Source organism: Gossypium hirsutum, chromosome D05 (assembly GCF_007990345.1).
Source record: "Gossypium hirsutum isolate 1008001.06 chromosome D05, Gossypium_hirsutum_v2.1, whole genome shotgun sequence".
Classification (NCBI taxonomy): domain Eukaryota; kingdom Viridiplantae; phylum Streptophyta; class Magnoliopsida; order Malvales; family Malvaceae; genus Gossypium; species Gossypium hirsutum.
In genome coordinates, this window is record NC_053441.1 from 47979167 (window position 1) to 48051255 (window position 72089).

At 34.2% G+C, this 72089-nt stretch overlaps 3 protein-coding genes across 3 annotated transcripts; all 3 read right to left on the reverse strand.

The window, feature by feature from the left end:
* Positions 1-24415: 24415 nt before the first annotated feature.
* Positions 24416-27891, reverse strand: LOC107903693 (uncharacterized). The gene is made up of 7 exons (XM_016829836.2): positions 27250-27891; positions 26653-26793; positions 26201-26566; positions 25481-25723; positions 25231-25323; positions 24850-25050; positions 24416-24763 (listed from the first exon to the last, which is right to left on the reverse strand). Exons 1-7 carry the CDS (start codon positions 27574-27576, stop codon positions 24551-24553), a joined length of 1584 nt encoding a protein of 527 aa, XP_016685325.2. The 5' UTR covers positions 27577-27891; the 3' UTR covers positions 24416-24550.
* A 1132-nt stretch (positions 27892-29023) lies between these two features.
* LOC107903691 (probable galacturonosyltransferase-like 9) lies at positions 29024-31585 on the reverse strand. The gene has a single exon (XM_016829835.2). The coding sequence runs from the start codon at positions 30255-30257 to the stop codon at positions 29160-29162; it is 1098 nt and encodes a 365-aa protein (XP_016685324.1). The 5' UTR covers positions 30258-31585; the 3' UTR covers positions 29024-29159.
* Positions 31586-31882: 297 nt separating this feature from the next.
* LOC107903690 (pyruvate dehydrogenase E1 component subunit alpha, mitochondrial) lies at positions 31883-37676 on the reverse strand. Its single transcript, NM_001326927.1, is given in 8 exon segments — positions 31883-32179; positions 33001-33066; positions 33199-33252; positions 33342-33413; positions 33525-33620; positions 36210-36287; positions 36781-36860; positions 36941-37676. Coding segments are annotated over 8 exon segments (1185 nt in total). The 5' UTR covers positions 37635-37676; the 3' UTR covers positions 31883-32134.
* Between the last annotated feature and the right edge of the window lie 34413 nt (positions 37677-72089).

The window sequence follows — 72089 nt, forward strand, 5'->3', positions numbered from 1 at the left end:
TGCTTCAGCTCCACAAACCACCGTAACTGTGTACGCAAGGTAAGTCGAGCTTAGACTTTAGATAAGCGCTTCTTGGGAGGCAACCCGAGTGTCAACACTGCTAATTATTTTAATTCTATTTCATGTTATTTTAGAACTAATTAATTTTCAAACTAAATTAAAAAAAATGTTTTTTGACCCACACGGCCTAGACACACGGTCATGTCCTAGGCCGTGTGCACAATAAGAGGTTCGACAGTGAGTTACAAGGCCTGGGGACATGGCCATGTGACCCACACAGCCTGGACACATGGGTGTCTCCTTGGCCGTGTGGATCCTAAGACTTAATTTTTAAAAAAAATTTAAAGGTTATACGGTATAAATTAGTCCATACGGCCATGCAACACAGCCGTGTGGCACACACGGCCTGGACACACGGGCATGTCCTACGCCATGTGAACTCTAAAGCTACTCTTTTCGATTTTATTCAAAGTCAAAAAGTTACATGGGCAAGCGACACGGCCATGTGTGAGACACGGTCGAGCCACACGGGCATGTGGGGTCTCACACGGGTGTGAGCAAAGTGAAGGAACATAAACACAGCCTAGACACACGGGCGTGTTTGAGGCTGTGTGAAGACTGGGTTGGTATTTTTTAACACACACGGGCTAAGAAGGAACCACACGAGCGTCTGACAAGGCCGTGTGGCCTAACACGGGCCCTTATATGACCATCTCACCCCTTTTATTCCTCAAACCTTAACTTGTTTTGTTTGTCTTCTTCTCACCCTAAAGTCCCACCTAGCTGTCATTCACCCACAACCAGTCTTCTTTTCAGCCACCGACACCCCACGTCTATCTCTTCACGTTCATCGTCGACCACCCTCCCTTTTATTCCATCGTCGAGCACCCACACACACCCCTCATTCTCTTTCGTTTCCCCCTTCCTTCCCTATTCGCTTAGTCACGCAAATCCTCCCCTTTCTGAGTCACCATCCACAACAGCCCCTCACCCTCACCTTAAGGCCACACACAAACCAGCTCTTCCCCATTTTCCTTTTCCCTCGTTGAGCCAACCACTTTCCCCCTCCCTCGTCGAGCAAACACGCGAAACCACCCCCTATTCCCTCTTTCAAACCGCCCTCACAACTAGCCCCTCACACTACCCTCCCCTCTCCTCTCCCACGCCTCACTATTGCCTACCCCACTGCAAACACCCCATCCAACCGTCGTGCACCACCCCTATCGCGTCACGCTGACTGCCAGTAGCTCCGGTCACCCCCTATTGTTTGCCTTTCTTTATTTTATTTTATTTATTTAGTATTTTATTAATTATTTTATTATTATGCTTCATTTGATTTTTCTTTTATCTAATTTATGATATTTAGTTACTTTATTTAGTCTTATTTTATTCTTATCCGGCTTGTTACACTTGGTTTTCTTATTTCTATTACTATTACTTTTATTTTTAGTTAATATAGTTTGTTTAAAGTACTTCGTTATTTTTATTATTTTTGCACTATCCTTTCTTGTTATGGAATTTATTAATTTCGTTTGATTCTTCCTATCATATTTTTTTATACTGTTTATTTTTGCTTGTTTCATATTACGTCTTGCCTGTTTTGGTATACTTTTAGGATTATTATCTATATTATTTTCGTTATCAATTTTTTTCCTTTCGTCGAGTTGTTGCTAATTGACTTCGATTATTGCATGCGTTATTGGATTGTCTCTATTCTGATTGGTTTGTCTAGTTGCTTCATTTGGTTTTAATATTTGGTCATCTCTTTTGCAGATTCCTCATGATGAACACACGAAGAAAATCAAATGTCATCGTCCCCACTTCGAAAAAGCGGAAGACCCCTGGCACGAGCTCTTCCTTGAGTGCTTTCGCTGAGGCTCGCCACCCATATATCTGATTTTCAGTGGATCCCCAAGAGGACTTATATCAGCTACTTCGACTACGATTACTCGGTTTAGGCTGTTATATTGATTAGGCCACTTTGGAGCAGGTCCAGTTAACTAATCGTGTGCGTGCCATCATTGCCACAGCCCGTTGGGACCAATTCTTCTATATTATCGAGCCCACATACATGGAGCTCAGAAGAGTTTATGAGTGTCGAGAACTTCCTCCGCCTACACCGGCACATCCACTACTCGCCATCTCTTTGTGGGATAAACCTTATGGTGAGTACGACATCTTATGACATGAGTTGCTCGAAGGCGACTTCTCTCCCTTCGGTCTTACGGTATATTCATGCCCTCTTCACTCACACATTGATCGGTAAGAGAGAAAGCACCAGAGTCATCAGTCCCACCGATGTGTATTTTCTATGGAGCATGGCCACGGGGTACATTTTTTATTTAGCCTACATCATCGCTCTCGCCTTCTGCCATCAGACAGACCGCAACAGGAAGGGTCCTATCTGTTTAGGCCCTTATGTGGCTCGCCTCACTCGACACTTCGATCTCCTCGACACATCGGAGTAGTCCTTTTTGCTTAAACTCGTCGGCCAGATGTCCCCATAGGAAATATCGAGCATAACCCATATAAGGGTGATCGAGCGACTTCGTGGAGTGGATCCTCCTCAGTACCAATTATCTCATCTTGACCCTCAGAATGAGCCCGCGGACTTCACTGATGATGTCCCTTTCCATCACAAGTACCCACCTCATCCTCCACAATTCGAGTCACTGTCCTGTTTCCTCTGCTACTACCTTAGAAAACCTCTCCGAGCGGTTCACTCACTTCGAGCAACAATGCTTTCAGAGGTTCAACAGTATTGATGGGACATTGCAGTAGATCTGTCAACATCTCCATATCTCCTGTTCAGCACCGACGACTCACGACACCGACACTTCTGATGATGAGGACCATTAAGTTTATTTGTTTTCTTTTTATTTTTTTATTTTAAGTTTATGTTTATTTTTATTTTTAGTTGTTTTTATTGTTATTTTTGTAGACTTATTTTGTTTATTATCTTTTGAACTATATATTTATCTTTATGGTTATTCCTAATCGAGTTAGTAACCTCTTAACCTTCTTCATTATTTGTGTTTATTTTCTTATTAGTTTGCTCCGAATCATGTACTACATCTAGATTTGTCTACAATTCCGCTTTTCACCATTCTAACAATTTTATCCAATATTCAGGGAGTTTAACCTCTTATGATAGTTTGTTTATACTGTGATTATATATTTTTGTACATTGAGGACAATGTACATCTTAAGTGTGGGGAGGTTATTTATATGATTATTAGAAAATCTTTAAATTATGTCTTGTATATAAGTAATTTTCTCATACTTCCATTAGAATGAATTTTTGTCGATTTGGAATTTTTGTTAATGTGTTTTAGATTAATTTGTCAATAGTTATTTTTCAAAAATTAAAAATTTTAGTTTGTTTCCATAAATTGAAGTATTATCTTTAAGTTTGAGATTTGCAAGTTTGACATCAAAAACCATGATTTTTTGTGAGATTTTGAGCCTTAAGAGCATACATTTTTCTTGCTCATTTTATTATTGGTTTTGAGTATGTCAATTTGATTTTTTATTTTAAAACTTGCTTCAATTATACATGTCGAGACCACACCTTTTGATTTGATATACTGAGATGATAAAAGCACTTAGGTTTTAACCCACTTATCCCATAAAAAGCCTACCTACATCATTAACCCTTAGTGAACCCCGTTGAGCCTAACACACCATTTCTTTATCTACCCATTAATGTTAACCCATAACTCATTCATTTTTTTTGTTGAGGCTTTTTCCTATTTTATTGACTCCATTTTTGTCGAGATTTGGTTTGGTTAATTGCCTAGCTATGCTCTTTTGGTTGATCTACTGAATTATTTCTTATTGTTCTTGTAAAAAAAAGAAAAGAAGAAGAAAATCGAAAAATATATATTGATTATTATTTAGTTCTATGTTGATTGAGTTTGAACAGTTAAATTCATATTTTGAAAAGAACCTCATTTTTATTCTTGAATAGTTCTTCATTTATGCACTTGTTTTTAATTCATCATTTGTTTACTTTTTTTCTAGTTTCGTAATTCAATTTGATCTCGATTATAACCAAGTTTTTTTGGCCTTTCTTCACACCCTTAACCTAAGCCCCATTACAACCTTTTAAAAACCTTTTGATTTGTGTACCATATCATTTTATAGTGGTGGAGACTTGATTTTCATGAAAGCCTATGGTAATGACTTTTCTTATTTGACTATTGAGTGTTTATTCTTGAACCTTAAACACTTTGAGTGATTTGAATGAATCTTTAGTGAGAATGTTCATTCTTTTTTATTTTGAATTAAAGATAATTACTTAGAAAAGAGGAGATACCTATGTTTTCGTGTTTAAAAATGTTAGCTTGGATTGTTTGACTTTAGTGCTCTTTTAGTTGAATTGTCAATGCATGATTATATATGAATTATTTTGAGACATTATTGATTGAATTACAAGTTGAGAAAAATTAATTTTAATGTGAGTTGAGGATTTTGCTTGAGGACAAGCGAACTCTTAAGTGTGGGGATATTTGATAAGCTGTAAAAGTAACATATTTTAATCTCATTCTTAATGCATTTTTGGATGATTAATTATGAAAATTAGTGACTTTGATTCTCCTAATCCTCTAAATTCATGTTTCTATACTTAGGAGAGCATTTGGGAGTGAAAGGAGCAAAAAACTAGATAAAATTGGAGAAATAGAGCTATTTTCATGAGCCACACACCCTTGTGCTAGCTCGTGTCGATTTCGTACCCTGCTTCATAAATACACAGAAAACCCAATTTATAAGCTTTCTGAGCATTCTAAAGTCTATAAATACCAATTAGAAGAAGACCTAAGAGAGCAATCAGAAAAGATCAAAGAAAACACTCGAAGAACACCATTGGAATCAACTTAGAAGCGAATCTCCATCAAGATCGAAGATCTCCTTTTAATTTCTTTTGAAGTTTTATTGAGTTTCTTTATGTCCTGTGTTTATTTTGACCTTGAAATGCTTCTATTCAGGATTATGAACTAAATTCCCTAAATACCTAGGGAAGATGAAACCTATGATGAATCTTTTTATTTAATATCTACTTTTACGCGATAAATACTTGATTCTTGTTCTCAATTACGTATGCTTAATTCTTGTTTTAATATTTATGGGATATTAATTCATGTTTAATGTACTTAATACAATGGAGTAAAAGGTCCTGTTTAAGAGTACATCTAGCATAATTCAGTGGAGTTGCATGCAATCGTAGAAATAGGATGACATAAATCTACCATATTAGAGTTAAATCTAATAGGGGAATCCATAGATCGAGTTAATGCGATGATAGGGTATTTATTTAGAAAGAGATTTCACTTAATCAACCTAGGGTCAGTTTTTCTTACTCTCGAAAGAGATATTAACATAATTTAGTGATTTCTACAGATCAAGACACAAGTAAATAAATCTTTTAATTCAGATTCATAATAATAGGTGAAGTCTAGGTGGATTCTTTCCAGGGTATTGTCTATCTTATCGGTTATTATTCAATTATTTCCTTGACTTATTCTCTGTTGTGCTCTTAGATAAATAAGTTTAGTAATTTTAGATTAAAATACATCACCCTAATTTGTCGGCTAGATAATAAGAAGACGGTAATTACTAGTACTTTTAGTCCTCATGGATACGATATTCCCTACTCACCATAGCTATACTATTGTTCGATAGGTGCGCTTGCCTTTGTCGTATTTATAGTTAGTTTAGTGACCATCACCCTCTGACTCCAATCATGGTAGTCCCTTCTTCTTCCTCCTAAAGATGACCTAAATCGAGACATGATGAGGTTGTCATAAGCTATAGAAGATGAAAAGGATTAAGGAAAAGTCACTTGGAAGGTAGGTAATGCCTTAGAGATGTAAACTTGAGTGAGGAAATTGTAGGAGGCAAGAGGAGGAAGGGAAGAAAGACAGCTAAAGGTTTTAAAGAGGAACTAAATTAACAAGAAGATTCGGGAGAGGAAACCTGAAATATAGTGAAATAAAATTCTTTTTCTCTGTATACCAGAATTTTAAGTGTCCAAACGTTCGTAGGAAGTTCAATTTCAAATTTCAAGAAATGGTTCTGGTCTCCTAACCAGGGGTTGACACCTATTAGTTATCGAGAGGGATTTCTTAAACCCTTCGGCGACCAGAAAGCGAGAATGCTCACCAAATGATGTATGTCAAACTAGGAATCTACCTAAAATAGTTGTGCGAAAATTATTGAGTAATTATTCACCCTATACGGAGAAATAATAACCCCCCATTTCCCATTTGAGCAAAAGTAGTTCAAAATGACACTATAAATGTTAGGAGAATTCACAATAGGTTAATGACAAGACCGTTTGGAATGGTGGGGGTGTCTGCCTCTAGGAATGCAGGAAATTATTTAAGAGAAAAGGAGAGTTAATTTGGATCCCATTTCAAAACATAAGTAGGAGAGGAAATTTTTAAGATGAAATTTTCTTTAATGGAATGGGAGTTATAACACCCGGTTATTTCTACTAACCCAAATTTCAAGGAAGTTAGGGGTAAATTAGAAGGATTAGAAAATCTATGAACTCCACTAGAAGCTTCAAAATAATTCAGAGGCTAAATTGTGAATATTGGATCTTAATTTTGGTTCAGTTAGAATGGAACTAGTTGGTTCTATAGTGGGAGAAAAATGATTAAGAATGAATGGTTGTGGCGATTGATAAAGATCGTACCAAAGGAGCATGAATATATGTGTTTGTGAGTGTGGAGATAGAACTTCTCAATTTTGCCTACACATCTTCCTTCTCGTAGCACCATCTTCTTCAGTTGCTCTAAAGACGGAGAAGATTTAGCTAAAGGCAGCTCTGCATGCCACATCAGTCGTGTGAATTGAAGATTGGTAGTAGAGAAATTGGGGAACTGGTAAGTTTCTTTACCTCTCTGTACTTATGGATTAAAGAAAGATACAGGGTACGAACTCTTAAAAGTTTCCTACAATGATGAATTATGAGTTTTTAAGGTTTGAATACCTTCAAGATAATCGATAAGTGGTTGTTATACTTAGCTGCCAAGATAAAAGAGGCTTTGGCATTTGGGAAAAACTAAGTTGTTAAGCATAAGGAAGCAAGGTGAGTTTATGTACCTTACCTCTAGATGATAGATGATGTTTTGTGATTTACTAGCACCACTTATGTGTATGTACTTGAAGACGTAGTAGGTGTGCATGTGCAATTTCTGTGTGAGCTTGTCGTTTGTTTGTTGATTGCTTAATAATAAAAGGTTGATAATTAGTAGCTGGCATGTCGAACATAGAATGATAATTTTCTTGATATGCTTGGTGTGGGGAAAATGATTGACGAGATTAAATGAAGTTACGACGGAAAAATAAGGTGATTCCATTAAGATTTCGCCATCCGAAATTGTTGGGATCAAACCGTGATGTGTGAAGATCTAGGCCTTGTGTAAGGGACACTTCGGTGTCCGTGTATCAAGGTAGATACGAGATGAATCAATTTCGATAGTTATAAGGTTCCATAGACCAACACCACAACGGTAGTTAACAGGCTCTATGAGGCGACGCTGTGATGGCAGTAAAGTCCTTTTGGGGCGACACCTCCAATAGGTTAAAGTTGTAAAACCATATCTCAGTTATGGCGAACAATAAAGTCTGCCAAAATAATAAACGCGGAGTACTCCGTCAAGATAATAAAAACGGGGTAGACCACCGGGATAAAAAACACGGAGTTACACTAGGAAATTCCACAGATAAGTATACCAATAAAAAATTTGCCAAAGACGATGATAAGAGTGGTTCAAAAATGTCTCAAAGTAAAAACATTAAAAAGAGGAAGTGACTCCTTAGGTAGGGAGGTATACATATTATGTTCAGTCTAAACTACCAAGAGAGATACGGATCCCATGCTGTTTGAGGGGATGTGAAATTGGGCAAAATATTAGGTCAACCACTAAGTAAACATGAGTTTGGGAAAACCTACCAGAGTCTTCTAGGAAGAAAGTGTCAACCCAAGGTTGAATGACTAATGGAGTCCGCCAAGGCTGGTGAAGGGCAAGAGTCCATCAAGACCATGAAAAGTTATAATGATTTTGATTATTTACCCCAAGCTAGAGCTGCAAGTCTAATGAAACCCCCATAAAGAAGGGACTGAAAAAGTGTTGTAGGCATTAGTGTCCCGAGGAGAAGAGAATGTTGAATAGAGATCATGTTTTGGCAAAGACTCATGTTTCAGCAATTATTGAAAAATGTTGAGTATCGCTAGTCTGGAGTAATACATATGAGTATCAAGGATCCTGCCCACCAATAAATGGCTTAGGGTAATGAAGGCACTGGTCTTACTAAATGAGTTGGCAAATTCTCCTATGAAAACTAGGGAGTTTGATTTTAAGCCAGATGCTTTATTTTCTCAAGAACTATGTAGGTATAGACTTACAAGAATAGAAACTAGATGGGAAATAATAAAAGAATAGTATTTTATCTTTTTACAATTGTGATACAATACCTATATATAGGTAATAGCAGCACAACAATCTAGGAGTAATTTAATCATTTCCTAATCTATACAAGTTAAGTATTCAATAATTACAATAATCTTACAATTAGCATATCTTAAATTAATCTACTTTCCTTTTTAACACTCCCCTTCAAACTGGTTTAAAAATATCTTCCATTGCCAGCTTGCCAATTAAGTGATCAAATTGCTTATTGTGCAATCCATTTGTAAGTATGTCTGGAATTTGTTTAGTCATTGATACTTATGACATACAAACCAGTCCCTTTTTAAGTTTTTCTTTGATAAAATGCTTATCAATTTCTACATGTTTCGTTCGATCATGAAGAACAAGGTTGTGAGAAATTAAAATTGCAGCCTTGTTATCATGGTAGACTTTTATGGGAAAAGAACATGAAATTCTTAAATCTTCCATTAGCTTTTTAATCCACAAAACTTCACAAATACCATGGGCAACTGTTCTAAATTCAGCTTCGACACTACTTCTAGCTACCACATTTTGCTTTTTACTTCTCCAAGTGATTAAATTTCCTCTAACGAAAGTACAATAACCTGATATAGACTTTCAATCAATAGTGCTTCAAGCCCAATTTGCATAAGTGTAGACTTCGGCCAAACAATGTTCATGCCTTTTAAACAACAACCCCTTACCAGTAGTCCCCTTTAGATATCTTAGAATTTTGTATACAGCTTCAAAATGATCTTGTCTTGGTGAATGCATGTACTGACTTAATTTACTTACAATAAATGTAATATCTAGACGTGTATGGGATAAGTAAAGTAACCTCACAATGAGTCTTTGAAACTTGTCAACATTCACCACATTTTCACCTTCGGCATGCTCCAATTTTAAGGTGGGTTCAAATAGGGTTTCAGCAGGTTTACATCCAAGCAACCTGTCTCCTTAAGCAAGTTAAGAATATATTTGTGTTGAGAAACAAAAATACCTTCTTTAGATTGAGAGAACTCCATAACAAGGAAATATTTGAGTGCTCTCGGGTCTTTTATCTCAAATTGTTTAGCCAATCCTTTCTTTGCCTTCTTTAGTTTAATATGATCATCGCCTATCAAAATTATGTCATCTAGATACATAGTAAAAATAGATATTTTTCTTATAATTGAATGCTTGTAAAACATCGTATGATCTACTTGACTTCAACAATAAGTAGGCTCTAGGTGACTATTTGAGTCCATATAAAGACTTTCTTAACCGACAAACCTTATTTTCTTCTGACCCTTTATCAAAACCCAGGGGTAAACTCATGTAGACTTCTTCTTCTAAATCCCCATTTAGAAAAGCATTCTTAATATCCAACTAGTTTAAGGGCCAACTTTGATTCACAGCCAACCACAATAAAACTCGAATTGAAATGAGTTTCGCAACGGGAGCAAAAGTTTCTTGATAATCAAGGCCAAAGATTTGGGTGAACCCTTTAGCAATGAGCCTTTCCTTATACCTTTCTATATTTCCATCAGCATTGCATTTCACGTTGAATACTCATTTACATCCCACAATTTGTTTATCTTTGGGTAAATTTACTATCTCCCAAGTACCATTATTCTTCAAAGCATTCATTCCTCCATAATTGCTAACTTCAAATTCGGATCATCCAAATCTTCCAAAATAGTTCTTGGAACAAACACGTTAGACAATTTACTAACAATGCACTATGACGAGTTGAAAGCCTACGGTAGGATAAATAATTACTAATAGGATGTTGGGTACATGTTCGAGTTCCCTTTCTAAGGGTTATAGGGATGTTATGATCAAAAGGTTTGATAGAAATAGATGAATCAGAATTAGAGACAGAAACAGAAAAGGTGGAGAAGTTGCAATAGGATCAAGATTACAAAAATCAAGTGTAGAACTTTCCCCCAAGGATTTTGAATGGTTTTGTGGTAGAATAATCAACAACTCATTACCCTTTTTTTAGTCTTTTTCCGTGAATAAACCAAGAGCTCAGGATCAGAATAGATTTTGTCCTTTTGTAGTATTTCTTCCCTTGTTCATGACTTATGTAATAGATTAGGATGTTCTTTATGCCTAACATCTTGAGTTCCTTTTTCTAGAGATGATGATAAATCATTAAAAATAGGATTTGGCTAGAGTATAGAATTTTCTCAAAAATTTTTCACTTCTCTTTCTTGCTGCCCTTGAAAAATTTCTGTAGGAAAATAAGGTTGGTTTTCAAAAAATGTGACATCCATGCTTACACATTTTTCTGTTCTTGAATCAAGTTTAGAGCTAAACATGTTAGGTATGTGAACAAAAACAGTACAGCCAAATATTTTTAATGGTAAATTTGAATATATTCTACACTCAGGAAAAAAAACTTTTAAAATGATCTAAAGTGTGAAAAATTTCAGAACACAAGTAGGCAACCTATTGATAAGATATGATGCAGTCAAAATAGCTTCTCCCCACAAATATTTTGGAACTTGCATAGAAAACATAATGGCACGAGCCACTTCAAGTAAATTTTTATTTTTTCTTTCTGCAATTCCATTCTGTTGAGGAGTATCACGACAAGTAGAATGATGTAAAATGTCTTTTTTTTTAAAAAGAATTTCCCAAAAAATCATTGAAATATTTAGTTCCATTATCAGAATGAAGAATGTTGCTTTTAGACTAAAATTGGTTTTCAATCATTTTATAAAATTCTTAAAACACATTCTTTACTTTTGATTTTTCATGAATCAAGTAGACCCAACATAGGCAAGTATGATCATCAATAAAAGTTATAAACCATATTTTTCCAGACATGGTGTTAACCTTGGAAGGTCCCCATGCATCGCTATGAATTAGGTAAAATGGTTTTGATGCACAATATGGTTTTGTAAAATAAGTTGCATGATGACTTTTAGATAAAACAAACTCTCACGTTAAAAATAAGAACAATTCAAATTTTTAAACAGATCTGGAAACAAGTATTTTAGATAGGAAAAACTAGGATGTCCTAATCTATGATGCCAAAGCATAATTTGGTCATGAACAGAACTTGAGCTAATACCACTCAAGCCTTGAGTTGTTTTATTCATAGAACAATAATCATCAAAATAATATATGCGATAGCACTGCCAATCATCCTCCCCGAGTTTCGGTCCCAAACCTCATAATAAGAATAAAATAAAACAACATAACAATTAGAATTTTTAGTTAATTTGTTGACTGATAATAGGTTGCAAGAAAAATTAGGAACATTCAGAACAAATTGAAGATGTTTATCCTTTGAATTTTTTTATCTTTCTTTTTCCATCAATAGACGAAAAATCATTGTATGCAACTCTAACTTTTTCTTTCATAGAATAAGGTGAATAGGTATCAAATAAGTGTGACAGAGAAGTCATGTGATCAAAAGCTCCTGAATAAATGATCCATGGCAAAAAATTTTGACTTCAAGATAAAGCATTAGAGTTGCTACCTGTATGAACGAGAGAAGCACTAGGAATGCCAGATAAGGAGTTGGATTTTAGCAGTTTTAGAAGTTGATTTAGTTGCTCTTTATTGAACGGACCTGTCTCAACTTCACTTGTAGAGGAAAAAGCACTATTAGGCTTATCGTTGGATCTTTTACTCTTCCAATTTGTTGGTTTTCCATGAATTTTTCAGCATGTTTCTTGAGTATATCGTGGTTTTTTTTTTGTAGAAATCACACCACACTTAAGACTTTTGTCCTTGCTACCTTAGTTGGGCTTTATTAGCATCAAAAATCACTAGGGTTGACCTCTCAAATGGTACAATAGTCTCCCTTTTTCCAAGCATCATGTTTCTGTGACTTTCTTCTCTTTTAACTTCTACAAATACTTCACCAATGGGAGATAAAGTCTGCCGACCTACAATTCTCCCCCTTACTTTATCAAATTCAACATTTAATCTGGCAACATTTAATCTACCATATTTTTATAGTTTTTCCAATCTTCTAGAAACTTCCATTCATAATCATTAAACAAATCTAAATTTTTCCATAATCATTTTAATGAATTGAAACATTTGGTAACGGTGTCCTCTCCTTGATGAATCTCTCCAAGTTTTATAGTCAACTCATAAATTTGGGACTGATTTCCCAAATCATAATACATCTGATTAACATTACCCCAGAGTTCTTTGGTTGTAGAATAGCACATATAGTTGGAATTGATATCTTCCTCTATGGAATTTACAAGCCATGTTATAATCATGGAATTTTCAACGTCCCAAAAAGCATAAGAGGGGTTCTCCTTTGTTGGTGCTTCCTTATCTCCTATCAGGTAGCCAATCTTTCCTCACCCTTGAATATACATTCGGACGGATTGATACCAATGCAAAAAATTATCACCATTTAATTTGATATTGGTGATTTGAATAAAATGCGATTCAGAGTTGGAAACATGATTTCTAATATATTTTGGTTGGGCAGATGAGAAAGTAGAGTTTAATGAAGTTGTTGACATGGCTAAGAATTGCTAAAAATATTTTTAGGGTTTTATAGGAGCTAGGAAAAAAATCCAGCTCTAATACCAAATAGAAACTAGATCGGAAATAAGAAAATAATGTTATCTCTTATCTTTTTACAATTATGATACAACACTTATATATAGGTAATAGCAGCACAACAATCTAGGAGTAATTTAATCATTTCCTAATCTATACAAGTTAATTATTATATAATTACAATAATCTTACAACTAGCATATCTTAAATTAATCTACTTTCCTTTTTAACAACAAGCTATGTGCAGATCTCACTAAATTCTTTTGACCTTATGAAATTATTACTTGAGTGCAGGATTAGGTAACGATATGGGCATCAAGAGGGACCAAGCCTGTTTCTGCTGAAATAAGTGGTGTGTTGTAGTTGTTCACATATATAGAGGGGCGCCCATAAAGGCCTTGCCTTAGGGTTTAAGTTGATTATGTACATATTCGAGTATAAATCCAAATATTGTAAATAAATGTTGGAATTAGGGTTGTAAGGATTACTCACCAGTTGTGTGTGAGTTTTGTATTATTTAGGCTCTCAAAATTTTAAGTTATTAAAGTATGTAATTAAATCCAAAATAGAAGTACCGTTTAAGTCATTTGATTTGGTGTAGCATCTAGTACCCGAATCTAGCGATCGGGTCAGGTATAGGGTGTTATAGGGCAATACCATGCAAACAAATATACTAGTATTGTATTGAAGAAAATATCAAATTAATAAGTCTGGAGGTAATTATAAATGTCAAATAGAAAAATTCTTGAATGTCATATTTGAAGCAGCCAAATATAGTACATTAGCCTTAATACAATAAAATCAAAGTAGAAGACACATACATTTGTTGCAAATAAAATTTATCAATTTTCAAAATGCACACAAATGAACATTTTCTTTGCACAGATATATGTGCAAAATTAAGCAAAGAGTATGAGCATACCTTAAATGCACAAAAATTAAAAGTTGAAACTTACTATGGAGCTATTAATCTGAATTCCAACATCAATCTTATTCTCAGTCTTCGTATTATTTTCATTTTTTCACTTCTAGTGGTGAGAAAGATTATTATGATCACTCCTTTTTTTTTAACTATTATAGACCCATTTACTACATCTACGTCCAAGATTACGTCTTTAGAATTTATTATACATTGTTCTATTCACTTCAAGGAATGAAGCAAATTTAGTAAGACATTTATGATTTTTCATTTACTAGCTTGTCATTTTATTCAATCACAAGTAAACATGATATCAATTCAGAATATATCTTAAAACTTTTTTCATGGTAGTGCTAGTGTAGGAGCACATTTGAAGCATGAAAGGTTAAAAAAAATTTCTCTTACAAGTTCTCTTCAGTGATATTCTCCTCCACGTAATTTTAATTGAGAACTTATTCTAAATACTACAAAGTTATACTCACTTCTCAATTTTAGATATTGCAACTTCAAGTGCATCCAATCATAATGAGCTTTAGATAGAATTATCATATTCCAATGGTCATATATTTCTCTTAAAATTATTCCATAATTCAAGTAGATACTATATAGTCAAATATTATGCTTTCAATCCTTTATGGAGATTATGGTGAAGGAAGATCATGCAAATGATCACAATCAATTCAATTTTTCATATAACACTTGCCACAATTATCATTCCAACATGGATATCTACAAATTTGAAATCATTGTAGTTTATCTAGATACTGTAATAGACTTCCAATATATATCAACCAATGCATCAGAGAGTATAAATTCTTATCTACTACAAGATTTTTATACAACAAATTCAAATAATTAGAAGTAATTACATTGATATTGAACTTTATGTTATTTTCTTTGCCAATCAAATTCAATATCATAAATCAAAGTTTCAAGCCCATCAAAAATTCAAATACAATTTCAATCAAATTTCAAGTTTTAAGCATATTTAGTAATGAAAAATTCAATAATCAAACCTTTAAGCATTCAAATATTATGCATAATATAACCTAATCTAAAAGAAACCTTAAAAAGGAGCATTTCTACCCAAAATAAAAAAATTTATGAAAAAACATACCATATATACTTTTATATAAAAAAAATTTGGCATTTAATGTTAAGAATGCTACAATAGTTGATTGGTTGGAGACGAAGGTTAAGTGCAAGATCAAAACCTTCCATCGACATTAGGCGGATGGTTAAGGCAAAGTGGAAAATACTTTGTTGCATGGATTTAATTATTTTCTAAGGGGATTTTTCTTAGAATATCGCATTGATAACGTGTTATAAAATAAAAAATAAAAAGAGTAAAAATTAAGATAAATATGATAACAAAATAGAAGTATGTGTTTTTATTTATCAACATCCTCAAAAATGTTACAATTCCCATCTCAAAAATATTCCTAATTGTGGGACCATAAAACTTATAGCCCTTAGATCACTTAGAATAACCAATAAAGTAGGTGCTCACTATTTTGGAGTCCAATTTCTTTTCATGTGGCTTATAAGGTCTTGCGTTAACTAAACATCCTTAAATGTGAAAGTGCTTCAAACTAGGCTTTCGACTTATCCAAAGCTTATAAGGTGTTTTTACAGCTATTTTAGTGGGTAATCTATTCGAAATGTAAGTTGCTATCTTTAGAGGCACTGGCCAAATGAGCACTTTCAGACTTATCATGTTTCAACATTTCTTCCTCTTGCACATAATGAGAAATGAGCTCATTTAGAGTCCATTTTTCCTTTTAATAGTTGTAACTAATTTTAAATTGGTTAAATTGTGTAGGAAGCGATACCAAAACCATAAGAACAATCAATTCCTTAGAAAGTTTGATCTTAAGTTCCTTTAATCTTGAAGCAACATGGAACATCTCCATAATGTACTCCCTTACATTTTCTTGACCCTTATACTTCATTGATATCAAAGAAGTTTGAAGTGATGTCATTTCAACCTTATTTTTTTTGGAAAAAATGTTTCTTAATTTCGTCAAGGAATCCTTGGCCTGAGTAATCTCTTCAAATTTTGTGCCCCTAAAGGCTTCTGAAATGTTGTACTCATGATCATTAGACTCATGCAGTTTGAACGATCTCACCTCTCAAAATCCCTTTTATGCTGCAATGAAAGGTGCAGGTTGTTCTTCCCTTAGTGTAAGGTCTATGTCCATACAACCAAGCACTATAAGTAAGTGCCTTTTTCATTCCTTGAAATTAGTCCCGTTAAGCATGGGTATAGAATTTATATTAGCAGATATTGTTGCAATAGAAGATGAACTAGCTTAATATAGAACAAAATAGATAAAAACAAGCTCACATGAATATTCATAAGTAAACAATAAATTCAAGATAGTGGCTAATCTCATCTCAAGATACCAAACACAACATTAATATCAAGTCTTTGGATAGTAATATTAATAGTAAATAGAACTATTGTTGTAGCAATCAAACATTGACAATAAATTCTATCAAACAATGAATCAATCTTTAGACTAACTTATTGCTCACATAGAGTACCTTATAATTGTCACACATCTATCACCATAGATGTCATTGAAATTCTGCTAAATATTAACTTACCTTTGGGTCAATTAATAAACGCGTGAATCACAAAAATATATAATCATATTGATATTTTAAATAAACTAATCTACGCAAAAGAGGTCACTTTGGTGACATTTTGTTTCAACTAATCCATTTATTTAAAATATTAGACATCCTTAATTAAATCCTAAAGCCAAAATCTGAATTTATTTGTTTCAAAATATTCCAAATTTAAACCAAAATAATTTGAATAAAGGTAAATCTCATCTCAAGATATCAGACATTCCATTAATATTTCATCTTTGGACAAAAATATTAACTTGTAAGTGATATATTATTGTAGTAATCAAAGACTGACAATAAAAAAATGTTGAATAATAAATCTTCATTTGGGCCAATTTATTGCGTACATGTAAAATTGAATAATCGTCACATGTTTATTACCACATTTGCACATGTAGTTTTGTTAAATATTAGCATTCCTTTGGGTCAATCAATATTAACATAGCTTAAGTTACATGCACACAACCTTTTATATTTTAAAATAAAATAATTTCAATAACAAAAGTCATTTTGACAACATATCAATATTCAAATTTAAAATGTTCATAATAATAACCCAAAATAAGGTTGTCTCATTGTTGAATGAGAAATCAAATACCTTAATCTTTGATGAATTACAAGCAGCTATTAAAATTATATAATAAAATTCAAAATCAAATTTTATAAGATTCAACTTAATACTCATGAGTTTACATAAAAATTTGAATATATTTCCAGAAACATAACAACGTCAATAATTTATCAATAATTTAAACATAAATACACAAAAAACTTAAAACCATATATATATATATATATATATATTATATTCACTAACATTCAATTGATGTATAATATAATCATGCATTATTCGGTAAATCATGCACTCAAGTCAACAGTAGAGTTTAATGCATAAACATATATTTTTTATATCTTAACTAAATATAATACACAAAATTATAACAATTTGAATATTTATAACCAAAATTTCACGGGAAGAGATCTATCCTTAGAAGGAAAAAAAAAACTTTACACAATTTTTTAATGAAAATAAATTGGTCAAAACTTGACCATCTCATTCTTTAAGGACCACGCCCTTTTCATTTTTGTTTAAGAAAAAGGAAAAAAAAATCTCAACTTCATAAAAAACTCAAATATATAAAAAAATAAAAAAAGCATCACCGCTTGCCATTACGAAATTCAATTGTTGTTGCCCAGAACCAATAGCTAATATGTTCAATAAATATCGAATCTTCAACATGTCATAATCAAGATTTCTACGGTTTTGAAGTAGTTATCTTGTCACTTTGAGAATGGAAACTTTGATTGATACAAATTTAAATATAATAAAAATTATATTATTAAAAGCATTTAAAACTCTAAAATTTTCGATACCAAAATTAAAGATTTAACATAAATTAATCGAAATACCAAATTAAAATCATAAAATCCGAAAAATGTATCGATTCAAAATAATAGAAAATTAATTTATTCTCCATAGTTCGACATGAGGAGACTTAGATGTCATTTGTTAGAAACCATAAAGTAAGATATGATATAAAACTTAATAAACCAGTATCTATCATGTCATATCATCAATAGTAAATTATGAATAAAACTAGATGTGGAAGCGTACCTGAATCCATCAATTTCTTGAAATCTTCGGATCTTATAGTTTTGATCTCTCAAATTAGCACATAAGTAATTCTGAGAATGTGACTCTCTTTTTTTTAAAGATGAGATATTAGAAAAGTTATGTATGTGTAATTTGAAGACTATAACCTTAATATATATAACTCTTGCAGATTAACCTTAATTTCTAATCAGTTCATCATTAATTAGAAATTAGTTACTAGAGTATCTACACATATTTAGCTCATATTTTATTTAATAACTAAAGCCCAATAAAAATTAACCAAATTAGATTACTTTTAATCTGAACTAATCTTTTACGATAGTAATAATATTACTAAATATGTATTATCCACATTTTCCAACATTTCGTGTGTAATTTTCTTTGAAGAATTCTATCTACGAGAAAAAAAAGTTGTTTAATAAGCGTACCAATAGGCTGTAGGCTGTTTTGTTCTTCTGAAATGGTTCCTTTTGGCATGTATATTGCATGCAATAATTGAACAGGAAAAGCATAATTTTTCTAATAACTTGCTTGAGCAATTTGATTGAAATACCAAAAAAAAACAAAGGAATGTCTTGGGTTAACTTTAGAATTTGCGTTAATCATGTTAAGCCTTGTGGTTTATGTCAAGTATCTCCTCCACACTGTAGGCTCTGTTTATATCAAATCTAAGGAAGCTCCTACTGAGGATGTTCTTAAAGATGTTGTTTAGGAAAGGTTTTGAAATCACAACTCTCAAAGTTTATGCTTCAAATCCATTCTTGAAAGATGCATTCTCATTATTTGTTAGGGATATGTTTCGTTATCTCTATTTTACGTAAAATTATTTAAATACCAGAAAATATCACTTTTTCTAAAAAATAATTATACTATTTTTAGTATACCAATCATACCCTAAAGAAATATCAATCAAATGAAATGAAGCCTCCATCCCATGTTTTGAAACCTTACGTGTAAGAGGAATTTATGGGTGAAAGAGTAATATTAAAAGGGCAAACTATCAAAATAGTCATTTTTGTTTACTTCAGGTTACATTTTAGTCACTTATGTTTGAAACGTTACGTTTTAGTTACTTACATTATCGTGTTGTAACATTTTAATCACTGAGTCATTAATTTTCGTTAATGGTGTAACGGTACGCTGATATGGCACATTAAATCATAATTTCAAACAAAAATTTTAGGTTAAATTATACAATTGGTCCTTACACTTTTTCATTTTGAGCAATTTTTTTTCTTTTATGTTCTTTTAACTTTTTTTTCCATTCTCTTCTATTTCTCCCTTTGTTTGCCTCCCTTCTTCATTTCTTTTAACGTAGTTTTTCTATATTTTTCATTTGTTAAAATTAGTCCACAAGCTCGCCTCACTCAAAAAAATTAAATTGTTTTAAAAAAATAAAAGTATAAGAACTAGTTTTAACAAATGGAAAATATAGAAAAACTACGTTAAATGAAATGAATAAGGGAGGAAAACACAGAGAGAAGCAGAAGATAATGGACAATAGAGTAAAAAAAAGGAAAGTTAAAAGAACATAAAAGACAAAAATTAAATTGCTTAAAACGAAAAAAATATGGGGACCGATTGTATAAATTAACCTAAAATTTTTGTTAGAAATGATGATTTAACATGCCATGTCAGCTTACCGTTACACCATTAATGACAATTAACAGCTCAGTGACTAAAATGTTACAACGCGATAATGTTCTATCTCAATTTCCAAATTCATAGATTCAATGAACATAATCAATCAATGTTCCCCACTCATTTCACAATTTCATAATCCATTTCACGTCATTTTCCATTTCAAATATCAAATATTTCGTTTTTACCATTTATTTCCCTATTAACAAAACTCAGACTCAGACGGATACACGGATCCAACCAACACACTAGTTTGGCACACAGTGCCTCATCGGATAAATCCGAAACAAATATTTGCGCCCAGTGCTATCAATAAGTTTGACACCTAGTGTCTCATCGGTACAACCAAAGCAAATTGGCACCTAGTGCCTCATAGACTCGTAGTCGAAGTAACCTTAAAATTTTCCTATCCTATGGCATGCCAACTATATCCAACTCTACCCGAACAGTTAATAGGGTATTCATTACTCAATTTATTATCAATCAACATCTTAACTCACATATATTTTCATCACTAAATCATTCATCCATACTCATGACATCATCAATCATATCTATATGCATTCAATTACACACATATATATACATACATATTTTTCATATATATTCAAGTTAGTCCTTATCACTATCAACCAACCTAAATCAAATCAAGTCAGCTCATTTCATTTCATTAAATCATCACCTCATCGCATAACATATCCTATTTTAGTCTAATTTAAGGTCAATTCCATTATTTGAATTTGCAATTCATTGTATTCAATTTAATTCTTTATCTTACCTTTTTGTACCGAATCATAAACAATTAAACGTCATTACAATTATAATTCTAAATGCATAACAATTTAACACAAACATACCATATGAACTTACCTGGTTAAAACAACAATCAAACAACTCTCTAAGGACTGATCATCAATTTGTCATTTCCTCTATTTTCACCAATTTGGTCCAATTTCCGATCTATTAATAATAAATCAATTCAATTTATCAATTCTAAGTATCTTATCTCATCCTATTATAAGTATATATAAGTTTAATTTTATTATTTTAATGCCCCTAAACTTTTGCATTTTTTCAATTTAGTCTCTAAAACCGAACTTATTATATCTTCCAAATTTGAACTCCAAATTTTAAACCCGCTTCAATTCTGTCCATATAGAGCCTCCTATTATCACAATTTACAAAATTTTCATATCAATTTCAATATATTCACAATTTAGTCCTTAACTCAAAACTAATCAAATTTACTTAACAAATTAATCCTATTTCATTTCTATGCTCTAAAATCTACCATAAATATTTTTTTTGAAACTTCAAATAACGTCAATGATAATTTTTTAAATCTTTGACAGTTTTGAAAACAAAAATATGGATTAACTGAACCTAGTTGCAACAATCTCAAAAATATAAAATTTACTAAAAATGAACTTTAAATTAGCTTACATGCACGGCTTGAAAGCTTGAAGAAATTAGGATATGGCTTCTTCTATTCTTTCTTTCTTCGAATGTTGAAAACAAAGGGGTGGGGAAGATGACAAAAATGTTGTTGTGTTTAACATATATTATAATAACTTTTATTTAATTAATTAAACACATATTTTAGCTTAAATTAATACCAACCGTCCCACTTTCTTAAAAAATGCTTAATTATCACTTTAATCCCTTAACTAAACTTAATTAATCCCTTGATCAAATAAAATTCCATAAAAAATTAAAATTTTACAATTTTTAAAATTTAGTCTTTTTTCCTCAATTACTAACCATTCACTAAAATTTTTGGATCAAACTTCAATTCACCTATATAAAAGCTCCTTAAATATTTAATAAAAATATTTACGACTCGATTTATAGAAACGAGGTCCTAATACCTCATTTTTCAAAACCACTTGATTTTCCGTACGCACCACTTATACCTTAACTAATTAATCAATTAATAAAATTTATTAAATCACGATTCACTATTATACTATATTTAACTCATTAATATTAATTAAATATATCTATAAATTCTCTCATCAAAATTGTGGCCCAAAATCACTGTTTCAACACCACTAAAAAATAAATTATTACAAAATATATACTACATGTTTTGGACAGCCAAAGAGGGATGTTGTCCATTCGGATTATTCTTTGAATTTGTACATTTATGAATATTGGAGTGCATGTACGACACTATTCTAGAAGCATCATTAATTATCATTTGTGGTCATTGGTTTACTTGGTTTATCCTATAAATAGTGCTTCATTGTAAGATTTTATAGACCTTTTGACAAAATTATAATATTGTGAGAATTATTCTCTTTGTTCTTTGGAATATACATTCGAATTTATTAATACTTTGTCTCGTGGCATTTAAACTATCTTGATCTTATCATTCCGCTTCTCATCTTTATTTAGAGTGTGGCGATCAATTATACCGACGGTTCCTAACTCTTTATAGTTAGAGGGTCTCAGTATTATGTTTTTATAACTTTTCGATTTCTTTGCAACTTTATAGAAAATGGGTCATGATCTTCTATATCGTTGGTTCTTTTTTGAGTTCGTTATGTGTCGAAGGTCCTACCTTTAGTTATCTAATTACTTTAATTTTTGTTTTTACTTATTTTCATATATGTTAGAAATGGTTGGGCACCCAAGTGATCTTGTAATCATCCAACGGTTATGAGCTCACATCATTTCTTGATATCATCTTTTGGCAATACTCTCACTCACCTCGATATTTCATTTACTAGTTTCTTTCCTATGGGTTTAGTTAGATGATCGGCAAAATTTAACTTTGACTTCACATAATCAATTGATATTGCTCCATCTTTTTATAGTCACTTGATCATATCATGTCTTAGACAAATATGTCTATTTTTACCATTGAAAGTTTTATTCTTTACAATGACTATTATCGATTGACAATCACAATGCATGGAAATAAAAGTTGTTGGCTTTGTGCCCAATGGGATATTTTCTAAGAAGGTTTTCAACCACTGAGTCTCATTACTAGCCAACTTCAGAGCAATAAACTTTGACTCCATGGTAGAGTTTCCTATAATAGTTTGTTTGACCCCAAGCTTGAGCATTGAATGTTCGAGTCAGAGTATGATTTGTATTTTAAACGGGTCTATTTTTTTTTTTTTACCATAGCCTATTTTTCAAGTTGAATATTTTTATCCAAACTCTCTCAAATTTCGAGTCGGCCTTTGAACTTGAACGAATAACCTGACCCATGAATAGATCTACATTTGATAAAGAGATTTTTTTTTTAAAATGAACTTTTTGTTCTATTATTTTTCCCTCATTATATTTTTATTCCTAATAATGAGATTTGTATTGGATTTTAATATTCATTTAACTCACTATATATCAATCTAAATTTAATTACAACTTCAAAATTAACAGTTTCTTAAAAAAAATTGAAATAAGTTGTTAGAAAATGTATATAAATGTGTGTATTTCATAATATACTACAGAATATTTTCAATTTTTTCCGATTCATCAACAAGGATGATGCCTTCAATAACCTTGAGCTCCCCCCCTCCTTTTGAATTTTCACATTTTTTTGTTGAATTTTATGTAATTTTTAAAATTATATTATTTTATGGTTTCAGCCCGGACTATAAGAGTTGTTTTAACTTAGTAATATGTCATGTTTTATGTGTTTTAAAAAAAATAATTTAAAATTTTTATTTTTTACATTTTTTTAAATTTCCTCCTTTATCGATTTTTTTGTATTTTTTAAAATAAATGTACCTTTAGGGGAAAATTGAATTTTAAAATTTCTGTTTCTGTTTTTTTTTTTTGTTATTTTTAAAATTTTCCATCTTCCTTATTTGCACCTTTAGGGGCAAATTGAAGCAAAAAAATATTGAAGAATTAAAGTGGTAATTAGATACAACTTTGAAGGCTAAATCAGCATTTAACTTATTTGGGTTTTTGAACTTCAAAAGACCGGATCATTTATGAATTTGACATAGATTTGTTTTGGTTAATTAATTTGAATTGAGTTATACAATTGGTTGCAATGGTAAATTGTTGATATAGTTTTAACTTAAAAAAATACTAATAGGTGATTGGAAGAAGATGAGTGGAGTTTAACTCAAATGATGATTTCCATGTAAATAGATCCGATTTTTCTGGCTGAACAATACCCTATCTTATATCTAAAACAAGAACATGTCTTAATCAACAATATGCCAGAAGGTAGACTCGATTCAATTTTAGATTAAACCGACTTGATATTTGAAAACATTATGTGAAAGAATTTAAATCAGACGTGTACTCCAATTACAAGTTCAAACTCCGCCTTTTTCTAATATTGTAATATCTTATTTATTATTTTTATTACATAAAATTTAACAGATTTAAAACTGAAGAACAAAATTTGACAAATTTTTGAACTGAGCCTAACTTGGAAATTTTGGCACATCAATAACTTATTCCAACCCATAAATACCTCTGATATTCTTTAAATTCTTTATTTAACGACTGGCATGAGAAATGAGCAACTCAATTTCAAGAGTTTGCTCAATTGTGATAACTCCAGATATTGGGCAGAACACAATATGGGCCCGGGCTTCAAAGATTTTAGGGGCCAATTTCCGACTACCTCCATCACACAAATTATGTTTACTAACACTGAAAGTACTATTTACAGAAATTGACTGGCCGCATATATAATATATAGTGCAGGTACAGTGAGGATTTTTCCAGAAAGGCGTCTTTGCATTTAATACAAGCATGAGTGGGAGAGCGATAAACGACAAATAGATTGCTATCAGACTTTTAACATCTCGTAGGCCTATCATAAATGGGAGGTAAGGATGGGCAATTTTCATTCATATTGGCATATGGTTCTAAGCTGTTATAAAATGGCAACTCCATCCAATACTCGCCCAGAATCTGACAGAATGGAAGCCGGCCATCCCCATTGTTACACCAACTAGGCAGGTTCGTTTGGTTGTTCTCAAATATCTTAAGCATGTACGCATCACGGATCTGTAAATAATAACTCATGTCAAACCTTATCAGTTCAAGTCAAAAGAATATCGACATGGAAAGATGACCAAACTGCTGATACTTACAGTGAATTCGGTTACTTGAATCGAGTTTGAAAGGGGACCGAAGACCCCAGCCTCTTTATACATCTCAAGGATAAAGGCAACACATGTTGTTGATTTCCCATCACTGTAGACCCATTCATCTTGTTCCGGGATAGTGAGTAATTGATCAAAGGTTATCCCGCGCCTTTCAGTCTCCTCTAATATTCTATACAGATCCAAATCCTACAATTCCACCATAACAGATTATATCTAATGTACTTATATCTTCCTATGTCATACTTCACTAGAAGTCCAAAATCATTTATTAGAGAGACTAAGAAAGAGAGCAGGAAAAGAGGAATCACTATTTCTCATAGAGTATAGTTATAAATTTATAAAAGGAAGGACAATTATGCACAGTACCTCAGTCCCTAACCGCTTATTCAACGCTTCATTCCACATATTTGCAGCATATGCTGGCTGCACTCTAGTCCACATAGACATGACAGAAATGACCTGCAATAAAAAATCTTGTTAGGACTTGCTAAACTAGTCATTTAGCAAGCTCAGTATCTCAATGTTTTTTGGCAGTAAAACCATCTGCAGCTTATCCTGAATATGACTATGGAAGAGCATCGTCAGGATGTGCAGAATGATCAGAGAAGATGCCTACCAAGTGAGCATCAAGAGGTGGAGGATAGTTGTCAGCTACAGTGTCTATCCAACTAAATATCATGTTGTGATAACCATATGGCTTGCCTGACATGCTCCGAGCATACTCCCATGCTGCGGTGGAGTTCAACTTTGCACGTATATCTGGATGTAAAGAAAGCAAGGCTATCTGTGGATTAGAATTGTCCTTCAGTGACAGCTCCCACCATTCATCCCATGGAATAACCACTATAATTTCTTCACCCTGCAAAATTCATGCAAGCTAATGGCATAAGGAAGAAATCCCAACTTTGTATTTTTAATTCTGGTATCTTCATAAATCTTCCTTCCTGGGCATTAAATACGCTACAAAATCATACTAACATCTCAGGACCTCCCACCATTCTAATCGAAAACAGTCCCAACATACCCTTAACCCAACCAAAGGAAGAAGGGGATTGATCACAGCAAAATGTTAACTTGAACAGTGCGATCAAAACCTGACAATAGTTACAAGGTGATGATACATCATAAAATAACAAGGTGTTAAAACCATAAGTTATTGAACCCAGGGCAACATTTAAATACTTTTAAATTCAAAAACTTTCTTTGGTTGAGCAGTATATGCATAATTTTTTTCTGACTAGACATCGTAAGACTAATGAAGAGAAAAGGAAGCAAAGCACAACAAATAAATAGAAGTTATTAACAATCGGCAATCAATGTGTTATTTATAGCATACCTTTTCATTTTCATGCCCTGATTCAGCAACCCATAGATTACCCATGTCATCCTTCAAGCAAACCGCAGTATGACCAGCAAATGCTCCAGTCACCCATTTTTCTAATGTCTCAAATCCTCCCCACCTACCACGGATCTTTGACACAGCCAAAAAGTCACCAGAATGCACATCTTCTGGATTTACCACTGTGCGCCATGGCTTAGGACGCTTTTCAAATGAAGCACCCATGTGTGTTTTCAAAAAAGCGAGATTGGCTTTCTGACCCCAGACAGTATTTGAAAACAGAGGCAATACATCAACTAAAGAAAGCAATGTGCCAAGCATTCCAGATGGCATTAGAAATACTGAGATTCCATGCTCCTTTACCTGTAAAAAAATATAATCAGACTGTCATTTCCATGCATTAAACAAGTTTTCAGCAATACTCAAAGACCAACTTAATCGAAACATACATATTCCAATTCAGCAGCTTCTTCCCAAGAATCAAATTTCAATGTGTGCTCTCGAGCAGAAAAGTAGTAATCCCAAGTAATCCTATAAGGTGTTGCAAAGACATAAAGATCCATACAAGTCCAGCTGTGCGCTTCAGATGTCTGTAAAAGAAAATTTTTACAGTTCAAGCGAAAATCAGAAAGCCAAAATTAACCATAGTATGTAAAATAATCACCCTCGTCTCTGAACCAAGACTAAAGAGAAGAGATACCGACCAGAATTTCAATTTGGGGTTTTTAGTCTACTAAGGAAAATTAAAGGATTTCAAGTTTAAATAAACAACTTAAAGTTGCTAAAACTTATTCAAATACCAGCACCTATAGTCTACTAAACATAAACAAGTAGCCTTAAATAAACTCCATAACTCATAACTAGGAAGAAACACAAAGGAAATTGATTCAAGTGAATATTCTAAAGCAACTAAACTAAATGTAATTAAACTCAAACAACAACAATAAACTGAGGATTAATGACACGAAAATAAGTAACTAACTTGTCAATAAAGAGGCTTCAATTACAGCCACGGTCATAATGATCAACAGGTCAAAAATACGAACCGTGAGGTGAAGCACACCACCGCCCAATCCCGAATCGTCGCGATCGCTATTGGTGAACTCGAGACGAGCCTCGTTTCCATGAAAGCAAGATCCTTTCCAATCAATTGAGCCATTGTTCGGGGTCACGGAGCCGACAAAAGCCGGCAACAAGTCAACGGCGGAATGAAGAGTGTTCAAGACCGGCCAAGATACCTGGTGCGGAAGCACCGGGAGAACATCACTGACCCTAAAGGGGACTTTGAAAGCTTGACCGAAATCAACGCCAAACCCTAACCCTAAAACACAGAAAAATAAGGATAAGAGGAAAGGATTGAAGAATCGAGGCATGGGAAAGAAAGAAGGGATGATGGGGATGGGGTTGGGGTTGGGGTTGGGATTGGGATTGGGATTGGGATTGAGGATGGCAGAGAGATAGAGAGATGAAATTTGCCCTAAAATTTGAGAGCCATTAGAGTTGGATATTGAGGGAGAAAGGTCCGTTTTGGTGGTTGGGGGAATTATTGAGGTAGCATTTTAACTTTGACTTTTGTTTTGGTTGACGACGATGAGGAATAAGGAGAAACGGGATCCGTTTCGTTTTACCCACGGTTTTACGCTAACGTGGCGAAAGGATATAAGAACCTTTACAAACAATAACAAAATATCCTAAATCGATTTCCAAACGGAATTTTCATTATTTGTTTTTTTCTTCTTTTTGCCGTTTCCTATTTCCAGCCTGAAAATACGAATTTTGAGCATTATCTCAACTTTTCTTTATACTATTTTTTATAATTAATTGCAATTAGATTGATTTTATTTATTAATAAAAAACATATTAGGATAATTTTTTATTTATGAAAATATGAATATCATTATCAAAAATCTATGCTTACATAAAAAGTCTTAAGTGTAATGAGTGAAAGGTTAAGATAGGTCGAGTAACTTGTCCAAGTCCGAAGATTTTTTCGAAAAGTTAAGAGGTAGGTTTGAAAAATTAGTTTGACAAAAAAAAAAGCTCATTTCTAAATGCGACAGATCTCGAGCAAAATTTTTTGGCTCAAATCCGACCCCATTCGAATCACATGGATATATTTTTTGTAATTTTAATTTGTTGAAAAAGATTTATTTTAATATTTTTAAAATTTTTAGTGTTTTATATTTTTTTAATTTCATTTTTATATAAAAAAATTATTACGGTCGGATCGGGTCGAGTCGAATTCGGATTTAACATTTTTAATATAAATCGGATATAAATAAAATTTTAAGCTTATTTTTTAGACCGAATCTATTGAACTTAGACCTAAAAAATAAGCCTAAAATTTTGCATCAACCCTAGTTAGAATCATAATTATTAAACCAAAAACTAGTACTACCGCCATTCCTAAGTCCTTGGTTTTACTAGAGTCAATATGTTTGGCTTTCATTCCCTTCAATTTGTTCTGATATCCCAATTAACTTTGCAAATATTGTTTGGTAATTTGTATTGATTGTGTCAATATCTTATTGCCTGAAAAAAAAAAGATTTATTGAGATTTAGGAGGCCGGACTAGTAGATGAAGATGGGTTCAATCACATTGACTCGTTTCTTGAAATACCCAAACTGAAATCCATATGACTATTCCATCTTCCCCAGCGCATTAGGGTCCGTGCAAACCTATTAGCCTCCCATCTGTACCTAATTTTCCAAGAAACCATTCATTCGATGAAATCCAAGAAAGGAAATGCTTTGAATTAGAAAAGCTCTGATTTTCTTCAATTTTCCTTTTCACCCAAGAAAAGCTGCAGGAAATTGAAATTCAGAAATCCGAGAAAAATTCAAAGGGAAACTAAGGAGGTAGGGTTATTCATCTCTCGCTCAGTTCGATTATGTACAACAAACAAATATAAATCACGAAAATCACCATTGTTTCTAGAAGTGAAAAAATGAGAAATCAAAACAAATAACTGGGGTATTCAAAGAAATTGGCAAAAGCAGAAGGAAAAGATTGGTGTTTGATTAAATTCCCTTTGTAAAGATCATAGGATTCCCAAATATGATCAAGAGGGCATGGGCTTCCACCATCCAGTCGAACCCATGGCTTCCCTTTCCCACTCCAATGCAACAAGCTGACCGGACCCGGATGCAACGAACGACATGAACCTCGTATATTGTCCCCTCCAAGCCCATGTTGGTTCCATCTATGATCAATGCCTTCTACATTCCCAGCAAATACCAGCAAATAGGGTGGCAATGAGCCCAACTCGTATATCTTTTTTTTCCTTTGTATTTCCATCCAATTCTCTATTCTTTTCCTGTAATTCCCTTCTCTCCAACGCACTAAATCCATTAACATTACTCCCGTGTTGAAATAACACGGCTTTCTCGACCGGAAAACCCGGGATATTACCGGGTCCGACCAAAACCCGGCAGTGAAATACTTGGTGAAGTTTGCATGGCAGTATTCGGGTGCGCCGATGACTCGAGAATTGGTCAACGTTGTGTTCCAGAGTTTGAGGATGTCATCGACGAGGACCAGGTCTGAGTCGAGATAAATGACTCGGCCTACTTGGAGATCCAACATGTCCCCGAGGTAGTTCCGAGCGTAGTTCAGCGGGTTCTCGAGGGCTTGCCGGATTGAAGAAGAGATCAAGTTGATCACTGTGTCTTCACGGAAGATGTAGATTCTGAAGTTGAGTGAAGGGAATGTGGAGCGAACGAGTTTGCTCAAGACTCTTGGACTCGCGGGGTCGAACTCGGCGGCAATGAAGTGAAAGAAGATGTTTTCAGGACACGAAGCGTGGCGGACGACGGAGTGGACGGCGGCGATCGAACCACGCAAGTATTCAAAGTCTAAAGTCATTGCCACTTGGACTAAATTGCGGTCGCCGGAGGAAACCGGACACTCCACTCCGTTACGGTAATACGGTGCCTCCGGAAACCGGAACCCCAACCCATCTCCTCCGACTGTGGTCCGAATAGCAAGACAAAACGATGCCGTGAGCAAGAAATGAAGAAGTAAAAGGGCGGCCGCATATAAAATAAAACGCATTATTCTTTAAAAAAGAAAAAACCCAAGAAAAAGAGAGACCGTTTCTTTCTCAACTTTCAGTCGAAAAATAAGAAGATTATGGTCTTCGGCTTCATTGTAAGCGAAAACGCAGCTTATTGAAGGATCATTATTATTACCCAAAAGGAGTGTTTGGATTTTTTTCCTGCACAAGGGTTGGGTCTTTTGTGTTTTAAATGACAAATGCGGAAACTGGTGATGGAAGCAAAGAATGGGATGTTGCACCATCGGAGATTTCTTCAAATATCCTTTTTTATGCTTTGTTTCGGAATATGTAGATTTGGGCAAATATTTTTCATTCTTTTTTTAAATCAAGATTCTGTTGGTTGGGACGTTGATGGCCTTTTAAAATGAGATAATTTTTTTAACAAACGTTTTTTTTCCCTCTTCCATTCTGTTATCCTTCAAGTGTTCATATATCTGCATTTTGCTAAATGGGACCTCCCCCCGTCAACCTAAAAGCAAGGAGGTTGGGGTTAATCAAGCCGTTTTAGTTCAAAAAGGATACTTGGCGCCAACAGGATTCCCTTTCAGTAAAACCCAAACTGAGCCGTTCGATCTTTGCATAAAGAGGTCTAGAGTGGCAGGCAGCTATGGAATGGGGTTCAGGCAAAGTACACACTTATCATTTCTTACACACCTACGCTCAAGCAGTCAAGCTTCCTCTTTCTCTGTGGAAATTAAGCCTTCCTTTATATTTAAACACAACACAGTGCGTTGAAACGTTTCACCGTGTTAGAGCTGACCGGAACTTTTAGCACCAGTGGAGATAAAGCTGTCCAGTGCAGCAAAAACGTCTCACTGTGCTGGAAGCAAGACATCCAAACAGCCAAGCAATTCACTGTGGTGCAGTAAAATTGAAAATTAAGGTAAAAATTTTCAACGCATTGTGTTGTGCTTAAATCCAAAGGAAGCCTAAGTAATAAAACGCATTGTGATGTGTTTGAATCCAAAGGAAGCCTAAGTAATAACTATCTTCCCAGTAAAGACTAGGATATATTAATACTAGATGTGCTGTGCCAACAGAGCTGTGAGACCTATGATCACATTCACATGTTCACGGACCGCATCTTTGCCCAGCTTGTTTGGTGCGCTGCTAAATTAGAACTTGGGATTGATGGTTTCTCCATATTCCAAAATTGGATCCCATGAGAACAATTTTTCGACTAGCTACTGGCCTGTATTCAAATCCGTCGAGGAGTTAGTGACCACTTGTGAGAAAGACTTCTTCAGCACTAACCAACCCCCTGGTGATCTTTATCAATCATGAGATTGACAGCACGCCCGGTTTGATACTCACCTTACAGGAACATAAGAAGCTACGGAGGTATATGGCAACTCAAGCCAACCGGGGACTGCCTCTGCTTATAGTAGTGAATGTTCGTATCTTTGATGACTGTTAAGACTTGTAAAATCGGGAAACATTATATTAAAAGATTCCTCGTTGATTCAATTTTCATGGAGCGACATGGATCATTAATTTCAGGTAAAGTTAATAAAGAATGAATCTCACGAAACTTACCTTTGAGCTATAAATGAGAGCATAAAAGCTCCTCCATTTGAAGAAAAGAATATTTATGCATTGCTTCTCTCAGAAATGCAACCTATTTAATCAAATCATAGGTAATGTAAAACCGTGGGATAAACCACAACATTTACACATAACAACTCAGTCCATAATCTATAGAGAGGAACCAAATAAAGTACTCTATACAAATACAAATAGAAGTGCAAAATCAAATTGATAGCCGGGAAATCAGATCACCTTCCCTAGCTGCTTTATTTCTTTTCAGTCTTGCAAGATTGATTGGTGGGCAACGAGTTAAAAATTAATGAACTCACTCCAGAGAAGTCTCAAACTATGGAAGTGTAGCTCTTACTTCTTTCCTATCTGCTCCAAATGACTGCGGACGAAACAAAAATGATAATAAAATATTAAATCAGATTGAGACCATTCCAGTGACCTTTGGATCATTCATTCATTTATTGAACATGTTGAATCAGATTATTCAGTTACAAAATAATATTAAATATGAATATTCATGCATTGCTTCTCTCACAAATGCAACCTATTTATTGAACATTTAGTCGCTGAACTTTTTCTTGGTCCATATTAGTCTTGAAACTTAAAAATTTTTCCCAATTTGTCCCTGAACTTGGATTCGAAATCATGTCATATCATTGCCTAAACTTTTTTTAAAAACATTTAAAACATTTTATATTTTTTAATAATTATCTTTGTGCTTTTTCAAGATTTTATATATATTTTTAAAAATTTTCAAGTAATGTTCTCAGAGTATCATGTCATCACTTTAATGGAATATAAGTTCGGGGACCAAATTGGGAAGAGTTATCAAGTTCCGGGACTAATGATTCAAGGATAAAATTGTGAAAAATTACAAGTTAAGAGACTAAATGTTGCTTTATTCCTAAATATGTATTTAATTTAATAAATATGGGTACCAAGAAGTTACAAGTTCAAATTTAATCACTTACAAAAATAATTTTAATTAAAAATCAATTTTTTATCATTCTTTTTCAAATTATTATCAGTTGAATGGACTTGCTAGAAGGATACGGTTCTTATCTCACAGTAAGCAATCATTTAAGCAACATTCATTCAATATAGAAATTCAAAATTTACTGACGAATTAAGAAACCTTAGGGAAGATAATGATAGGCAAATAATATAAATGTAATTATATCTTAAGCAAATGATTCTGACCTCAACACCCAAACCTTTCGCATACACGTTTGTGAAGAGTTCAGAAGGTTCAGGCATTGGACTTTCCTGAAAAAGAAAAAAGAAGAATTTTAGTATCCACAAATAACTAAACAAAACTTCAAAATAACAATAGTAAACATAAAATACAAATAAACTCATTAAAAAAACTCAGAATGAAAGCAGCAAAAAATTTCTAACCTTAGCTTGAGCAATTGCATCATCTACTTCTTTTCTCACTTCCTTTTCAACATCCTGAAATTTTTTCCATATTTTGATATTTTCACTACCCATAACAATACATAACATTTGAATGCTGATAGTTCCAAAAGTGACTCAAATACCTTCAACTCTTTTTCAGTAGCTAGATCATGAGACAATATCAGCTTCCTGATTCTTTCAATTGGATCACGCTCCTAGAAACATACATCAATGTCAGTTTTGTATTACTTGATTAAATTACAAGAATAAATGTTTAATATTTAACAAATAAGTCCTTGAGAAAGTAACATGAATTGTGTATCAACCTGTCTAACACCACTAATCTCATCACGTGTTCGATAGGTGCTTCCAGGATCAGACATGGAGTGGCCATGATACCTGTATGTGTCCATTTCAAGAATCTGCATACAAGCAACAGAAATCAAAATATGTCAATTATGCAATGAAATATTGAAAGTGGCATGAAATTTCCGACAGGAAGTAGAAGCAAAAAAACATGCTTCGTCATTACTAAAAACATTCTTGAACTTCAGAATCATATATCTTTGGTATAAAGTGAATTTTTCACAACTTTAAACCTATGTCATTCAGACTCGGGTATGTGTCTGACATGTTTATGTTGAATTTTGAAGTTTCTCTATATATTTTGCGGGCCCTTGGAGGGTCATATCTTCATAAGTCATATCTATTCACAAATAAGCATTGAAAATGGGCATCGGCAATAAGTACTTCAAGAAAAATGAAGAGTTTAAGCAATATAGCTTTAAACACATTTGTGAGTTACAGGCGTAAGGACCTAAAATTCCAGTTGATGATAATTTACAGCATCTTCTTGCTTTGAATTACAAGTCACTAGCATTTATTTTTCTGAAAAAGAGAAGGGGGAAAGAACTGAAAATGATTAATTAATACCCAGCCAAAAACCAGGTACAGATGCCCCATTAATTAAGAATAAAGAGCCACAGAATAATTTCCCATGGCAAGCACCTAATGTACTTTTCTGTCTAGCAAGCATATTTGAAGTTACTGATTTATCCTATAAGCATCAATTAATTTTAGGATACTGCTAGTTTTAGCTTTTATATCCGGGAATGAAAAAACAAATTCCATAACACAAATTCCATAACAGTTATGCCTCAAAATATTCTTTTTTCTCAGACAAACAGGTTGTCCCTGCAAACAACTTTTCATCAGATATAAGCATCAAAGTCGTCTTATCATCCAATAAGTGACTGCCATACCATAATCTCCTTATGGCATCATAAAGAAGCTGTTGACAGTAAGCATCTGACATTGGAATGCATGATTCCCATAAAACTCGTGTAACATGACATTGCTACTTATCCTTTCTATAAAAGTTTCCAAGTTAAGCTTGCCATTGACCACAAATTTAGACCCATTTTTTAGGTGTCATGAAGATTTCTCAAGCAACTTTACAGCCAGGAAAACTTCTCCAGAAATTCTCTGATGTTTGTTCTGGATAAGCACTGCAGAGTTTCAGCTCACCTAAAACGCTATTCATCTAGAACCAGTTTAAATATAACCAACATGCAGGTAAAAAGATGACTTCTGGCAATTCAGTGCCACAATCGAGATCCATAAGTTAACCAGGCTTCAGAAAATTCCTCGAAGCCTATAAATGGTGGGATTTGCACATACTAGCCAAAATAGATAAGTTTTGGCTTACTCTTTTGTAGAGATAAACTTTCTAATTTAAGTAGGATTAGTTTAACCTTCCAGGTTACAACTCTGACAGCATGTACATCTACAAAGCTCCAATAGCTACAAAACAAAGATTTTTCCTCTTTAATACTACTTATCCGAAAGGCTTCGGATAAAGCACATCATTAATAAGACCAGTGAGAGAAATGGAAAGCAAATAAGAGAAGGTTATTAAGTCCATCTTTATAGATAATCCTAAAAGGAGAAGATAAGCTAACTATCAACTTGATCCACTTTTAAAATCTCTCCAAGTATATGCCTAATCCATAGCCAAAAAGTGGTCATATTTCTTTAATTGTAATTTCATCTCATTTTTCTCTCACTTCTCTCAATATGTAAATAACTTAAGGAAATAGAAATTTGCTTGTTTCAGTTTGCATTTTCTCTCTTAGGCTCTCCAAATAACTTACAACCAAACTTCTGCTTCATTTCCCTTACCTATTCCTCCCTTGAGAAACCAAACATGTTATTATTAAAACAGGACAGTACCATTAGATAGGCACTCATACCCACCCCAGTTTAACAGGTGCTTTGCATAGGTCTATCCTGTTATGTGCTGATATCTTGTATTTTAGCCCTCTTGAAATTCAATCTCAAGGAGTGACCTTCCCATCTTAAGGCTTGGTATATGATACAAGCATTCATGTTGCACTATCTGTCAGGATTAAACTACTAGAAAGCTGATATCTTGTGTTTTAGCACTCTTCCAATCAAGTCTCAATGAGTGCCCTTTTTCCCATTTTAAGGCTTGGGATGTGATACAAGCATTCATGTTGCATTACATAAAGATGAAATTTATTAGCACTCTGAATCTTAAAGATGTTATGTAGGACTGTTGCAAGAAGAAAATAGTTTGAAGTAAGCAAAATTTCCCAAGGAAGAGTTTTACTCCCAGCTTGCTCTTCGTAGGTAATAAACTAAAAGATTGATTGATCGGAAAAAGGTTTCTAAATGAAACATGCGACTTCTCAGTCGAAGTGAGCATATTAACCATAGAGGAACTAAGACTTCTATTATAATGTAAATCATGTAGGAGAAATAGAACTTGCTTGCTACATAGTAGAGAATTTTGATTGTTTAAAAGCAGTAAGTGTAAACAAGATAATACAAATTGAACAAATATTAAGATCTTACAAAAAGTAAAGAGTAAAAAAGAAATTCAAAGTTTCTCTCAAGCAGAAGTGGTCAAATTCACACCATTATGAAAAATGGCCGGCACAAGAAACTGAAAACAATAAAAAAGTCAGGAGCTGGATGAATAAACTTACAATTGGTCCATTCTTCAAGGCATGCTCTTTGGCAAACTTGCAAGCTTGCTTCACAGCAAGGGCATCCATGCCATCCACCTATAGGATAAGAAGCATATGACAACTAGAACTAAAGTGCAATATCACAAAATACATTTATTGTCTATCATCCAGGAAAGGAACTTCAAACATATATTACCTCAAGTCTACAAATAAAATATAAAATAAAAAATTACATCCTTATAGCTGAAAAAGGTTTTCTCTCAGTAGGTCTACTAGAAAACTCCCTGTTTGCATCAAACCCTGAACTTTAGAAGAAAACAAACTTTTATATTAAGAACCAAATAGTATAACTATCTAAGCAGTAAAAAGCCCTTGAGATCCCATTTAAGTTCTAATCTAAAAGGATTATCAAAACAAAGCCATAGACCTCCGTTTTAAATCAGCATAAGTACTTTCACGTAGCGCAAAATCACAACTATCACAGTTTTTCCGCATACAGTACTACGACATCTACAGTTTCACATAGCTCAAGAACCAACAAATTGCAACTTAACAAAACCATTGTATCAACAAACCAACTAATTCTCACCTTCAAACCAGGAACATAATCCCCACGTTTGTAGTACGCTGGACTCTTCGCGGCTCTCCACTCTGCTGTCCCCATACCATCTGTACATTACAATTAAATAAGAAAATCTACCAAAAAACTGAATATCATAAATCAAAAATATTGCATTTCAATTGCTCACAGTGATTGTTCTCGCAGACTAGAATTGCAGGCAGATCCCAAAGCGCAGAGATATTCAATGCCTCAAACAACTGCCCTTGATTAGCGGCCCCATCACCGTACAAAGCAAAAGTCACGGTTTCGTCTTTAGAATACTTTTGCGCAAACGCCAAGCCACATCCTAACGGAACCTGAGCTCCAACAATCCCGTGACCGCCATAAAAATTCGAATCCTTCTTGTAAAAATGCATTGAACCTCCTTTGCCTTTAGAGCAACCAGCCTGGCGTCCCATCAGCTCAGCAAAAACTTCCAGCAGGGTTCCACCGCGACTGACGAACGTGCAGTGGTCGCGGTAGGCAGTTATGATGCAGTCCTTTTTGGTAATGGCGGCTTCCATGCCAACGGCGACGGCTTCTTGCCCGTCGTATAGATGACAGAAACCACGGATAAGCTTAGCCTTGTAGAGTGAATCGGCAGCGATCTCCATCCGACGCATCAGCGCCATGTCTCGGAAAAAGGTAAGGAGCTCCTTCGGATTGGTCTCGACGGAACGTGAGGGAGCTTCGCACTGGTGAGAGGTGAAAGGGACAGAGGTCTCGACGGTCAAGGGAGAGTTATCGCCGGAGATCGGGCGTCGGAGGGAAAGAGCCGACGAGAGGGGTTTAAGAAGACTAGAGGAGCGAGAAGCAGAAGCGGCGAGGTGTGATAGAGCCATCTCGACCGTCGGATTAGGAGACGTAGGTTGGTCCAAACTAAGGATGCGAGTGGTATTTAAGGAATACAGAGAGCAAAGAAGATGAAGGCTATAAAATAAAGAAAATTGTTCTTTCAATTGTTCTTATATAACTATTATGGTCTTATTCTTCTCTCAGTCCTTATACGCTTTGGATATTTGAAATTTAGTCTTCTAACCTAGGATAATATGGTTTAATTCGGTCAGTTTTTTAATTTCTTAACTATTCATCATAATCCAGTTCGACTAATTCATTTCTCTATTTTTTCATATTAATTTTTTATTTCGAATTTTTAAGTTTATTTTAATAAAATGTGTTTTGTTTTAAGATTTTTAATACTATTTGACAAAATTTTAAAGTCTTTTTCATAAATATTTCTAAAAAACAATACGTTTTCAAGAACTTTTAAATTATTTTCATTATTTTAAATATAAAATATTTTTATATCATAAAAACTAAAAACTAATTATATATTAAATAAAAAATGAAATTTGATTCAGTTTGATTTGATTTGATTTAATGATAATATTTAGAATTATTTAGTGATAATATTTAAGATTATTTAATGATAATATTTAAGAAAAATCTAGCTAAATTTTAACACTAAAAATGTATATAAATAATATTTTTATATCATAAAAACTAAAAACTAATTATATATTAAATAAAAAATGAAATTTGATTCAGTTTGATTTGATTTGATTTAATGATAATATTTAGAATTATTTAGTGATAATATTTAAGATTATTTAATGATAATATTTAAGAAAAATCTAGCTAAATTTTAACACTAAAAATGTATATAAATAGCTAATGGCTACAACGAATTTAAGACTCGGTTTATCTTTCGCATTTAATAAATTCTCTCCTTTTTTTTCCTCCTACGTCTTTGCCATTCAATTATGTTGTTTCATCCTTTCTTCTCTTTTGATTTCAACCTTTTGGTTTAATTGCCTTCCAAGGCCTTGTCCCTTCCCACTTTCCACAATTCTATTTAAACTATTTATTTTCAAATATGATTCTTTCCATGATTAACTAAATCCTTTTTAGCCTTAGCCCGGTTATCACTTCGACAAAATAATCGTGAGATATGAGCCCACACTAAATACTTTGCAACTTGGTATTCACTATCACTTCAGTATATGGGATAGTATAAATTGAGTTGGCGATGCTATATTCAAAATTCCGCGAACAAATTAGCGTGTTCAATTGGAAAAAGCTAGTTGGATTTCGTCAAGGGAGACAGTGATCAAATTCAAACGACCCATACGGTTAAAGTCGTTAATTTGAATTGGGATTTTCAGAGTGCAAGGCTGTCGAAGTCTTAAATTACGGGTACGTGCAACGTGGTTGGAAATTTGACAAGGGTTCATTTGCAGCTGATACCGGGATTGACTACGAGAGGAAAAGTTGGCGGTTTGAAGGATCCTTGATTACTATAACCAATTTATCGATTGGAAGAGAATCTATTTCAAGGATCAATTCAAGATTGGAGTACACCGAGGCTAAGGCTAAGCTTAAAATATTTTATTTCCTTAAATTTATTTTTTTTACAACTTTGAACTTGTTTTTATTTTATTTTATTACACTTCGTATTTTCTTATTATCTTAATCAATTTAAACCTCCCATTTTTATTTCTTTTTTTAGCACTACTACGCACAGGTCGTGGGCACGACTGTGATCGCGACAACAAATTTGGTCACAAGAAAAGGCGAAATTAAATAATTAGTCCCTATGGATTCGACCCTATTGCTCTATATTTCAATTCACTATTATATTTGTCATAGGAATTTATATTTGGTCGTTTCGATGCCATCAATCATTTTACATAAAAAGTAATAAATATCAATACTAAGGTATTTTTGTTTTTTCATGTTTTCAATAAAAAACATTTTATACAAAGTAACAAATATTTTCTAAGCAATGTTATTAGAGTTAATTACACTAAACATCCCTAAATTATGAGTTTCATTTTAAATTGGTTCCTAAACTTTAAATCATTCTAATTACATTCTAAATTATTGAAGGCATATCAATTAAGTCCTTTGTTATTCAAAGTGACTATTAAATAACACTCAGATCTTATGTGGCATAATTTAAAATAAAAATTTAAGAAAAATGAATATTGTAAATAGATGTTTTAAAAGTCTTAGTTTTGAGGTTTACAAAATTTGTACGAAAACTTTATAGTTCACTCTCTTTTGTTTAGTTTTACCTTATTTTTAGTTTTTACTTTTGAAATTTATGTGACAATGTTCTATATCTTTAAATTTTTATTTTAAATTTAGTTACGTAAAATCTGGCGTGTCATTAAGTCATTTAATGATTTAATTAACAATTTTAATAACAAAAGGGCCTGACTGATATAACAACACTAATTTGGAGATGTAATTAAACGTTTTGAAGTTTGAGGATTAATTTAGAATGAGAAGCATAGTTTGAGAATGCCTAATGCAATTAACTCATGCTATTATATAACTATTATGGTTTAATTTTTCTCTCAGTCCTTATACTCTTTAGATTTTTTAAATTTAATCTTTTCACTTTCAATTTCAAAAATCTAGTCTCATTCTATTTTTGTGATTTAAAATTGAAGACTAATTAACAACAATGTTAATTGGTTTCTACTAAATTTCAATTATGTTATAATTAGAACTTTGTGAAAAAGATTTAACAAATATATTTATTAAAATTCATATAAAAATTTGATTCTTTAGTTATAATAGTAAAGTTAATTATTTATCATACATCGTGTTTTTGGGATCAAATATCATTATGATCAATTTTTTATAGATTTATTATATTTAAAAAACAATAATACTCTTAAATTTATATGAGATAATATTTTAATAAATTCATAATTGAGTTAGTGTTCAGTTGACCCGTAACATCAACTCAGTAAAATATTTAGAATAAATTTAGATAAATATTATATATTTAATTTAATAAAAAATATAGTAACAACTGTAGCAATTGGACTTTTAATTTTTAAATTAAAAGTAGTGAGAAAATAAAATATTAACAGGAGTTGAACATGAAAGAAAAAAGAAGTCTAGAAATGCAACAGGCAATTGGCGAATGAAGATGTTGAATTTATTTATTTAAATTTGAATGAGAGTGAGTTTAGTGATGCCATTCGCTGCTGGCTGCTGCACCATGGCACATCTATCACTCTAAAATCCTTTTAATCATTGAACCAACTAGAGCAGAGTGGTGGGTCTGAGCAACTCCATCTTTTATATTTTCTTTTTCCAATTCGAGCATAATATTAGGCTTAGCTGGGTCTATTTGAATTATTCGGTTCTTATATAAACCTTTTTTTTTCTTTTTGGAGAAGCTTTATTGATTAGGTAATGTTTAATACCATTTCATTAGATTCCAATGAATATTAGAAGGGTAATCTTCCACTATGACTTGGCAGCAACATGGTTAATTTGTCTTCTACCATAACCCCGTTCCAATGCTTTGTTTGCTGCAAGTGTCTCTCGGCCATGCATGCATCTATAGCTTCATCTATTTTTGAGATTGCAATAGCCATCACAAATCCTTCATAGTATTTGATAAACTACCATCAGGGCGAAACCAGGGGGTTGGCAGGGCCCGGCCCCCTGAAATAGAAAAATTTCTATTTAGGCCTTTAGAAATTTTTAAAATTTTAAATTAGTAAAGGTAAAATTGTACTTTGGCCCCCTTAAAAATAATAAAAATTTGATTTAATCCTTTAAAAATTATAAACATAGAGGTTATTAAAATGGTGAAATTGTATTTTTACTATCGTAAAACTTACAATTTAATTTCGCCCCCCTCGAAAAAAATTTTCTAGCTTCGCCCCTGACTCCAGTACCATGTAATCTTGTATTTAGATCAAAAGCCGCATTGAAATTCTTGTCGGAGGCACCTCCTGTTAGTGTTAGTTGCATCGTTCGTTATAGTTCACTTTGGATCTAGATATTAAGCAAAATTGCTTTACATGTTGGCATATTTTGACCAAAAAATCTTATTAGTTTCTTTCATCTCTTTGAAGATTTTGAGCAGCAATATGCGATATTAAAATTGGTTTGTGATTGGTAAAGATACATGATCAAGTAAGAATATTTTCAAAGACTTCTAGTGAGATCCAACAGCCATATTTGAAGAGATGTTATTTCTATAGAAGTTCTATTGCTAAAGATCTCTTCTTCTTGTACGCCTTAAGAAAATCAATTGGAGCACAATTACATTGCTACCTTTTGATTACACTAATTAGGGGATTATAGATCTACAATTGCCTATTTAAAGAAGACTTGTTTATATGTCTATGTACGAATTAGAAAGAACACTTATTTGTTCATTGTAGGAATTTGTATTAAGGTTAAATTGATTGTAAACAAACAATTTTGATGTTCAATTTGTAACTAAGCTTTTAAGGGGAAAGTCTTAGTGGGAAAAATGATTTTAGTGGATGCATAGGAGTAAGGTTGCAACTTAGTGAGTAGGTTGAACTTAGATTACAACCTGCACTATTGATTCATATTGTATTATATTCTCTAGACAAGGCCCCATAGATGTAGGAAAGGGTTCCTGACCGCATACTAATGTACAACACCGATAAGAGAATTAGCACAAACTATAGAGATTTAAAAGCGGCTTTGACTACAAGTATGACATGTCAGTTGTAATATTTGTAAGTGTACAATGGGACACTTGTAATATTTGTAAATGTACAGTGAAACACTTAGAGCAGTCCAAGGATCAAACGCAAAGGAGATCAGGTGATAAGGTGAATGGACAACAATTAAGCATGCTAATGACTAAGTAGTATATTACGACAATCCATAAAATGAGGTGAATTAAGCTAAATTATATTTAAAATGACTAAATCAAATAAATACTAAAATCACAAAAGTATTAACCAGATAAAATAGTGTAGTTGATTAACATCAATGTTGATAATTAACTCTCGTATTAGGGATCTAAATTTCTCAAACTCCTAATTGGTCCAATTTTATCTCTCAAACACCATTTTACCCAATTATACAATTTAGTCCAATTTATCTCTTGACCTCATTAGACTAAATCAGGAATATCAAAGTTGTTCACAATAAGATCTCTTCTAGGTATCACCTATCTAAATGTTCCCTTAGATTCATCAATTCAAGGTTTTAAAGTTTATTGATTTAATCTAATTTTCACAATCTAGTTCCTAACCCTAAAATTAATCATTCAACATTTCAATCAATCAACCACAATAAAGTTTAGTTCCTACTCATCATCAAAACATAAAAGCCTAACCAAGTTCATGCTCAAATGAATCATCAAATAATCACAAAAAAGATAAGGGTTAAGAAATGCTTAGTAAATCTTGAAGAGGTTTTTGATGGAATTGATGACAGGCAAGAATAATCCATAATCCAAATTAATACTTTTTGCAACTTTGAATAACCAAAACATTTAAATCTATCAAATACCATGAAGAAAAACCCAAAATGACACAAGAGGCCCTTGTACCTTTTTTATTTAAAGAAAAATGCAAAAAAAATAAAGAAAATGGCAAAATATATCTAACCTAGAAAAGGAAAAACCTAGGAATCTAAAATGATTGAGGGAACAAAAAGATGATGATAGGAATATTGAATGTCTAGATTTTTGTGCCATAAAGAGGCTTTAAATAACCTGACACTACAACCCTCATATTGGCAAAATTGCCTTTCAAAATGTGATGACTTAAGCTTGTTTGGAAAAATAATTACCCTAGCAAATTTTCACTCGTTAGGCTTTAGTGTCACAACACCCAAGCTTTAGTGTCTTGACCTTTACAACAATTGACTCAAAGAAGGCTTGAAGCGTACTTAGTGTCGTGACATTGGCTAGCTGGTGTCACAACCTAGACCACAATTTACTTGATCCCCTTCATTTTGATGTTTGGCTTGAAATTGCAACCTTGAAAGCTTGAAGTCATGACCTTAAGGCACAATGTCGCAACATCTACAACTGTAACACCCCAAAATATGACCTACGAGTTTTAGGGATATTTTAGGAATTTTAGTCTTAGAGTGTTCAAAATTTTGCGACAAGGTATATCGGTAATGTTTTCGTCTATGGCTTTTAAAAAATTAAATCAATTTCTAAAAATTAGTTTTAAATACCTTTAATTTTGAAAAAAAAGACTGATTTGTAAAAGAGTCAAAAGTTAGAGTTTTTAAAAGGCAATTAGACCAGATTTTAAAATCCAACCTAAAAACCCCATTTATAGTTTCTTTTTCACGTTAGTCTTATTCCCCTCTCATACTTGTGCCATCCATAGTTCTCCCAACTTTCCCAATTGATTTTGAATTCCAAATTCTAATTCCTTTTGATTTATATCATCTTTTAAGTTATAAATCTCTATAGAAGTTAAGAAAAACACCCAAAACACCATAGTTTTCTCCATTGTTAAGCTTTCGAATTTCGCTCAAACTCTTAGATTTTCGTCAACTAAGGTAAAGATTCGATTCCTTGTGAGTTTCTAATGTTATCTAGCCTTTAAAATTGAATTTTTAGCCCTTAAATTGTATGTTTTGAATAAAAGCTGAAAATTGAGTCGTTAATAGTTGATTTCAGGATTTTGAGTAAAAATATGGTTTCAAAGTGTTTTTCAATTAGTTTTGACATGATTAAGAGATTTCTAAACTTTTTTTGAAGTTTCATTAAATATTTCTTGATTTTTAATGAATTTTCAAAAAAATAGCCATAAACATGTCGAAAAAGCAGATACTATGAATTGAGTAGTTTTGTGTAGTTTAAAAGTTAGGAATTAGTTGTAGGTGAATTATAAGATGAACAGATTTTGTTTTAGGCGAAAAGATTGAGTATAGACCGAGATATTCAAATTTAAAGTTTTTTATGTTAAAGGTTTCAATTACATTAGAACTTAGTTTAGACTTTTATTTTTTATTGCTTGTGGTAAGTCTTTGGCTGATTTTTGAATGTATATCGTGTGGTTATTATGTATGAAGCATTAGAACCATTAGAGCCTTCTACGAGTAAGGCAAAAGGGGTAAGGAAAAACTAGTTTAAGCTTTCGGCAATTAGGCGAAAGCATGATCAATGAGTGCTTGGAATCGCTGCTAGTAGACACGATTTATAGTGTTAAATGGGAGCTTAGGAATAGCCTAAACCTTTATCCTAAGTTTCGAGTGTAAAATTTATATTTCCCTTATTTTATTTTGGTAAATTATGTGATTATAAGAATATTTATGGATTGGTTATTATGATACGATATTGCGATATGAGACATGTGTGATGACTATTATGAATTGTATTGTGTTGTGAGCATATTAAATATGCCAAACAATAGTGATGATATTGTGTTAGCAAAATAAATGTGCAGTGAAAGTGTGCATAAATCGGTAAATATGTATGTGTTGAATTATGAAATGTGATGCTAATGTAGCAAGTTATGTATGTGATAAATTGATTTTAATGCACTCATATGTGGTTGGATACGTGATGGCTCAATGAGCATTATTGTGGCACTTTAAGTGAAATTAAATGTGAATTCGATAAGCATTCATTGTGGATATGTTGGAGAGCGTTAGTTTTATGCTTCACTTTTTGGATATGTTTGACGTTATGAGTCATTTGGTGTGTTGGATATCCATGTATCTGATGTGTGATGATAGAGTCCACTTTTATGTTTCATAGCCTCAAGTGTCAAATTATCGTTTAAATGTGATCTTATTTACTGTGATAATGCGATGGGTGATGGATGCAAAAACATGTGAATAATATGCTAAATAAGTTTATTAAAGTTTCATGAAAATGCTATTATGTTCTCATAGTAAATTGTGTATGTAATTGTAGTTTGGGTTGTTTTCATTTAACTTATGAATGCTTTTGAGTATCTAAACTAGACTTGTGAGTTATTTAAGCATGTAAACATTGTTTAGTCTTGATGAATTATTGTTAAATGAATTATATATATAAGCGACTTGAGTGTAATTTCATGTAGGAGTATATGTTAGTTTTATGATTTAATGAAACGTGAACATATTAATTTGACTTAATTAGAATCGTTGTGAGTGTATTGTAGTATGCTCTTGTTTAACCTTTGATTTTGTGTGTACATTGTGGTTATTTTGAGCATTCTTTGAGCTTGTTAAGCTCAACCACTCCTTTTAAACCCTTGCAGAGTAGTTAAGTGTCAGTGTGAGCGGTGTGGTTCCAAGGGGTGATCCAAGCAAGTCATTTTGCTGTTATTTCGTAGGTGTTATTATTATTTGTTTTCGTTTTGGGAATAAGGCAGTATGGTAGAATTTTACTAATATTTTCCATGATGTTTTGGATGCCTCCATAGACTATTTATTCCTAAGTTTATGAGATTCATTTCGTATTATGTTGATTATTGCTCAGACTTACTTTTGATGTTTGAGATTGTTATTATGGCCGTTTTGATGTTTATTTGATGATGGTGTGATAGCATGATGAATTGGTACAAGTTGGAATGGCTTATGTGCTTAAAAATATTGTATTTTTCTAGTCTGAAGCAGAGGTGTCGATATTCGTGTTGTAAAAAATGATACCTCTATGATTTTGAAATGTGCAGGAAGTCAAAATTATAAATTAGTAGCGATATCATATCACGAGTATCGATACTCAGGGTAATTTTATCGATACTTTTGCAAAGGTACCGATGTTTTTTGAGACTTTGATTTTTGACGAAAATAGAATACTGATTTGGTACTGGTTTTACAAATGGTATCAATACTGTACCAAGAAAATATTGATACCATTGTCCTAGTATTGATACCTACGTGACATGCTTTGATATTTTCTAAGTCGTCCTAATGCATGTTTAATTATTATTACAAGTTTATTTAAAGTATGTTTGGCATGTTCTAATTGTAACACCCCTAACCCGTATCTGTTGCCGAATTAGGGTTATGGAGTACTACCAATCAATTAGAAACCTTTAAACATCATAACATTCAATAAATTTAAAAATATCATAAACCATTCATTCTCATACATTTCATCCATAAACCGAGCCCTTGAGGCCTTAAAAATATTTTGGGAGCAATTCAGGACTAATTTGAAACCAAATCAGAAATTCAAGAAAAAGAAGCAAAATCTGAAAACAGAGGACACACGACTATGTGGCCAGGCCGTGTGTGATACGAACTCGCTCGAGGACTCAGCCAATTCCAAACAAGATCCACTTGAGCTGCCAATTGGACCAATCACTCGAGCACGAGCTAAACGATTTAAAGAGTCAATATCGGTTTTAGTTGATCGAGTTTGGAAGGAAACCACAAATGGATTCGTCAATCAAGTGTTGGACGATCCAACAAGGGACTTTTACAATTTATTCGAAGCTAAATTCGACTTAGCTAGCTAATTCAGTTGCTAAGATTTAGACATTTTAAATATTTATCTTGTTTAATTAAATTTTAGTTTCCTATAGATTTAATTACATGCTTGATGGTTTTTGATGATTGAATCTATTAATTTTGTCATTCGACCTTTATTATGTCCTAGCATGCTACATATTTAATTCATGTTCTTTGTTTGTCTATTAAGTGTCTTTAGTTTTCGGACAGACTTAATGTGTGCTATTAAGTTAAATTCTTAAATATGTCTTAGTTTAATACATAATTATTTGTGTGTTTAAATGGTCTTGTTAATGCTTTAACTGGGTGTTTCATTTGTCTTGGCAGGTAACTAAACATGCGAATGGATTTCATTCATATGCAGCTGGACGTACATGCACCATGCTGATTCATTGAAGCTCATTAATGTGGAGCATGCACCCGATTGTGCATGAATTTCGGGAGCTATTTTTCAGTTGGACATTCATGTATCTTTCAGATTCAATGAAGCTACTTTAATGAAGAACATGCATCTAATTGTGCATGAATGTTGGGAGCTGTTTTTAGCTGGACATACTGTATCTTCCAGATTCAACGAAGCTACTTTAAAGAAGAACATGCACCCGATTGTGCATGTATGTTGAGAGCTTGTTGGTACATTCATTTAGCTAAATTATTCATGAATTTCAATGAACAGTTGTGAGTTGATCAGCTAACATATCAAGAGATCATTCGGTGCTTGCTGTTCACACTCCAAGTCTCTTCATAACCGAGTTTTCACACCCAAAGGCCATTAGGCTGCCCTCAAATACATTCACCAGCTGACTCCTCATTCTGTGCACCACCAGCCATAAACTTCATTCATCGAGCAAAGCTTCTTTCAGCTCATTCATTAAAGCTATAAACCAAGGTTGTTCGACACCTCAATTGATTGAGTTCATTGGATTGTTTCAGCTGGTTATTAAGTTATCTTAGCTAAATTCCTTTGCATTTAATTTATGTCTATTCGGCTGGATAACCATCTACCTATAAATAGTTCCTTTGTAAACATTTTGTAAGTTAGTTGATTTTGACATTTTATGAAATATATAAACTTTATGAGTTGTTCACTCTCATTGTTATTCGAGATTCAATTTGACTTATCTAGTTTAGCTAGTGGCGTCAAACTTGTTTCTTTCTTGAACTTATCACTCTCCGAGTGTGGCGTTCAACCTTATACCGTTTGGTTCCTATCTTGCTAGATAGTGGGTCACGGTCCTATCCAGCTATCCATCATCCACCTTAAGACTTATAAGAATTGGGTCCCTAATCACTATTACAGGTTCATTCTTGTTTTAAGTTCGTTTAAAACATCCTTCCATCATTCTATCTTTACTTTTATCTGTTGTTTTAAACTATCTTCTTTAAAATATAACCTTTGGTTAAACGAAACGAAAACTACTTAATTTTATGATCGGGCATTTCAATGACTCAATTACATCTCGTAAGCGAGTTCGTATTAGTGTGGAACCTCCCAGGCCGGGTAAATTTTGAGCAAGGGACACACGGCCGTGTCCCAACCCGTGTAACTCTCTAAGTAGGGTCACACAGCTGTGTCACACGCCCATGTGCCAGGCCGTGTAACTCCCTGAGTTGCTCCACACACCCATGTGCCAGGTCATGTGTTAAACTGTGTAACTCACTAACTTGCATACAAAGGACTATCAGTTGACACACGGTCGTGTCATAAGGCCGTGTGCCTCACACGGCTGAGTCACACGCCTGTGTCTCAGGCTGTGTGAACCCAAAATGAACCATTTCTTGCTCAATTTCACTCCCTTTTTGCATAGGTACCTACACACTTCAAATACATATATGGAAAGTGCAATTCAACTTCAAACACACTCTAACATAATCACATATTCACTCTATGCATTAAACATTTAGCAACCTTGACACCTTAATGTGTTCCATCATAATTCATTCCCAACTTGTAGCTACAAGCACATCTATATCTATAAACATACATCCATTTCATTATAAGCTCATGTTGACTCATAGCATACCATTTTACACTATGACCTTTCAAACACATTTAAGTAATAAGAGTTCACAAGTTGATCAAGTGCATAACATATCATAACATATACCAAAATCGAGAAATTAAGTCTACCAAGATTCCTGGATAGTGTGATTCCTAGCATTGACCCGTTCTTTTTAGCCATCAAAATGTGATCTAAAAAATGAACAAATAATAGGTAAGCTTAAATGAAATGTGATCTACAACCCTTATATTGATAAAAATTCCTTTCAAAATATGGATGACTTGAGCTTGTTTGGAAAAATAATTGCCCTAGCAAATTTTCACTCGTTAGGCTTTAGTGTCGCGACTGTTGGATCGCCGGCACCCCTACGGCGCAGCGGAAAAATTTAATAATCGGTGACCCTAACCACGGATCCATGTGTGAGGAACGAATCGGGGTGAAAAGGGTTACGAAATTACCTAATGCTGTTCTGAGTAGATAGCAACTTCTCAACAACGTGCAGTCTGATCTACAGTCGAACTAAGTCGCAATCTGTCGAGACTCCGACCTCTACGTGATCCACCCAGTTGACTACGAACGGAAGAAATCCCCAAAACAGTTTTGAGAGTGAATTTTCTTTGACGGCTGCTAGACCAAAACAAAGAAAAACGGGATACTTATATCCTTATTATTTATTTTTTAGGGTTTTTAATTATGAATTAAAATAAAATTAATAATATTTTAAACCGAAAATTATAATTACATTAATTATAATATAATTTCGGTAAACCATATATTTATTTGAATTCATATGCTAACCTCATTATGTGTACAACAACCTTGTACATAATGTGTTGGAAATCGAATTAAATTAATTCTATAATTAATTAAATTCAAGTGACACCTAAAAACAATACCAACTATGGTTTATTCCGTTCATTTTAACTATAGGGTGTGACCCTGTAGGTTCTAGTAACGTTAGCAGTAATACTAGAACGATTCCAATGTTACAAACAATGAGTGGCATCTAGCAATGCATCGTTGTTACCGAAGTCACAAGAGATCATGATTCGACATAACCTTTTATGATTAACCTTTTATGCAATAATCCTTAAGTCCTTTATCTCTGGATTGGACACAAGTCATGGAATAGTCACACTTGTATAGTCCATTCCATGTTCCTTGATATTTTAAGCAGACTACGATATACAAATAAGTATGACATCTCATATCAACTTATTTGAGCACGGCCATGCATTTCTAGTCTCACTTAATCAAGTGGCCTAAGATATTACTCCAATTAAGTAGGAGAAACTTATTCTATATCGACCAACTATATCCCTCTACATTGATTGTGGTATATCCAACACCAGCCTTTATAGAATAACCAGCTACGGTGTACGTTTGACTGTATCAAAATATACTACTCACGATGTTGGGATTATGATGATCTCAAGCCTGAGGATCATATACATATTAATCACTATGAGTAATGTCGTGACAATTACATAATACTCCAAGAAACATACTCATAATGGGTCAGTCCAATATGTTGTTCTCTAACACACATATTCATGCATCGATTCTGATATTCCATATCAATGATAACTCTTTATCATCAATCAACTACATGTTAGTCTTAATGCATTATTGTTGTCCTATCCAACAATAATACTTGACTAAGGATCTTTTAAGAATAATCATATTATTCTTAGGACATTATTAGAAAACAGTTTATTTATACACACAGAAAAGAAACTAAAATAATAATGGTAACGCCTTATATTAATAAACATGATAAATCAAGTATGTTATTACAACCATCTTATGATTGATCTTTAGGCATACTCTAACAGCGACACCCAAGCATTGGTGTATAGACCTCTACAACAATTGACTCAAAGAAGGCTTGAAGAGCACTTAGTGTTGTGACATTGGCTAGTTGGTGTCACGACATGAACCCCAATCTACTTGATCCCCTTCATTTTGATGTTTGGCTTGAAGTTGCAACCTTGAAAGCTTGAAGTCACGACCTTAAGGCACAATGTCGCGACATCTACAATAATCCACTTCAAGTTGAGATTTGGTGAAGTCCAACTCCTTCATGGTAATGGAAGGGTTAGTGTCGCGACACATAGGCTCCACTATCGTGACTTCGGCCATAGTAAAGGTCCTTATTGATGCTTTGCCTCAATCACCTCCCTATACAAGCTCGAATTAACTATTAGACTTCTAATGGCATAGTTTTTCCGGTTTAGTTCTCAAAAGTGATAAAATGTAATAAAAGCTAACATTGAAACTAAAATCTAAGAATCAATAAAAAGCATTAAAAAGACTTTTAAACTACTTGAAAACAAGTTCATTAAGTATATGAAAAAGCCTAATTTGACGTATCAAATTTTGATAGGTCAGTTCCAAACTATGTAACTAATTCTTGTGTTTATCTCTTTTACTTTACTATTTGATTTTGACTCTCATACTCCTCATCATTGTCTCCAATACCCTTTTTGGGATAAGATCGACCACTTGGAGATGTTAGGCTTATTGAATGTGTTAGAAGAATTCTCATATCACTATTTGGTTTTGGACTAGAATGACGCCTCTCGATCCTACCCTCTAGGTCCTACTGACTCTGTAGCATCAATGAAGCCTCGAGGCAACTTCTAGCGATATGAATCCATCTTCCTTTAAACATTCATGACTTTAACCCAATTCAACCTTAAATCATCATGTTATGTTGTTTCTCTCATATTTTAATATTAATGAGCATTACCGCAGATGTGCTAGGAAAATGAATTCTTCCAATCATGACTACCAAAAGTTCATATACCCATTACACATATACAACAATTTACTACAACTTTCAGATTTAATATCCATTTTTAAAATCATATTCACAGAACCCACTATTACACTTATCTCAGGCACAAGCCATAATGTCTCAAAATTGCCAAGATAATTTCTTATGTATTAAATAGATTCTATACAAGTACAATTTTTTCAAAAGTCTGCTCCAAGTAACAAGGTCTTAACATTACTCCATCACTATTCACAGATCTTAAACTTTTCCCTTCTATCCCTATGCATAATCACACTTGAGTAGTAGTGTAAATTTAAGTCTTGCAAGGCCACACACTATCATGGATTGTATTCACACACCCAAACTTGTCACATACGACAAATCACATAGTTCCTTCTCAATGTTCTACACACTTAGTTACAAGTTTTCTAGCTCAAGAGGTGCCTCTTGGTGCATTTCATAATCACCAAATGTGTTTTGAACATCAATTGTTTCAACAGGTGTTCTCATATTGCCATTTTGATGTGGCCACATATGGATCAAACCTTATCAAAGACAATATTTTAGTAGTGTAGTGCCCTCAACCCGACCTGATTCACTGAGTCCAGATCTTGGATGTTACTACAGAAAATACTTAATTGAATTATCAAAATAGTTGAAAAATACTCCTTTACTGAAAACATTTTTCTTATTATTTTAACTGAAAGATTGAATATCTAAGAATAAAGGAAAATATTTAAAATAAAACAAAATATTACAACAGGCTTGTTACAACTCATTACAATATAAAAGTTGGTTAAAGATAGACTCTTAGGGAGTAACCCTAAACTATGCCATTATCCCACTGTATGCAATAATCCACTTCGCTGCTACCTTGGCATGTTCTTAGCCTATCCCTCATAACGCATTCAAACAACTGCCAAACCTGAAAACAAACACAAATCTTGTATCTTTAAGATAACTTAGTGAGCTTTATTACAAAAATACCTTGGAAGATTGTTTATAAGATTGAAAGAACATCAGTGCGCCAGCTACTCTTCTAGACCACTTACTTCCATTTCAAGCGGAAACTATCACAGTTTCGGCATACACTTACACGCCAATTATCATACTCTTAACATACCAATTCTTTCTTAACTGTCTAATTCAAAATCCTTCTAAAAATTTCATAAATCATAGGTACTTCTCAAGAGAACTATACCTTCAGAGCCCAATTCATACAGACCATCTCTTAGCACACACACTTACTCCAGAATAGTTATTCACATATATTAATCGCTGGAGGATACATACACATTTTAGCAAATACTTCTGTAGATCTGAATACCATCAAACTCACAATGATAATATACCACATAGATAATTTAGATGAATTCGACAATAACTTTATCACAAGACCCCAAATACAAAGGATAACAATAACTCAGATTTAATTCAATTTCAGAAAAAGGGCATAATACAACTCAGATATGGCAGATTCCAGATAACTTAGATTTAATTATTACATAACATAGATGAACTCACATTAACAATTTCTTATGTTTCTTATAACTATGAATACGCCTAATTTTAACACTAACAGAATATCACTGTAGACACCCTTTTTAAACACACAGAAACATACTTCTTTCTAAGAACTTTCTTAACTTATTCGATTACTTCACAGATCTAATTCAACCAAAATAACCTTAGGCATATCATAACCTTATCTTAGCAATATTTATTACAAAGCGATCAAAATTTATCCATAACTTACCAAAAGACCAGATTATTATGTCTTACCAAACTGACTTAGCTAAGCATGCCACAAGGGTCAACTAGAATATGCCATAAAGGCTTCATACAGAATAACATGTTTACTATCTCGGTGGACTATCATAGAAGGTGCCATGGGTTTCTTCCTCATGGACTTAAACATAATTTCATGTATCGTGATCTGTCATTTCGATTCATACATTATCAAAGGCTACACCATGAACATACATACAAACATATCTTGCCATGGGTCTTTGCCACATGGGCTTACACACAAATTCATGTATCGTGATATGCCATTCCAGTCTTCATCTTATTGGAGGCTACACCATGACTGATTCCAAATCATATTAAGATGCCATAGGTCTTAACATCATGGTCATACTCTTGTTTTCATAACGTGATTTGACAGTCTAGTTTGCAATATAACTGCCCTACCAAAGGCATCACAAAGGAACATTTGCGCAATACTCACTTACCTAGATGATCACATTTTTTTGGTTTATACAACTCATCTATTAGACCTTACTTGCGTGCTTACCAAACATTATTCTTTTAACAGAACCTTATACATATCATCATTTCACATTTCTCATCTTTACTAAACTCATACTCTTACCAATTTTTGTAGACATCATCATTCCATATATATATTTCTTATTTGAACAATTCATATGAAAGAGTCAAAATAGAGACTCACTTGACACTCACCTACTATGGTTCAAAACTCTAGACTCAACCATCCTTCTCAAACTAGTAGCAACAAATACTTACATAATATAGGATTAAAACTCATTTACATACAAATTACGATCATCTTAATCATTGATAACCCCTATGCAAAACTTTATACTTACAACTTACTGTTTATATACCACATATAGACTTACTCTTTCAAAACATCTAAAATGTAGAGCTATAATACTTAATTAGAGATGGAATGATCATTGATAAAACCAAGAATTCTCAACTTCTAGCTTAATGAGGAAAAGATATCATTGGATTTAAAGAAAAAGAATCAAAAAATAGCATTGAAGGAAGAAGAAGAACCCTTCTCACACATATATATGACCCATCCTATTTAGTGGAACTTAACAAGTGTCACATCTTCAGAATTTGTCTTTCTTAATGGCCTACAATTTTCAAGAGAAACATAAATGAGAATCCTACATTTACAAATATCATACTAATCTATCCAGTTGATTCCTAACTAGGTTACTTTTCAACCTAACACAGTACTTTAGAAAATTAAGGTATACTATACCGTTGGCAATAACTCATATCATACTTACCCCTTTTCGCTTAACACAATCTTTTCCTTTAAATAGAAAAATATCCTGAAATAAAATCTTCACTTACTTATATGGCGGTTACTATACGCCTACACGTATACGCAAAAGTAAGCATTTTGGCAGATTATACTTTGCCAAACAAATTATTTTACTAGAATATGCCTAAATCTTGGACTCGCTAGACTTGAGATGTGACAAGTAGGTAGGTTTCTTAGTCATGTCAATTATGATGTACACTTATCAAACCATGTCATACTTGTTGGGATCTAATGCCCTTAATGGAATGACCATCATATATGTGCGTTGAAATAAACAATATATATAAATTAAAAGTGTGGTTTTACTGCAAGTTTATAGGTCAAGTTGTAATATAGAAATTTTCATTGATATACAGAAGTATTCTAAGGACTGTACCCAAGGGATTGTCAAATTGGTAAATGCGATCGTCCAGTTAATTATTAATAGAGTAATTATTAATTTAATTGATTCAAGAATTATTAATGCAGTCAAATAGAATATTGTATTAAGACTAATTCTAAATTAACAACTAAAAAAAATACTAATCTAACTTTCTTCTTTCTTGCTTAAAACTATGCAAATAATGAAACAATGGTCGATTGATTTTTCAATTGCTAAATAAGCCAAAAACCTAACCCGATCATATTGTTTGCCATTCCTAACTAAGAATATCCTCTCGGTCTCATCCTAACTAGGAATTACCACCTAATTTCTCGTCTCGGTCTCACCTAGGCATGTACGTCTACTCTTGGTCTCACTACTCGGCACGATCATACCAAAATATCTAATGATAAACTCTCTTTTTGGTCTAGTTTATCTAAATATTCCACTATAGGCGTCAATTCTAGTGTATTGAGCATTTCAGTATAAAAAATCAACCAAGCAATCAAGCCTAGTCATTAACTTAATTTAAAAACTAACTCATTAATTGACCAATAAGCATATTAGCTCATAATCAAACTCTAATTTCAAACAAGCATTTTATCAAACATATGATAAGCATACTATCAAAAATAAAAGTTGAGAAAATGCTCATTAATCGATGTGAATCCAATGTAGCGCAAGAGTTTGATTGATCTCTGATACGGCCACACCCCGAAAACGTCCTTGGTTCAGCTCACTTGAGCTCAAGTCAGCTCATTCGAGCTCAATTCAGCTCATTGAGCTCGTTATTAGCTCTTTAGCTCAATTAATTTTAATTGCTGGAATTTTGGGCATTTAAATTAAGCATTTATTTAAGTTTACTACAGCTCATAAGTGTGGCCTAAATTAGTACAAGTATTTAATATGTTATGTTTAGCTGAATTGAATGTGTCTAGATTTCATTAAGTTTGTCTGAATATAATACATGTTTTAATTATGCCTAGCCGAATTAATGTGTCTTGTTTAGTTATAAATTAATTTGTTCCAATGTTAATTAGTATGTTCAAATTATGTTTTAAATTAGTTCAGCTGAATTTGTTTAATTTAATTAAGTTCATGTGTGTTGTTTAGGTGCAGCCGAATTTGAAGATACATTGGACAGATTCATGCATGTAGATTCATGCATAGGAAGATGTATTTGCAGCTGGTACATTTCATGCATTGAAGCTGATTAATTTTGGCACTCTCCAAGGTAACCATTCGGCCAAGAGTCAGCAAGCTTTAACTCTCCAAAGGCTTGGTCGATTCTCTTTCCAAAACAGCATCAATTGTTTTCACACCAGCTGTTCACACCATGGCTGTTCGGTTCAGTTTGTTCACACCATGAGGCTTTCCAAAACCATCCATTCACACCTAAAATGCCTGCTCAAGTGCCCTCTTTAATTCTGGTAATTTTTCAGCAAGAGTTGCTTATTGAATGCCCCATTCAAGCCATCAGCCGAATGTAGATGCTGTTATGAATTTCTTAAATTCATTTGCTTAGTTTGGAAGTTATTCATTAGTCCCCATTCAGCCGAACCTTGACCAGCTCATTCATGAATTCAAGCTGAAGATTAGTTAATTGTTTTGCTTAGTTTTTAAGCTTTGAATTGTCCATTCGGCTACTAGACATTAGGCTATAAATAGTTGTTGTTTTTCATTGTAAAAGAAATTTTTGGCCAGATTATTGAATGAACTTTGTTCAAAGAGTGAGTTTTCTCCTCTCTAAATTCGTACGAGTTTCAATCTGACCTATCTAGCGAGCTAGTGGTGTCTATCGTTCTCTTCTTGAACTTATCACCTTATTTTGGTGTGGCGTTCAACCCTTCTACAATTTCGCAAATCCACTTTAACCAAATAGAAACCAGGGTGACACTCTTTAGTGTTGAATTGTTTCTGGAGTTAAGTTCATTTTTCCATTCCCACAAATTATCCCAAATTAACTATCCTTTGATTCCTTTATTAAACCGAACCTACATCTTTCTAAACCTTCTATCATTACAAAATTCACTTTGTAAGCTTTCGCAAAATTTTAAAACAAATTTACACCTTTTTTGCTGCTAGAACTTCTCCTCGTCGACGATCAGGCAAAATTTGTGAAACGACTTGATTATCCTGGGCCAGATCGCATCATTTGGTATCAGGGCCTGCAAAACAAGGAGCACCGACATTCGTGTTAATCCCAGAGTAGGTTCGCAACGTGAAAAAAAATCAAAAAAATTTCAAGTTGTAATTTTTTCTCTCTTTGTATTTCATCTATTGTAATTGAAAAAAAGAAGAGAGGAAATTACGAAAAAAAAATTGAGAATAAAAAAAAGAGTACGAAGTAAAAAAATAAATTTGAAGTATAAGAAAAAAAGAAGTGAAAATTTACACCTTTTTGGCTGCTAGAACTTCTCCTCATCGACGATCAGGCAAGCTTTGTGAAACGACTCGGTTATCCCGGGCCGGATCGCATCAATCTCTATTCACAAAGCTTCTACAAAAGAGAAGAAATAAAAGCCTACAACAAAAACAAAACAAAACAAAATAAAGAAATATAACTCTAGTACTAAAGTATGAAAAGTAAAAATAAAACTTTGTCTAATTGTCTACTATAATCTAATTATTGTTAGCTGATAAAATGTGATATATAAAGTAGAAATATATTAAAATGATTAATTACACAAATTCCCCTAGTAATACATCCATTAAGGCAAGCTTGACCAACTTTTCCCCTTGATTTCCCTTCATTATTTCAGCAGATTTTCTTAGTTACAAGCTTGATGTCACGACACTAAGGGTAGGAAGTCGTAGTGCTCCTACTCAGAAAGCTTGGGATCGTGAGACTCCATAGCTCCGAGGTTGCAACATTGGGTTTCTCCTTGGCAACTTCTTGGCATGGTGGAAGGGTAGAGGTTGTAGTACAACTAGGTGATGTCGTGAAACTACAAAACAGAAGACTCGGTGTTGTGACATTAGAATCTTGAGGTTGTAATGCCGAAGCTGCTCACTTGCTTCCTACCATTTTCTTCCCCATTTGAACCCCTACAAGTGCCTTAGCAACACGTTAAGCTCGAATGGACAAATAATTGATGTCTTTATTCAAAATAACATAAAAATAACTAAAAAGTTCATTCAACATAAATTTTAAATGAAGTATGAAAAAGTGAGAAAAAGACTCAAAACATCGCTCGAAAGCAAGCTCATTAGGTATGAAAAGCGCTTAATTTGTCATATCAAAATACGATGTATCATGTAGTAATTTCGTCTATATGTACTTTTATTTTTTGAAAATATTGGTTAATTAAAATATCCATTAGTTTCATTAACATCTTTGTATCCTACCCTCTACAAGTTTTACATTCAAAGTAAAATGAAAATAAATATTGGCTCACTAATTATCTAACGTTTAACTAATACAAAAAGATGACTTATATTAGTAAATAATTTAAACATGTCCTTTGTCTAATCGAAATTGAGCAAATCGATTGAAAGACTAATAAGTTGTCTATCAAGTTCAATTGGGGAGATACCTTGTCTTGGGTATCGGAGTGGATGACTCCCAAAAGATAAAGACATTGATGTCACTAACAGGACTGACAGTACATCGGGCGAGACCCAAGTAGAATAGATCCTAAATTCATTTATGGATTTATTCACTTGTGATGTTCATAGTGTGTCATACCTTAATCCTAAGTGGATGATATGCTATGTATGTGTGACTCATATACTTTGATGTAAATAAAAACCTGAGTTCAAATAGATAAGGAACCAAAAGCTGGTACATTAGATATACAATTTTACAATATGTAGCATAAGTTCACCATAGTGGAACTCATATCCCAATAAAGGGTAAATGATATCCTCTAATCGGTATTACATGAAAGATGAAAAGTAAATGTAATCACTGGTGATTTATCTTTGTGATAAATGATTTGATTACTATTTGATAGTACTAGACATTTCATGAAGGGAGGTGTAATGATTACCATGAGATAAAATAGGATCATATTAGGAGAACAAATTTATCCCAAAGAGATTAATGATGTTTTATGAGGGTAATGGTGAGTCCTCATCACATGATTATTTGGGGCTATATCTTACTTACATAGGCTTAGTTTCTTGAGTATTTTTTTATATATTTTAGATTCATTTTAGTTTGCTTGACTTTTTTATGTTTGATGTGGCGCCCGAAACCCGATCGAAATAAACCAACCCGAATTCAGAATGTCACATTAAACACTTACGTAACTCTCCTTACCGGTTATCCAAACACACCATAAAACCAACCATCACACCATCAAATCATGCTTCAACTAACACAACTTACAATTTAGGGTAAAACCGTCATTTTGCACATCATAAGCAAAAACTCATAATTCATGGAATTTAGTCCTATTAGTGTCTTGGGCATTTAGTTTTAAACCATTTTGATAAAATTCAACTTAAAACAACCCTTAAACTTATTTAATTGCAAATCGAAGTTAAAGGACTAAATCATAAAATTTACAAAATATCAAAATAAAACATTTTAAGAAATTTGAGTTACCATACTGAAATTAAATGTACAAAACCAAGTCATGTACATTTTCAAAACATTTTGTGTTGTTTAAAACCTCTAATTTTATTATTTAAAATTGAAGACTTATTAGCAAAGGTTTCAAAACATGCCCAGACCACTCAACAGCCATGTTGAGACGACACAAAAAACCAGGTTACAATGTCACCTGGGAATGATTGCTCGTCTCGACGATGCGATAAATGGCACCCTGACGTTGGCTTCACGTCGCAACGACATTGTGGCTCGTCACGATGAGACATTGTAGTTTATTGCAGAAAAATTGCAACATATGCATTTGATATTTTGACACTCAACTAGACATACCATTTTGAGATTTCATGTTAGTAGAATCATGTTTGGGAATTGGGAGAGAGTGTTCATGCCCTAATTTTTGAGATTATCTATGCGTTTTTAAGAAAAAAAAATGAGGTATTGGTTTGTTGGTTAAGTGTTAGTGAAATGTTCCTTGAAACCCAAGTTCAAATCCCTTCTCTCTCACCATTTTTATGATTTTGCAAATTTTGCCTTAAAACCTAGTATGTGACATGCCTTGTTTTTAAACTAAATATTGCAAAATTATTTCAAGAATGAGGAAGAAGCCTAATGGTTAAAAGAAATATGAGAAAGCATGTAAATTAAATGAGGTCCCAAGTTTGAATCCTTTCTCTTGCAAAATAATTCAATTTTGCAAATCCCTTTTTTATTTTATGTGTGCGCCATCCATACCCTTGAACCCTAATTATCAATACAAATTTTTATTTTATTTTTCAGCCTTTAATTTAATTGTTCCCTACCCTAGCTGTTCACCCTCTTCTTCTCCTCTTCTTCTCTTCAAATTTTCTTTCTTTCTCCCATTGTTGTCGTTGCCTACACCTCTCATTTTACCATCTCTTTATTCTTCTTTTGCATCAAGATTGTGGACCATGTCCTTTACTATGTTGCTTCCATTTATCCTCATCTAAATCAACCCTAAATCTTAAATCTTGAACCCCAAGATTGATCCCAAACATTGCCATGAAAGTTTCATTGTTGTTTCTCTCAACTAGATTGGGTAAGATCTCTTTTCTCTTCAATTTCTTGAATAATCTTTTCAATTAAAAACCAAAATTTCAATATCTTGAATTTGGTGGATTTTAAATTATTTCGAATTTATTTTTTTAGATTTTAATGACATCTCAAACCATTTAAAAATTCAGCCCCAATTTTGGCCACCATGGGTGTGTGCTGCGTGCGCCTGTGTGCAAGAAAGGGGGCTGTTTTTTTCTCGGGTCTTGCCCATATTTTTCCAACTTTAATTTGTGTTCTTTAATCCTCCTAATCAGCCTTTAATCACATGTTAATTAGGATGATCAATTAGCCAATCGGATCCCACAAATCGTGAAGCGTAAGTGCAATTAAGGATAACTAGTTTGTTATTTCGACATAGTTGTTGGGTAAATGTTATTAATTGACTAAATGAAGGAATTTAATAATTAATTAGATAATAATTTTCTAGTATATTATTGAATTAGGTGCTGACCTAGATGCCCCAAATCATTTGTAAAGGCGAAGAACGATTGTACGTACGGTTCGCATCGATACAGTGTAAGGAATCTAACTAGTTTGGATTCATAAAATAGTTATAATTTCAATGATTGGTTTGAACTCATAAGTGGGTGTTGGAGGGATTATTTAGTGGTAAATTAATTGAATTTATACTGAATTTTGGTTTAGGTTCGTTTAAGGAATTATTAAGAAAAATTGGAAGATTCGCTAGTGTGCTGCGAGGAAGCGAAAATTAAGGTGTTGGTCCTAAACTCATAAAATTGTTTGAAAATGTTAAATACCATGTTATATTTGATAAATTAGCTTGCTGATTGAATTGGATTAATAGCCATGTGACAGCCCAAAATTGACCCTAGTCGGGAAGTGGTTTTGGGACCGCTAAACCGAGTCACCGAAATGTTCGAATGTGATATTTATTGTCTAGAATATGTAATTATGAATGTGTAAAAATTTCAAGCTTCGATTTAGTCGATTGCATATGAGTTTTAGTAAATAGGACTTATGTGAGAAAATTTTGAAATGTGATAGGTCAAAGCATAAGGACCTATTAGTGCATGTTGAAAAAGGGGGACTTGCATGTCAATTTCCCCCCCTCTATTAGTAGTGGCCGGCCATGACAAGTATGGTAGACCAAGTGTGATGGGCAAGACATGTCATAGACATGTTGTGTTGGTGCATCATGGGTGGAAACAATAAAATAATGAGCATGGTAATTAAATAATGAAAGGGAGGAGTGATGAAAAAAAAAGAATGGTCTCATCCATGCCCCCCATTGCCGTGAGTAAAAGAAAAGAAAAGAAAAATTTTGTTCATCATTTTTCATCTTCTTTTGGCTGAAAATTCTAAGGAAGGAGGAAGGAGTTCTTGCTTCATGTTTGGTTTGGAAGAGGATTAGGAGGAGGTTTGGCCATACTTGTATCTAGATCAAGGTATGTTTGAGGTTGTGCCATGAGATTCATGCATGTTTTTAGTTGCTAGCTTGAGTTCTAATTAGCCCATGGTTCAAATCTTTGCTATGTCATGGGGATGATATTCGGCCTAGGTGGATTTTGTGTTAATGCCATTGCATGCTAAATATGAAGCTTGTTAATGATGCATGTGATGGTGGATTGATGATTCTTGAATCTTCTTTTTAGCATTTTTGAGTGAGCACATATGTGCATTGGTTGCTAGATGGAGAAGAATCGGCTAGCAAGTTGTGTGCTAAGGCCGAATATAATTTTTGTATATTAATGAGTAATGCATGTGTTAAATTGATGGAAAGGGAGAGGATGCTTTACTAGTGTATATATGTGTGTATTAGCCAAGTTTTGAACTTGAAACAAAATGGTGTTTAGTCAATACAAGTGACCATACTTGTAGAATGTATTAAGTGTTGCAATCGGCCCCAACATAGACATGCATATTCGGCCATAGGAAGGAGATTGGTGTTGCATGTATTCGGTTAGAGGCAAGCATATTGATGCTTTTGTCTTGGCTTAGAAAATTCGGCCAAGGGGGAAAATTAGCTAAAATGTTGAGTTTGATTCATGATTTCCGTACATATGTGACTTTAATGTCTAATGTATAAATATGGGCTAAGTGCCTTGTGTTCCTCTTTTCGATGCTCAAATGATTAAATCAATTTATTTGTTTAATTAAGCTCAAGAGCAAAGGGGAACTAAATCCGATAAAGGGAAGGAAAAAGTGGTCGAATAGCTATCGGAATCGTTCGACAACATCCGAGGTAAGTTCTTGAGTAAAAGAGCTTAAATTATGATTTGATTAGATCATGTTTTAAGCAAATCAAAATCATGCTCTTTGTGTGTGGCTATTGAGCCGAAATTGCAAGAATGATAAGTGTCTTGTGTTTGAGTTTTGCTAACGAAAATGAAATACGAACGTGCCATGATTTATTGTTAAATGTGCATGGTTATTTGAATGATGTCCGGGCTAAGTCCCGAAGGCTTTGTGCTAAGTGACCATATCCGGACTAAGATCCGAAGGCATTTGTACGAGTTACTAAATCCGGACTAAGATCCGAAGGCATTTGTGCGAGTTACTAAATCCGGGTTAAGTCCCGAAGGCATTTGTGCGAGTTACTAAATCCGGGTTAAGTCCCGAAGGCATTTGTGCGAGTTACTATAACCGGGCTATGTCCCAAAGGCATTTGAACGAGTAGCTATATCCGGTTAAATTCCAAAGGTACGTGATTTGGGAATGAATGATCTTGCTGTAAAAATTTCAGTTAATACGCTTGAAACATCCCAACATTAAGGTATGTTTCGTATGTGCTTTGAATTAGTTGAGCCCTTACAAATAAGTATTCGCTCAGTTGATAAATGAGCTATCGGCCTTTGGCTAAGTTGATCTTTGTGTATGAATAAAAGGGTTGGTAATGTGAAGTAAGTATGATATTGAAAAATTGTGCATATGAAATTATCCGTTTAGCTACATGAATGCTATACTTTTGTTGTGCTGGAATCCCTTGCTCAAAACTTACTAAGCATAAATTGCTTACTCCGTCTCCTTGATTCTCTGTTTTATAGATTTTGGTTCTCCAGCTATCGGACTCAGGATTTTGAAGTCGAAGTCGCCCACACTATCAAAGCCCCCCCCTTTTGGTACAATTTTGGTTGAACTTCGAAATGGCATGTATAGGACTACCCTTTTGTTGTGGGTCATGGACCCTTTGGACTTGTATAATTTTGGATAGCCATGCGAAAATGGCTTATATATGTTTGAGTATAATGTTATAATCATTTGGTATGGATATGGTTATTGAGAGGTGTGGATATGCTTAACAAGGATTGGCCATGGGAATGGTTAATCACTATCATAATTTGTGCTATTTATGCTAAAAGGGCTAGTTGAATCATGAAACTATGAAATAGGTAAAGTCTACCTTAAAGGCAGATGCTGACAGCAGCAGTGATGTAGATTTGGAAAATCACTAAAAATAGTAGGAAGGGAATTAAATAGTGAATAAATTATGTAAACGAAACTTGATAAATCTATTTTCATAGGAAAGTAACGAAACGATCATATGGACAGTATGTTAAGAGATATTCAGGTTCTCGTAAGACAGGGCCAGAACGGTTTCTGGATTCCCTGTTTCGACTTTGGAAATTCATTATAAATTAACCGGAGATAATTAGGAGTCATGCCATATATGTATAGATTCCTCTTTGAGTCTAGTTTCTATAGAAACAAACGACATCAGTATTGAAGCCCTGTACAGGGAGATATCCAAGTCGTAATGTGCAAATGTCAGTGTAGTTGATCCCTGTAACATGGGAGACTTTGACTAATAAACTGTACTAATTGGACCAACCAAAAATTCTAGAAAAAAATATGTAGATGGGCATATGAGTCTATTTTCAGGGAAAATTTACGGAACTGGATTCTGAGTTTCTGAACTCAAGATATGATTTTTTTAGTGACTAGTACGCAGATTGGCAGTGTCTGGAAAATTTTTTTATAAGTGGTTTAAAGTTTGTTAACACCTCGTGTTCGACTCCGGTGACGGTCTCGGGTTCGGGGTGTTACATTTGATTGGTATCAGAGCTACGGTTTAGTCGATTCTAGGACTACCGTAATGCGTTGGGTCTAGCTATACATGCCATTTTATGTGATTATTTGATAGTGTGGTGATTTCTGACAATTGTAAATGTGTTTATATAGAGTAATGGATCCCGATCCCGACCGAGCGGTAGCTGATGATCTTGAGAGTATAGCGCCTGCTCCCGCACAAGGGACAGCGCCGGCGGACTCTCAACCTAATACTAGTAACCCGAATGATGAAGCTAGACAAGCTTTCTATAGCGTGATGAATGATTGGTTCAACCAATACATTCGAACTAATACGGCTGTTCCACAACCTCCATTCCCGACTACTACCACCCCCGCACCTACAATACCTCCGGAAACTGACCAAATAAGGTCAAATAAGCCCCCAGTTGACAGAATCTGAAAACATGGGGCTACTGAATTTAAAGCTACGGATAGCGACGATGCCGAGCAAGCTGAATTTTGGTTGGACAACACTATCCGGGTACTCGATGAGCTATCTTGTACACCCGATGAATGCCTAAAGTGTACTATCTCCTTGCTACGCGATTCTGCCTACTATTGGTGGAGTACTCTGACTTCTATTGTGCCCCGAGAGCAAGTAACTTGGGAGTTTTTCCAAACTGAGTTTCGGAAAAAGTATATCAGTCAGAGATTTGTTGATCAAAAACGGAAGGAATTTCTTGAGCTTAAGCAAGGTTATGTCAGTTACTGATTACGAGCGAAAATTTGTTAGACTTAGTAGGTATGCTCGGGAATGTGTTTCGTCCGAGGCTATCATGTGTAAACGCTTCGAGGATGGGCTGAATGAAGATATAAAAATGTTCGTGGGCATTCTTGAAATACGAGAGTTCGTAGTACTTGTCGAGCGAGCTTGTAAAGCCGAAGAGCTTAGAAAAGAAAAACAAAAAGTTGATGTGGGAACTGGAGAGTTTCGTAAAAGATCCTCGGGAAAGTCTCTTCAACAGGCATTGAAGAAATTTCGAGATGATGTGAGCCGGTCTAGAGGCACTTCGGGCATTTTTAGACGAGATCGTGATCGACCCCCTGTGGGTACACGAGGCACTTCGGTCGCCAGTGTTGGGAATGAACGTCGAGACAGAACAAAATGTCGATATTGCGGTAAATGGCATTCGGGGAGTTGTAGATTCCCTGACCGCTCCTGTTACAAGTGCGGATCAGTTGACCACTTCATTAAAGATTTCCCGAGGTTGTTTGAACAGAATGTAAATCAGAGTGGGAAACCGGGTGCTACCACTGCTCGAGGTAGACCATCTGGAAATACGGGCAATGCTAGTGGTGGTCAGAGAGGATCTAAAGATGCTACGACCAGATCCGAGGCTCGTGCGCCTGCTAGAGCTTATGCTATACGTGCCGCGAGGATGCTTCTTCGCCTGATGTTATTACCGGTACTTTTACTCTCTTTGATACTAATGTAATTGCTTTGATTGACTCCGATTCTACTCATTCTTACATATGTGAAACCTTAGCATCCAGTAAGACTTTACCTATTGAGTCTACTGAGTTCGTAATTCGGGTGTCAAATCCCTTGGGTCGTTACGTGCTTGTCGACAAAGTGTGTAAGAAATGTCCCCTAGTAATTCGAGGTTCCTGTTTTCCGGCGGACTTGATGCTTTTGCCGTTTGATGAATTTGATGTTATTCTTGGTTTGGATTGGTTGACCGCGCATGATGCGGTTGTGAATTGCAAAAGCAAGACTATTGATTTGAGGTGCGCAAATAACGAGATGATCCGAGTTGAGTCTACGGACTTAAAGGGGTTGTCAGCTGTAATATCCTCAATGTTGGCCCAGAAATATGTAAGAAAAGGGTGCGAAGCATACCTTGCGTATGTACTTGATGACAAAGAATTAGAAAAGAAACCCGAATCTGTGCCGGTGGTTTGTGAATACCCGGATGTTTTTCCTGAAGAATTACCGGGTTTACCACCTGTTCGGGAGATAGAGTTTGGTATCGAGCTTGTACCTGGGACTACGCCGATTTCGATAGCTCCGTATCGTATGGCACCAACCGAGTTAAAAGAGTTGAAAGCTCAGTTGCAAGAATTGACGGATAGAGGTTTCGCTCGACCAAGTTTCTCACCTTGGGGTGCACCAGTATTGTTCGTGAAAAAGAAGGACGGAACCATGAGGTTGTGCATTGACTATCGTCAACTGAATAAAGTGACGATAAAGAACAAATATCCGTTATCGCGTATCGATGATTTGTTCGACCAACTGAAGGGAGCCTCAATGTTCTCAAAAATAGATTTGAGATCGGGCTATTATCAGTTGCGAATTCGAGATTCAGACATACCTAAAACTGCCTTCAGAACGAGATATGGTCACTACGAATTCTTAGTGATGCCGTTTGGGCTCACTAATGCCCCTGCGGTATTTATGGATTTGATAAATCGGATCTTCAGACCATATTTGGATCTGTTCGTAGTTGTGTTCATTAATGACATCTTGGTCTATTCAAGAGATGAGATCGAACATGCTGAGCACCTGAGATTAGTGTTGCAAATTTTGCGGGATAAGCAGTTATATGCTAAGTTCAGTAAGTGTGAGTTCTGGTTAAGAGAGGTTAGCTTCTTGGGTCACGTGGTATCCGCATCGGGTATTCGAGTTGACCCGAGCAAAATTTCAGCCATATTTAACTGGAAGCCTCCAAGAAATATTATCGAAGTTCGGAGCTTCCTGGGGCTCGCCGGTTATTACCGATGATTTGTAAAAAGTTTCTCGATGATAGCCACACCAATGACGAAGCTACTTCAAAAGGATGTTAAGTTCGAATGGACGGAGAAATGTCAGAAAAGTTTCGATCAACTGAAAACTTATTTGACTGAAGCTCCAATTTTAGTGCAACTCGAATCAGGCAAAGAGTTTGTCATTTATAGTGACGCATCCCTACTTGGGTTGGGTTGCGTATTGATGCAAGAAGGTCGAGTGGTGGCCTATGCGTCAAGACAATTAAAGCCACATGAGAAAAATTATCCGACCCATGATCTTGAACTAGCTGCCATCGTATTTGCTTTAAAAATATGGCGACATTACTCATTTGGTGAAAAGTGCCATGTATTTTCGGATCACAAAAGTCTCAAATATTTGATGACTCAAAGAGACTTAAATCTGCGACAAAGACGTTGGCTTGAGTTGTTGAAAAATTACGAGCTTGTCATTGATTACCACCCGGGAAAGGCTAATGTGGTTGCGGACGCCTTAAGCCGAAAATCATTGTTTGCTTTACGAGCGATGAATGTGCACTTGTCTGTTCTACCCGACAATGTGTTAGTAGCTGAATTAAAAGCCAAACCATTATTGATTCATCAAATTCGTGAAGCCCAGAAAGTTGATGATGGATTGGTTGCAAAACGGGCTGAGTGTGTTCCGAACAAGGAATCGGAGTTTCAAATTGATGATGATGATTGTTTGAGGTTCAGAAGTCGTTTGTGTGTTCCAAGGAATTTGGAACTCATTTCGATGATTCTGAACGAAGCCCATTGTAGCCGAATGTCAATTCACCCGGGGAGTACGAAAATGTACAACGATTTGAAACGTCGGTTTTGGTAGCATGGTATGAAACGAGACATCTCCGACTTTGTTTCGAAATGTTTAATATGTCAACAAGTGAAAGCAGAACATCAAGTGCCTTCAGGATTACTTCAGCCGATCATGATACCCGAGTGGAAATGGGATCGAGTCACAATGGACTTTGTGTCCGGACTGCCATTGTCAGCAAGTAAGAAAGATGCGATTTGGCTTGTTGTCGATAGACTACTAAGTCGGCTCACTTTATCCCCGTGCGTACGGATTTTTCATTGGATAAACTAGCTGAATTGTACGTTTCTCAGATTGTGAGATTACACGGGGTACCTATTTCTATCGTGTCGGATAGAGATCCGAGATTCACCTCACGATTTTGGAGGAAATTGCAAGAAGCTTTGGGTACCAAGCTGCATTTTAGCACTGCTTTTCACCCCCAAACCGATGGTCAATCTGAGCGGATAATTCAGATACTTGAGGATATGTTGAGATGTTGCATCCTCGAGTTCAGTAGTTCATGGGAACGGTATTTACCTTTGATTGAATTCGCTTACAACAATAGTTTTCAATCAAGTATTAAGATGGCACCTTACGAGGCTTTGTACGGTCGTAAATGCCGTACACCATTGTTTTGGACTGAGCTCGGTGAAAGTAAAATTTTCGGAGTTGATTTGATTAAAGATGCCGAACAGAAAGTAAAGGTAATCCGTGAAAGTCTGAAGGCAGCCACAGATCGTCAAAAATCGTATGCGGATTTGAAACGAAAAGACATTGAATATCAGGTGGGAGATAAAGTGTTTCTTAAAGTTTCGCCTTGGAAAAAGGTACTCAGATTTGGCCGTAAGGGCAAGTTGAGCCCGAGATTCATTGGGCCGTACGAAATCTTCGAACGAGTTGGTCCGGTTGCGTATAGATTGATTTTGCCCCCTGAACTTGAAAAGATTCACGATGTCTTTCATGTTTCGATGCTTCGACGTTATAGATCCGATCCGTCACATGTGATTAATCCCTCAGAAGTTGAAATTCAATCTGACTTGAGTTATGAAGAAGAACCGATTCGTATCCTAGCTCGTGAAGTGAAAGAGTTGCGAAACAAAAGGGTTCCGTTAGTTAAGGTGTTATGGCTCAAACACGGGATCGAGAAAGCTACTTGGGAAACCGAGAGCTCGATGAAAGAACGATACCCAAACCTCTTTACCGGTAAGATTTTCGGGGCCGAAAATTTCTTAAGTGGGGGAGAGTTGTGACAGCCCAAAATTGACCTTAGTCGGGAAGTGGTTTCGAGACCGCTAAACCGAGTCACCGAAATGTTCGAATGTGATATTTATTGTCTAGAATATGTAATTATGAATGTGTAAAAATTTCAAGCTTCGATTTAGTCGATTGCATGTGAGTTCTAGTAAATAGGACTTATGTGAGAAAATTTTGAAATGTGATAGGTCAAAGCATAAGGACCTATTAGAGCATGTTGAAAAAGGGGGGACTTGCATGTCAATTTCCCCCCTCTATTAGTAGTGGCCGGCCATGACAAGTATGGTAGACCAAGTGTGATGGGCAAGACATGTCATAGACATGTTGTGTTGGTGCATCATGGGTGGAAACAATAAAATAATGAGCATGGTAATTAAATAATGAAAGGGAGGAGTGATGAAAAAAAAAGAATGGTCTCATCCATGCCCCCCATTGCCGTGAGTAAAAGAAAAGAAAAGAAAAATTTTGTTCATCCTTTTTCATCTTCTTTTGGCCGAAAATTCTAAGTAAGGAGGAAGGAGTTCTTGCTTCATGTTTGGTTTGGAAGAGGATTAGGAGGAGGTTTGGCCATACTTGTATCTAGATCAAGGTATGTTTGAGGTTGTGCCATGAGATTCATGCATGTTTTTAGTTGCTAGCTTGAGTTCTAATTAGCCCATGGTTCAAATCTTTGCTATGTCATGGGGATGATATTCGGCCTAGGTGGATTTTGTGTTAATGCCATTGCATGCTAAATATGAAGCTTGTTAATGATGCATGTGATGGTGGATTGATGATTCTTGAATCTTCTTTTTAGCATTTTTGAGTGAGCACATATGTGCATTGGTTGCTAGATGGAGAAGAATCGGCTAGCAAGTTGTGTGCTAAGGCCGAATATAATTTTTGTATATTAATGAATAATGCATGTGTTAAATTGATGGAAAGGGAGAGGATGCTTTACTAGTGTATATATGTGTGTATTAGCCAAGTTTTGAACTTGAAACAAAATGGTGTTTAGTCAATACAAGTGACCATACTTGTAGAATGTATTAAGTGTTGCAATCGGCCCCAACATAGACATGCATATTCGGCCATAGGAAGGAGATTGGTGTTGCATGTATTCGGTTAGAGGCAAGCATATTGATGCTTTTGTCTTGGCTTAGAAAATTCGGCCAAGGGGGAAAATTAGCTAAAATGTTGAGTTTGATTCATGATTTCCGTACATATGTGACATTAATGTCTAATGTATAAATATGGGCTAAGTGCCTTGTGTTCCTCTTTTCGATGCTCAAATGATTAAATCAATTTATTTGTTTAATTAAGCTCAAGAGCAAAGGGGAACTAAATCCGATAAAGGGAAGGAAAAAGTGGTCGAATAGCTATCGGAATCGTTCGACAACATCCGAGGTAAGTTCTTGAGTAAAAGAGCTTAAATTATGATTTGATTAGATCATGTTTTAAGCAAATCAAAATCATGCTCTTTGTGTGTGGCTATTGAGCCGAAATTGCAAGAATGATAAGTGTCTTGTGTTTGAGTTTTGCTAACGAAAATGAAATACGAACGTGCCATGATTTATTGTTAAATGTGCATGGTTATTTGAATGATGTCCGGGCTAAGTCCCGAAGGCTTTGTGCTAAGTGACCATATCCGGACTAAGATCCGAAGGCATTTGTACGAGTTACTAAATCCGGACTAAGATCCGAAGGCATTTGTGCGAGTTACTAAATCCGGGTTAAGTCCCGAAGGCATTTGTGCGAGTTACTAAATCCGGGTTAAGTCCCGAAGGCATTTGTGCGAGTTACTATAACCGGGCTATGTCCCGAAGGCATTTGAACGAGTAGCTATATCCGGTTAAATTCCGAAGGTACGTGATTTGGGAATGAATGATCTTGCTGTAAAAATTTCAGTTAATACGCTTGAAACATCCCAACATTAAGGTATGTTTCGTATGTGCTTTGAATTAGTTGAGCCCTTACAAATAAGTATTCGCTCAGTTGATAAATGAGCTACCGGCCTTTGGCTAAGTTGATCTTTGTGTATGAATAAAAGGGTTGGTAATGTGAAGTAAGTATGTATTGAAAAATTGTGCATATGAAATTATCCGTTTAGCTACATGAATGCTATACTTTTGTTGTGCTGGAATCCCTTGCTCAAAACTTACTAAGCATAAATTGCTTACTCCGTCTCCTTGATTCTCTGTTTTATAGATTTTGGTTCTCCAGCTATCGGACTCGGGATTTTGAAGTCGAAGTCGCCCACACTATCAAAGCCCCCCCTTTTGGTACAATTTTGGTTGAACTTCGAAATGGCATGTATAGGACTACCCTTTTGTTGTGGGTCATGGACCCTTTGAACTTGTATAATTTTGGATAGCCATGCGAAAATGGCTTATATATGTTTGAGTATAATGTTATAATCATTTGGTAT

Excerpts from the sequence above, each read along its gene's own strand:
- LOC107903693 (XM_016829836.2), bottom strand. The coding sequence starts at position 27,576 with ATGCCTCGATTCTTCAATCCTTTCCTCTTATCCTTATTTTTCTGTGTT. Across the intron at positions 26,794-27,249 it reads GTGGTGTGCTTCACCTCACG|ACATCTGAAGCGCACAGCTG; the intron begins GTTCGTATTTTT and ends TTTCTTTTACAG. Across the intron at positions 25,724-26,200 it reads CAGGGCATGAAAATGAAAAG|GGTGAAGAAATTATAGTGGT; the intron begins GTATGCTATAAA and ends TGAATTTTGCAG.
- LOC107903691 (XM_016829835.2), bottom strand. The coding sequence starts at position 30,257 with ATGCGTTTTATTTTATATGCGGCCGCCCTTTTACTTCTTCATTTCTTG.